The sequence below is a fragment of the Poecile atricapillus genome, chromosome 3 (genome assembly GCF_030490865.1).
Source record: "Poecile atricapillus isolate bPoeAtr1 chromosome 3, bPoeAtr1.hap1, whole genome shotgun sequence".
Lineage (NCBI taxonomy): Eukaryota > Metazoa > Chordata > Aves > Passeriformes > Paridae > Poecile > Poecile atricapillus.
The window spans coordinates 17,620,520-17,692,608 of NC_081251.1; positions in this window are offsets into that span (position 1 = coordinate 17,620,520).

Consider the following 72,089-nt stretch of genomic DNA (forward strand, 5'->3'; position numbering starts at 1 on the left):
AATACTGCTGGCTCAGCTCCAGCCACTGCCACTGATTTACACTCACTCAGCTTCTGATCCAGCAGGCCAAAAGATGATTTTCAGAGGAAAGACACCAGAAAGGAGCTAAAGGGTTTGCAGTGTAGCAGGCAATATCCAGAGACAAGAGGAAGCTTTGATTTGAAAAAAAAAAAAAAAAAAAAAAAAAAAAGGAAGCAAAAAGTGATTTCTTTGTGAGTCAATTTGTGGCACAGTTTTCTGATACCAAACTACACAAGGCAACTCAGATGTCAGACAGCTTGCTGCAGATTTAATGAGGCTAATTGGGGTAGCTGAAACTTCAGTAATGTTGCAGAGAAGAGGCAGCTTGTGATGGTCATTTAATCTGGAAATAGCTTTAAAAACTGGAATATGTGTCCCTGAGGACAGTCTCTGCCAGATTAACTTTCTGGACTCTGCAGCCCTCTCTGAGGTGGTGTTATTCTTTTACTTCAAACTTATAAGAGGAAGTCAGGCGGGACAGGCCTGGGGACAGTCTGAGGAAAATGCTTTATAAGGAAAGATACTTTTTTACTTTAAGTTCATAATTTAGCATTAGGAATATGAAATGCATCATTATTTCATTGCAGTTTTTCATTTAGCAACTCTCCTTGTGTTACAGAGTCATTTCAGTTATTGTCAAGACTTTAATTTTTAAGTAAATTTTCTTCCAATGAAAAAAGGAGAAACTTTCAAAATCACTTATAGCTAGGCACAGACACAGATTCTATCCACTTTTAGCACCAGTACCTACCATTGTGTAATTCTGTGCCATACAAGCCACTTAGATTAATACATTGACACTGTGAAGTTCAGTGTGTACAAAAGAGACCCCTTGGCACACTAATAACAAATAAAGTGGAATCACATTAAACACACCACTTCTACTGGTGCTGGGTGAGTGACACCCATACACAGTTCTTTTCACACATTTTTAGCCCTTCTTCCCCCTCCAAAACAGATGTCAAGCAAAAGTGTTTTCATATCTCTGCAAAGTGTAAAGAAAGCATTAGGAAAATTAAAGTAGACTGTAGAATAAGTATTGTATAGTAGACTAGATTTTAAACATCAGATTTATACAAAAGCGTTGTTGTTTCATGTGAATAGGCAACTAAATACCGTGATGCAATGAATGAACAAATGTAGATACTGGACTTCTTTTATACACTCTAACTCCTACCTCACCATATATGTAATGTGATACAATAAAAGCTTTCATTTTGTATACAATGACAGAGCTTAAATAAGCAGGCCAGTTTCTTCTTATAGACAACTGTCATGAAGACAAAGTTTGAAAACAGATACACAGACCTTTTCTTGAGGAAATAAAAAAGAGAAAGGTTTGGTGGGAGAGCTGCGAGAGCTGATTTTTCATTTTCTGAGTAAAATAAATGAAAATTTATCTTGGATATAAACATATCAAGTGTTTTCTTTCCTGTGGTGGTTTTAGCTCTAGCTAAATAGATAAGGATTTCATCTAGGAACAGGCAAAAATAAATTATCCATTGGCCTAGTTACAGAACTAGTAGTAGAGATGAATTTTTGTAGCAAGAAGGAGCAAATCTGGTGTTGCAGTGCTCAGAAACTGTCTGAGCTCTTTACTGAGGCAAGAGTTGGGTGATGGGCAATTCTCTATTTGTGGTAGAGTAACTTACAGAAAACAAAACTCTAGATCATCTAGGAAAGGGCTCTTGAGTGCCAAAAGAGGGTGTAAACAAAACCTCTTACCCAATATTCTGGGAATATTCTGCAGTATGTGGGCAAATTAATGAAGAGGAAACACAAGGTCCGATCACTCAAATCACAACAGCAGACCTCATACACAAGTTAATGCAAGGGCTGGCCCATAAAACTGATGGGATATTATGTGTAGGACTCATGGCAGTGAAACCAACAACTGAAGAAAACTGGATTCAGATTTCACTCATCTCTATATAAATAATGCACAAAAAGTCTGTTCAGAGCAGCCATGAACACTGTTAGAAACATTTGAACAGGTTGGAATTTCTATTGGTGTCCTGCTTAAAGCCTTTTGACATGTTGGTTTTGAAGACATGGTAATCCAGAAGAATAGATAGTCCCCTCAGCAGGGCTATGAAACACAACTTGGTGTTTTCCAAACCTTCAGAGCAAGCCCAACACTGCTGAAAATGTCTCAGAGTTGCTGCAGGACCACAGTGCTTGAGCATTGTGAGCATATGGGCTATGATGTGCAAATGGATAGAGAGGAGTGTGTGCTCAGCCACTGCTTCAAAAATCCATGGCAGTTTTAGGACTTTTCAACAAAAGTAAGATACTACAGCTTATGAAGTCCTGGCTGTAATTCCTCAAGATTTATCCAGCGTTCATCTCCAGGGGGAAAACAAGCACTTGGCAAAAAAAAAAAAAAAAAAAAAAAGGAAAGCACTCAAGCACTCAAGCAATAATCTTATTTCTCTAGCCAGCAGGTCAGTCACATTTTATGGAGCTTTCCTTAAGTGAAGAAGCATCAAGTGTTTGAGAATTTTATGTTTTTTACATAATAAAGGCGATTTTAAAAGATCCATAAAAGGAGAGAGAGTGGTGTTTGAGAAATATCATGCTAACCTCTCTTGCAAACAAGTTGCCTGTGCCTTGTCCCACCAGTGGTGCCTCTGCCTGGGTGGTGGGGATGTGACTGTCACTGACTGCAATAGGTGGAGTGCAGGGATGCAGAGTCTGTGAGCCTGGCCCAGAGACCTGCCCACCGGGGGGAGGGGAGGACTCAGATCTTACCAACTTCAGTTTTAAGGTGCTTTTCCTGACTTTTAGGCAGAGTATTATTTATATTTCACAATAACTGTGTACCCTACTCTCCATTTCACACCCTGTTATCCCTTGGGAGAGGGGAGGAACCACAGACCTTAGTGGAAGCAGCCTGTGGCAGCTCCAGGTCAGGACTCTATAAAAAAGATAAGCACATAATGACTCCAGGAGCTATCTTTGCTCTCCCCAGGAAAGAGGAATATGTTCATAAGTCATATTCTCTTCCTGAGTCCATTTCTTAAAAGTAAATGTTTGAACCATGGGATTTCTTGTTTCCTTCCAAATATGAAATATAGCACATAAAAATGCAGAGGTTTTAAAACCATGCACTTTGTTTCCACACTTCAGTTAATTGATACTTATCCTGTCCTGCAAGGAAAAATCTCATTTTGCAGCCTCTTTCCACAGTGTTTAACTTTGATATAAATATGTGCAGTCCTCATGTCAGTTTTTTTCCCCTTAACCAGAAGCAGTTGGGTGGAACATAACTTAAATTGATTTTTTAAAGACATAATATAACATTATGTGCTATTATACAATAAGAGAATTGGCTTGTGTCTCCTGCCTTATGTTCTTTAGATTGGGACCATCTTACTGCCTCAGTGAGTCTATCCCACTGTGTGACCTGCATAGCTGTAATCATACCTTGGAGTCTTTGATTACAGTAAAAGCTGATGCCATCATAAAATCCCCTTTAGTACTTATGTTTTGAGACTTGCTGAAATGATGCGATGTCCTTCTTGTCTGAAGTGTATTACCTCAGTGTGTCTGTGAATCAGCATCATTAGATCTGCATGAGTTCATCTTTAAAAAGGATTAAAAACTGTTCCCTCTTCTGGGGATGGGGGACAAACAGTGCTAATAGCAATCTCAATTCATTTAGGGTTTATGACTTTCCTGTCCTTGTTCTGCTTTTTCTTTCACTTAAGGTATTTACCATTTGAGAATAAAACTGGCCCATAAGGATGGACAGAGATTTTTGGTGTCCAGTACTTTCTGAAAGAAATTCTTTAAAATTCTCTGTGCAAAAAGGAGTCTAGAGCATATATATATATATATATATATATATAATTCCCCCATGTAATTTCTTATCAAAACTGGTTAAATTGATTTACCTATGTCTGCTGTCTGAATGAGCATGATGTGTCTTCTGTGGATAGTAGTTTACCAAAAAGACAGAAAAATAAAAAACAAAAAAACAATCTTCTCTGATATGTAAGTGCTACCAATAATTCTAATTAAATGTAAGCTGGAGTTTGTACTGAAGCAAGACTTTGTGATTTTTGTTGTGTTCAATACAAATAGTTTAATTGTTTTGTTTTTTTTAATTAAGAGAAAATGAATATAATTCAGTTTCAAATACAAATTACATTTTGCCTTATTTCTCTGTGTAGAATTTTAAGTCCATATTATTTAATATGACTTTTCCTGAAAAATAAGGAATGGAAACTTTTTAGTGTTATAGATCTCCTTTGAAAATATTTCAACTTTTACTGGTCTTTGCACTTGCCCCAGCATTCCAGAGAATGAAAAAAAAAACCCAGCAAACTTGTGTGTTCCTCTGTGATGAATGTCATGTGATATATAGGAAGGTTTTCTTTGTGAATGATAGGTTGAAACAAATGTTATGCCTTCATTTGAATTCATCATTACTGGTCACTATGGATGAGCTCAGGAAAGGAAGTATATATTACTCTTTATGTGAACTGTAAAAACTGTTGCCAATGTGAATCATTTGAACAACTTTATTCTCTCACACTGATCAAGATAACAAGGTACAATTTTCCCCTTGAAGCATTTTGATGGTATTTGTTTCCTCTGACCAATAAATTTTTCTCATGCTCTTTTACTCCTACTACTGGTTGGACTTCTCACTTAAAAATATTATCTCACCAGAATTTTTCTGAAAATCAGAATTTTTCAAAAGCATTGCAACTATTGCCAATTTTTTCAAGCAATCAAAAAGAAATCATATATAACATTATTTTGTCAGAAATCATATGACAGTGTTTATACCATCAATACATGTGCATCAACCATAATGTAAAGAGCTAGACATGGTCATCAATATCACTCAGTTTCAAATCTGGATTTCACATAAACACTGTAATTACTCTATGTGTAATCTATTCTGAAATGATTTTAAAAATTTTAATAAAACAATCGAAGAAAAAAAGACTTTTGGTTGTTGGTTTAGTGATACATTTTGATTCAAATGTAGTTTTTCTCAAAATCAAGTTATACCTGATCGAATTGGGTACCTCAACATTTGCTGTTTGACAGTATCACATGTAATCTCGTACACATTACTGTGAGACTGATAATGCCACTTGCCTGGACTGACTGATACTGTAGTGGAAATCCAATGAAACTGCTCGTGGAAGCTGTTCAGGAAGCAACAACTGCACTTGCAGTGAGTATGAAACATTATAGATGTTGAATATGTTTATACATACATACAGTGATATGCTTATCTTCACTGAGTTTTGCATCAGTTCTGCTACTGTTCCTGATTTTTTTCTTGCTAAAGAATAAAAATAAATGAGAAAAATATAATCATGCCAGTGAGAAAGTTTATTGTACAAGGTATGCATGTCTTATGAGTGGGATTACATGTACATGGAATATGAAGAAAAGATGCAAAAACAATAGTAGCATTAACTACATTCCCCCTCTCCTCCAAAAATAGTGATCAAGCTGCTAATGCTATATGAATGCAGCCTTCTAGGATCACAAATACTTTATTTTGTCTCTATTTATAGCTCTAAGTCACTTCTTTGTCATATTCAGATGTGATCTCCTTGGGGCTGAAGTCACCTTTTTGTCCTGTATTTGAATAGAGCTGTGCTCTGTGATAAGATCTCTGTGCACTGGTACATAAAAATAGTAATGTTACAAGGCACTTTGAAGCTAACAAGATCAAAAATGGCATTCTGAATGCTCTAGATTTCTTGCCAAGGAATGGTTATTGATACAGGCTCAGACAACCATGCCCAGCTCCTTAGCATTTTATCTGGGAGCTACCACAGCAAGAACAGCTTTAAAGAACCACCTCTTTAGAAGAAAGGAGAATCTAATATCAAGAGATCTTTCAAAAAGTCTGAGGGACAGATACTGAACCCTTCAGTGCTGTTAAACAGTACTGGATTTTACACCTGATCCCATTTCTTCTGTTGGAAATGAGATCTTGCTGCTGGCAGTGCTCCTGTCTAGTGAACTCATCTAGAAAGAGAAGTGGAACTGGGTCCTGATCTGCAGGGGCTGTCAGTGCCTTTGTGAGCATCCCTTCCCCTCTAAGACACTGGAGAACACCTGCTTGTCTTACTGACCACACAGCAAACCAGACAACAGGGAAAGGGCCTTTAAAGTTTCTCAGGAAAGGGAGGGATTTGTTTTAAGATATAGCAGTACAAAAAGCTATTCAAAAAGCGTAACTTTCTTTTATATTTCCCCCTTGTAATAGTGAAGTTATCATCTCATCAACTGAAAAAACTGAAGGAAGCTTCTCTGTGAGTTTTCAGTGAGTAGCACAAGGTTTTTTAGTCTTCCTTTGAGAAACTATATTATTAATTTCAGGGCCTTACTAAATCAGGTATTTAAAGTTGGTCATGCTATATAAACATGACATGAGAGAAAGTAATTGCTTATTATAATATAGTCTAGCTAAAATTAGACACTGGTCCTTCAGTATCTATTTAGCATAGGCCATTAATTTTTAAGAATTGTTTTCAAGTTGATGTTAAATGGCAATAAGAACAAAATGTCATTTCCAGAACAAGTATTACAAATGTAAGGCCATATATTTAATACTTCTAGTTTTTCATTTTCTGGAATTAAATATTACACAGATTGCAAGAGTCCCAAAAACAAATGTTGTATTGCTGCTTTTAATCAAAAGAAAACAAACCTCAAAGTACAATGACTCTAGAGTTCCTACCCAAGTAAATCACAAGAAATAAGTGATGTTTGCAAATATTCATTGTGAGAAAACATGTTAATGAATTGAAGACAAACTTCTTCTAGGAATTTGAGAGGTTTTGATAGTCTTTTTGTTTGGAAAGACTGTTTAAAAGTGATGGCACTGTACAATAGTCATCAGCTGGAATATCCATCTGGCAAGTGAGAAAGGATCATAGGAACGAGTTGAACTTGAAAGCGGATGAGTTACCATAGGTACTGTCCAGAATTATTCTGTTTAAAGGGAATTGTTTCTAACTGCACAGTCATTACCTCCCTCCCTTCAGTAGTCAGCTACCATTAGAATTAGTTGCAGATACAAAATAGGCAACTGCCTGGTTATGTTACAGCTTCCTCTGCAAAATACAAACAGAAACAGCCATATTGAAGCTGTGTTCAGGGACTGCCAGAAGGTGTATTAACCCCCCAAAAATATCTGGGTAATTTCAGCTTACACAACTGATCTGACAGTAAAAAGAAACATCAAACTGCAACAACCCCAAAGCAGTGATTTTATTTATTTATTTTTTTTTTCCCAAGAAATCAGTGCTGTCAAACTGGAATTAATTCATAGACAGACAGAAAGTAGCCTCATGATAATGGTGGATAAGAGATATAACATGTTAGGAAACTGGTCATGTACAACTGCAGGAAGAGCTTAAAACATCTGAGGACAGAGAAATTGCAAGTATCCAAGGCAAATGTCTTTTGTGAAGTCTGTTAAAATACATTCTACTAGTATCTCTTACTCTCACTTCTTTCAAGACTATGAGGAGTCCTTCTAAAGCCTTACGTTTTTCCTGGTGCTAGAGTCCATGGTAGGAAAAGACTTGGGTATGTACCCAAGGCTGTTCTGAGGCCACTGCAGCAGAAGCCCCTATTTGTGTTGCAATGTGCAGCCATGCTGCATTCTAGTGGATCTGTGTATTGCTACAGCTGGGGTTCCAGGCAGGTGGGACATGCTGAACAGGGGACCTGTCCTTACAGACAGGCACGGATGCTCTGCAACAGTCCATGGACTTTAGCACTTCAGAATGGAAAGACCATCGATCTGCCTAACACCCTTCTGGCTGTGAGTTATTCTGAAAGTTGCAGAAGATGTGGTAATCACAAGTGGATAATGCTCTACTGTTAACAAACAGACATATAAGAATTGCACATTTAACTCAGATAAACATATAGCTCTTCTTCATTATTACACTTCTACCAAAAAGCATTGATATTTTTCAGGTGTCCCATTTGCCTGAATCAAGTGCCTCTGAAGACAAACAGGAAAACAAGCAGAAAGAAGTCTGTACTGATGTTAGTCTTGGTATTGAAGAAACTATCTAAATTGCCTTATTTTCTGCTTTCAGTCAGAAAGAAGAAACTGTTTTTCTGCAACTTGTTTCCTTTTCAATATGGGTAATCCATTGGTAAAAAGGGCTTAAAACAGTCAAAAGGATCACTTTGCCAGTCTCCTCAGGGGATAATTCAAGTACTTCACCCTCCGTGATGGAAGCTGTGATAGAAGAGAGCTGTTCCATGGTGCTTTTGTGCCTTGGCTGCCTTCTCTTTCCCTCTGCTCTGCTCCATCTTCCTGCATGTTCTCTGCAACTTCAGCAGCAGCTTAAGCAGTGGAGAGCTTGGCAGGATGCAGGAAAAGAGCTGAGCTCCCCCCCCACCACCACTTTCCACGGTCACAAGTTCACGAGCATTGCTAGGGTTTCAGAACCAAATGTCTGTGGGACTTAAAAACAATTTCCCTGTCTGACTCTGCCGGCTGCTCCCACTCATTGATTTATGCTTGCGATGCTTGGAGCTGTGTGGCATAAATCTGGTTATGTAATAGAAACTTGATAACAGAGAAAGTCAATACAGGAGGGCACTAGAGCTGAAATTACACACTGGCATAAGTAATTAACCCTTTCTTAGTTCACCTTAAGTGCTTCTCACAGACAACTTGTCTGGATTCAAGAAAAGGGCTTGCCTGATACTTGCAGCAACACCAGATTGACAATTCTTCCCTCTGTCTTTCTGGATCCAAGCAGAACAATTGTCTAGAAACATCATCCTTTTGTAACAAAAAGGTTTTTATCTTTTCTTCAGTTAATTATATAATGAAAAATTACCATTTCTTTCACATCAGGCAGAATTTCTTTATAAATATTTTATTTAAGCAAACCTAGATATTTCATATTTCAGAGTGTTTCCAGCTTGGGCAGGTTTTCTGAGAAAAGCTTCTTTACCAGATTGTTTGTTTGTTTGATTGATTTTTGTGGCACTTGATTAATTTCTTAGCCATAATTTCACAGCTGAGCCACAGGATCTGTGAAAGCAGGAGGCTTGGCAGGTCCACAGAAGAACTTCTGACTGCTACAGTCTGCATCATTCCTCATTTTAAGCGATAAAGAAACATTAAGGTTGCAGTCTTTCATTCATACATGAAACTTCCCCTTTATGTTCTCATAATCTGATTCCTGCTGTTATTAGAAACCCCGTTGTTATTAGAAACTCATTTATCACAGATCTTTTTATTCATGGCTTCATTATTTGAAGTCCTGATGGTGATACAATTTCAGTTTTTCTTTTTCTTTGACTGAAGCTGGGGGATTTGCATATTTGATATGTGGGATTTAAGAAGAAACATGGAGATGAATATGAATAAAATCATTATCTGTTCTTCAAGGTGAGCTTTGCTTCTCATGAATAAAAGTAAAAAGCATTTGATTTTAAATGCATATGTTCTTTATAAAATTCTGGTAATAATGTGATCCTTCTGTTACTCAACATAAGATGACCTGAATCATCAATAACTGAAATATATGTGAAAAACATTAACAGAGTTGATATAAAACAATATTTCATTAGTGTCCCAAGAGCAGTATTAGGAAATATGAAGCTAAGACTGTTACGAATACTTGTCTGGAAATGATTACTTGAAGACTGGAAGAAGGCTAAAAATCCCACTTCGTCCAGGTGCTCCTGAAGTTGCTTAGCAACTGCCTCCTTAATCATGTTCTCCAAAAAGGGAGGTTTGACAGAGGATAGTAATTAGATGGTTTCTTGAGGAGGGTCAAGACCTCAGCATACTGTAGGCAGGATGTCATTTTGCCCTTCAAATAGAGGTGTTAATGAAATGCCCATCCACTGGGAAACTGCTTCCTCACTGACTTTCATGAACCCTGTGGTTTCCTCACTGGGGCTCTTCAACTGCTCCTGGGACAAGGCACTGCCAAAATCAGCCCCGGATGTGCTCATGACCTCTTGTTCTGACATCCCTGGTTGATAGCTTACAGCTTCAGATATGAATGATTTTGCCCATCAAAAATATGGAGACAAATTCACTGATTTCCTGTGGAACAGACAAGAAACTGATAGGGAACTCAAGTCTCCTGATTAAATTTGCCAAACAGCTTTTAACTGTATGCATCACAAATGCAAATAACTATTCAGACAGAAAATTGGAGTAAAGCAAATATAGTGAAGTACATCAAGAAATGTGATTATTGGGGGTGGGGGGTGTTAACACTTTGGGAAAGAGTTTCCTATCATCAAAACTGTAATTTTTCTCATGAAAATATAAATATAATCTTGGTTCCCATGGACATAAAAAAAATGAAGTCCTCTTCAGTAGTTGGAGAAGACTGAGGGAAAGGTGACACTGAGATCCTTGGCCTAATCTGTCTCCCTTGGCACTAATCATCATTTTCATTCAGCAACAGTTTGACATATTCCTTGTTCAGTCTTTTATAGTAATGTACAGACTCTTTTAGTGTAGCTATGAAGTGTCAAGTCCAACTGAGCTCTGGCGTTCCTGGTACCTCCCTACATCCTCCTATGCATTGTGTCCTTCTTCCTTCTGCCTCTTGTTTTTTTGCTGCTTCTCGCTAGATATGGACAAACCTCCTTACCAGGTCCAGAAAGGGACACCAAGTTAGTCTGACTAGGCTAATTTTATCAATGCACAATGTATCTGCTCATTAATGAGTCTTTTAAAAATTATATTTATTGTTAGCTGTGAGTGCTATTCTGTATTCCTTTATCTTTTTTTGCATCTTGTTTAAAAACCTGACTTTGTAATAGGGAACTTTTTCTTTGTTTCACTTCTGCTTAAGACAGCATAAAAGCCTGAAAATATTATTTATTTACTTATTCATTACAAAGTAACACTTCTATCTATGAGACTTCTCTGAGTCACTCATGATATATTAGAGGTTTTGCTTCCCTGAGTTTAAATGTACTACAGACAACTCTTTTTACCTGTGCTGGAAAGGCTTTCAGAATGTTGCAGAATATTACTGATTTTTCTCCAGACTTTAACAAAGGCACTTTCCAGTTTATTTGAGGCCTTAAACTTCCTTATCTTTCTCATACTGCAGATATATTTGCTCTTCATCCCTCTCTCGGTCTTCAGTTTTTCATTACATTTCATTTAGATAAATACATATTTGTACCATTCTTGGGTGAGCTAGATGAGAAATTTACATTGTGCAGTATTCTAGTAGGAACTAGAATATTTCTAACAGTGTGAAAAGGAATGCCCAAATCTGACAAAACTGAACTAAAATGTGGTTTTCAAAGTAATATCTGCTTGCACTTTTTAAACTTAGTGCATGTGTTTATGCTAGCTGATTGTACATAGATAATAATAAAAATAACCAATAGATATAAACCCATCATTGTTTATTACAAAATGCCCCTCATGTTTAAATGCTTTCTCACTTTCCCAAGTCAATGACTGATCTCATTTCCAATGCTTGTGAAACTGAAAGAACCAAAATAGACCTGAAAGATGCTCTTAATTGTCATTATTTTTAGTATTGTTACTCATTCCAGATTGTAAAGCCCCTTGAAGAAGATAAACATTCTACTTTTTTTTAAGGAGAAATATTGTTTTGTAGCAAAAGTCAAAATCTAGAGATAGAGCTCCAAGGAGCCTGTCTTGCAATGCAGTCAAAAACCGCGAAAGTTCTTTTGCAAGGGTGCTTCCATAACCTTAATCAGAACCACAATTCTCAAAATTTATGAAGGGAATGTTTCAATGAAAGGTGAATGTTTCAATGTTTTGTGTGATTTAGAATATAACTATTGATATTAAATTAAAAGTCCTCTATATGCATTGGTGTATCACTGCACAGTACTAACTTATTTGATGTGTACAATTAAAGTACAATCAAAATCAAATTAATCAAAATGCCAGTTCAATTCATCAAGAGAGGAAATAATATGCACTTGAATCAGAGTTCTCTATAGAAAATGTTTATTGTTGTTTATGCTGTTATTTAGGATATTTTGAATGGAGGTTGATTTTGCAGTTTTGTAGAGTAAGACTTTTTGTTGTTAAAGTAAAAATTATTCTATATCTCTTTTCCATTTTTTATTTTTATTGTATTTCCTGCTACCTGAAAGTGCTCTATTGATTTATTTGGAACATTTAAAAAAATAAATTAGTTTTTTTCTTAGGAAAGTACTAAGCTTATAACAGAATCTTGTAAATTCAAAACTGAGGGAGGCACAGAACAGCAGAGCAAACACCTGGAATGTTTTATCCACTGACTAATGATTAAGAAAATATTCAAAGAAATCAAACAAACATCTATCCCAATTAATTTCTTTTCTGTCCTTTCAAGTTCTGAAAATCTTTCAAGTGCATTGCAAGGATTGCAGTTGTGGGTTATGGCTGAGAGTTCCTTCTGGGTGTAAGAATTTATGGATAGTTAAGTAAGGAAAAGACACTGTATATTTGTCATCTACTCAGCCTCATCAGAAAAAACACAGACAGATATTTTCCTATGCATCTTTCCTCCTCTCAATGCCCCCCTGAAAATGGCCAACAGTATAATTTTTCCTAGGACTTAATGGTATTTCCAGTGCCTGCTGGAACAGGAGTTTTCTATGAATGACCACAGTCTTTTACAAATCTCAGGCTGTTTGCAGACTGCATTTTAGGGGGGGCTTTGTCTGTTCTTCAGGGAAAGTAGTTAGTTGGGCCTGACATTTTTGCATTTAAGGTTTGTGCATTAAATCATGTGCCATGGTGTCAGTAAAACACCCTGTCACCATGAATGCTCACATGGATAAGGATCAGTCATTCATTCATTCATTCATTCATTTCTTCCAGTGAAGGTGTGACACTCAAAAACGTCAAGGAGGGCTTTCCATTTTAAACTTCAACACTTCCAAGGTGCTAAAAGTGCATAAACTCACCCACTGCAGTTCTTACCCCATAGAACTTGGGCTCTCTGCAGAGTTGTGAGGAAGATGAGTTAAGGATTTGGGCTCCTTTCTGGAGAGGTTTTTTTTCTCTACATTGAGAATCTCTAAAATAGGTGCCCTGGTCCTCCTTGTTCACATTTCTAATTCATTAGGGTATTTAATTTAACCTTTTACCACTAAAAATACAGGTTTGAACCTCCTACTCTTAGACACTGTTTCTTGGACTTGGATTATTCTTAAAGAATTTAGGAGCTAGTACTCAGGACACTACAACCGTGTTGGTTTTCTTCATTAGGATCATCAGTAGGGAGAGCTATCAGCTTCAGGAGCTAGTCTTTAATTTTAATAATCTAATCAAGAAATACATAAAATTCTGCATGCTAAAAATGTGAAATTGGCCTTTTATTATCCTTGCTTTTCAAAGTATGATCTACATGTAATCAGTTTTGTTAATAATTGTAGGGGATTTTGTTGGGTAACGTGTTTACCAGTAATAATTAATAATTGATAATTATTTTGATTATGGATATGATTATAATTTCCAACATAGAATCAATTATCATGAAATAATGGGAATATTGCAATTACACATTTACATTGGTATACATTTTATAAAGAGTATCTATAAAACTTCAGAAGTCTTATATTTTCTATTCCATTATTATTTGCTTCACTTATGGAGAAACAGTATATTCCAATTATCTGATAATTATCACTCTTACACAGAAAATCGTATATGGAAACATATATTCTTTATATTTTATTCAAAGTTAAGACTATCCAAAATTATTCCTTTCATTTGTTTGAGAGTCACTTTTGTGGTCCATGTGATCCAGTTGTTCTTTATTAAATGGTTGATTACTAAGATAAGAAGTTTATTGTATAAAGAGAACATGCATATGATCACACAGTACTAACTGGATGGCAATCGAATGCATAATGCCATCTGCCCTCTTGTGACTTTTCATGCATCCATAGGCTTTTTCAAAAGAATGTTTAACAGCATGGTTATATGTGCCTGCAGTCCACTGAATTTAATGAAATCAAACATGGATGGGATCCCGCTGTATTTAAACACACAAAACTTAACGCAATGGTTGAGATAGTTTCTGCTCACTTGCTGGAAGTACAGTAGATCTGAAGTGTAAAAGCACCTAAATAAAGTTAAAAATGAGAAAGATGACAGGCCAATGTTGCAGACATAATGAAAAGGCAACAAAAAACAATACACATTGTGTTCACCTCTTTAAACTTCCTCAGCTCTTAATAGCAGAACTGTGTGCTCCACACCATCTGCCAGCTGTGAACAGAAAGAAAATCACACATACAGGTACTGTAAAATACAATCTAATTAGTGTACTAAAGCTTAATATATTTGAGAATTTTTTTTTTAGTAAATATAAAAACAATTATAATGGGACAAATCTATTCCCGTGACAATATAATGAAGAGGCTTATGCTTCTGTAATGAAATGTTTCATTATTCTGCATCATGCCTTACTGAATATATTATATAGTCTCATGTACAGCAATTAAAATGGTAATATACAGGAGCAGACACACAGAATCTGAATCACTATAGAGCACTGAGCAGACTACTGAGATTTACAAACTTTTTCATGGAACTGTCACTCTGAGATGTGGCTTGCTCAACATTTGTGGCTTTAGATAGCTCTCTTCAACAACAAGCAGTAAAACCTTGCAATATATCCAATAGTAATTGTTTCTTCAAATTAAAGAAAAAAGATATGTAGCAAATCCCTTTAGTGTATAAGCAAACACATTATTTTTCCAGCCCTTAGGCCATCCACTCTACAGGCTTGAGGACTCAACTACAAATCCATGTCAAGGAAGCAGCAGTGATGCAGAACAGCTATGGAAAGCAGTAAGTTTTCTTGCATTACTTGCAAGAATCTTAGTTTCTTACTCCTGGCTACTCAGGAATTCTGAGAGACCCCGTGGGAGCCAGCCAACAGAGACCTCAAGGAGGAGGGCTCTGTCTGAGCAGGTTTCAGTCTCCATGATAAGCATCACCATTCACATTGTTTTAGGAGATCAGCATGAGATCACAAAGGCTCCCCTTTTGTGTGGGGGCAGGTTTTTTTATACTTTTGAGAAGGTAGCTTTCCCCTGAACATTTGTGAAATATTTAAGTTCAGTTCTTTAAGAGTGGCAAACCCCAGCTACAATTACTGTAGCGAAGTTACTCTTAGCCCTTTGATTTAGTTGCAATGTACCCTGGCTGCCAATTAAAGATAGTGATTCTCACATAGCTAGGAAAGGGAGCAGAGGGCCACGTGAACCTGATTGTCTAGGAGACCCTTTCCAGCCTACATGATGCTATGAATAAGAAGGAGGACCACAGGTCTGGTGCCCAGTGGTTATGTATTTGACCAGTACAAGACGTGCCTTGGATTCACTTGAGTCACGTGAGGGTTTCTGTTTCTTTGCAAGGAAAATACTCCAAGGGCTCATAACTTTCAACATACCCCAGAGTACCATATTGTGAAATCTACTTTAGGGACATGCTGTAAAACCAGTAACAAGCAGCTCTAGACGAAAGCCTTTCCAATGGAGAATTGTGGGATCCCAAGAGAAGACCAACAAACCAGTTTCCTGGAGCTGATTTATAATAACCACTTCAGTAACAGATCAAATTGCTTTTACAACTATTACTGTAAGTTTTTTGGATTTGGAGCTTGTAAAATTTAGACAATTTTGGCAGTCCTGTTGGGGTGAGGGAACTATGTTTCAAGTATTGCTGTACCTGACTTAGGTCTCTAAAGTCTTTGGGCTGGATGGTCTCCTGCAGGCTGTGCTCTCTTGGTGCCAAGGGCTAGAGTGGTCTATCAGCTGACATCACTGTACATACTGCTTCTGCTGGAACATTTGCTTTGGAATTTAGTCTTGTCTGCATGAGGCATCACAGTAGCACAGCAGCACAAAACACAATGTGTTTTAACCAGCAGCTGCTCATGTGAGGGGAAGATTTCAGGGACTATTTGCACAATGCACTGCATGAGCAGCCTTCTGTTTAGTCCAAAAGCAACAAAGAGCGCTGGGATTAGAAACCAAAGTACAGATTTTATGGCCCTAGTGGCCAATATGAGACTGAAGCCACTGAAAGAATAAATGAAACACATTCATACCCATAATTAAAATAAAACATTACCATTGTTTTGTTATAGGCCCAGTGCTTGTAAGCTCAGCCGTAGTTCTGACAGCCACCTCTGGTATATAGCATGTGGTCACGTCTCCTTGCTCTTGTTGGTGCACAACATGCTTTAATTATGGTTTTCTTTTACTTTCCTTATTAAAGTAACCCAAACACACACATTTGAAAGTCAGTACATTCTTGATGCCTCATTTTTAAAGGGAATATCTGGGACAGTATTTGAGAGTGATAGAAACATTTTAGCTGCTCATGTCCACTGTACTTGCCAGCTGCCCCAGAACAAACCAGATTTCCAGTAAATTGTGTTGCCTTGCTATTAACCATGGAAAATAATTTTCTGAGAAAATTGAAAACTTTCTTCTAAATTGGAATAGATTTTTTAAAGGTTTTATATATTCCTTATTATTAAACTCTGTGGAAACATCTTTATAACTAGCAAATACAAACTATCAATGACTTGATTAATTTGCTGAGAAACATTTTTGGTCTGCTACTTGACATTCAAAACATTCCCTAGAGAAATCTTGGGGATAGAGGAAGGGAGAGAAAAAAAGTGTAATAAAAATATATAGAGAGGGGTCATTTTCCCATTCCCAAATTGGGCAATGCTGAATAAACAGCTGGGAGTGTCCTACAGTATTGGCAGCCATGGGCTGACAGGGGAGGCACAGTGGGATGAAAATAGGAGTAAGAAACACAGGGGATTGGAATGTCCTTGATAAGAAGTGTCTGGTAAGGACTAATCTGATATCACACAATACTGGTGGGAAGACACAGCTATTAAAAGAGAAATACTTGGTAAAGACAAGTATTTGGTACTTGGAAAAGACAAGTCTGGAACACCATGACTTCCCCTGTGAACACCATCACTTTCCTCTGTGAAGTGCATGCTGGTAATTCCCTCCTACTGCCTGATTTTTCCCTCATCCACTGTCTTTACATTCCAAACATAACACTGTATAGATGCACAGTCCTGTAGCTTTGCTAAGAGGTCAACTGTGTTTCAGTAGTCTTTTGCAAGAATTATTTAAACGTGATTCTTGCTTTTTTTTTTTTTTTTTTTTTTTTTTAAATTAGCAACCTGGTTACAGCAGCAAAAACAAACAAACAAACAAAAAACCCCAGGGAAATTATCAGAATGTAGAACTCTTCAGAAGACTTTTGAAATGTGTTAATCTTGAGAACACTATTGAAAAAGTGTCCACTTTACGTTCTGTAAATTAAAAAATTATATTAGACATTAATATCTATTTTCAGGAAAAAACCCCAATGCTTGATGTTTTGCTGTTGTTCTGTGTCCTGGTGTGTTTGTGGAATTTGCTAGAGACCAAGAAATCAAAGTTGGCTTACTTTTATCAAAATTTGACAACACACAAGCCTTTTGAAAATAGAAGTACAAAAGTACATTATATTATAATACAGCAAGTCCCTGCATTACAGGGACAGGTTAAATTATCTTAGTGTGTTGAAAGTGGGTTAAGTTTATTGGAGTGTGAAAGTTAAAGAAAATGAAACCAGAATAGGCAGGACTCTGAATCTTTCTAAAAATAAACAGGGCTGTAATATACAGCTTGTTTTAGCTTGTGGTGAGGGATAGTGGTTAGGGAGAGTGATCACAAGGCTTTTGTGGAAATGAGGTACACCAGAGTATGAAAGAAGAAGTAGAAAGAAGAGATCCAGAGCATGACAAACCCATTGCTCAGTTTCTCCCATTCCCCTCTAAATGCAACCAGTGCATGAAGTCTCATCTCACTGTCACTGTGTCTTGAATAATTTCCAATCTTTGATATGTTCCAAATTATTATAAATTCAACTTTCCATAGAAAAGTCAGAGCAATGTAACATGCTTTTGGTGTGAGACTGCAAGCAGACATGGCTGCATCCCAGCTGGTGGAAATGTGGTAATGAATTTCAAATAAATTTCAAACATTTGTTAAACTCCTCCTGAACAGTTTTACTTGCTACTAGTAAAATATAGATGCCATAACTGAGCATTCACACTGAAGATTTTAGTTACACTGAGACTGAAAATAGAGTATAATATTGAAATAGTCAGTCTTCTGTTCAACTAGCCTGCTGCCCTTAAAAAATTGAGAGTAAACTTTCTATTTCTCTTCTTTCTCGATTTCTCACTTAATTTATGATTAAAATCTACAGTTTCAGAGCTATTGAAAATAGGCTCATTTGTATCTGATAATCTGTCTCAGAGCTTAAACTCTTAACAAGCGTATTATAAAAACTCCTTAGTTTCTATTTTATAAAGCTCTAAGTAGATTTCTTTGAAAACCAGATTTCGCCAAATCTGTATTCATATATTTATCCACTGCATTTGTCTGTCTTACTGACTCATGTTAATTCAAAAAAAAAAAAAAAAAAATGAGGTGAGGCTCAAACAACAGGAATAGTTTAGCAGAAAAAGGCCTGCCAAGCCAGCTCAATATTTAAGAGTGAGCCAGGAACTCAAGTCCTTTCACTTCAATGGAATTAAGCTGGTCCCTCCCAAAGAAGGTTTTGCTTGTGCATACTCAGAGCAAGTAGCAATCATAGTAGTTTGTAATTATACTAAGTTTAATTACATATAAAGTATGGGAGCTGAGACATTTGATTTTGACTTGTAGAAATAGAATAAGCATGTCCTATTTTCAGTTGCCCACTTAAGTTTATTACTTCTTTCCTCAGTGTCCTGAAATGAAGGACACTCCATCCAACATCTATCAGCATGGGAGGAATGGAAGATGTAGAAATGCATATTATACTGTTGGAAAGTCAGTACATTTCAGTAGCTGCCTATGAGTGCAGTAAAGATTCTGCTTTTCGTTGCTTCCATCTGCTGGTTTCCTTTTGTGTTGAACGGGCAAGACAAGCAGAATCTCATCATGTGGAACTGGCAAAATATTATCTAACAAGAAAGCAGGTTTTTCCTATTCTGTGTCATAACCTGCTGTACTCTGTTAATAAATAGCAAAACACAAAGATATTTAAACAATATTGTAAGCTGCTAGTATGTAAGTTTACTAAAATTTAGCATGGTATTTCTTTTAAGTTTCCCCAATTTTTTTAACTAAAGTACCTTACGCAGGAACAAAATGAATTGGTTTGGTTTTCAAAAGCATGCTTAAAAGGTTTTGCACTCCTTGATTATAGTCAGCATCTTAAAAAAAACCTCAAACACCAAAAAAAAAAAAAAAAAACAACAAAAAACAAAAACCAAAATACACTTTAAGACAGTAATTAGTTATTTAGCTTTAGGCATCCAAATCTTAGAAACTGCAGCTTTTTCTATCAGTTGTAAAAAGTATTTTAGTGAATTTTCAAACATATTAGCATTTCAATGAAATACCATTATTTATTTAACCAATTTGTTGACTGTTGACTGTCCAGAACTATGTGCATAATTTTCTTTTGCACTGCAATGTATATCATTAACCAATTTCAAATATTATTTTTAAAAATTTTGCAAACTTATTCTTTAGTGCTAAAAAAATCCACTCTTTTGACAGTGTGCAATATCCTCATTATGCAGACATTTGAGTGATAGAGGTATTCTCTTTAGATGAAGCTTATAAAACTTGAATGTCTGAATATCAATTGGATGTGATGCCTATCTGTACACAGACAAGATTAGTTTATAAATGGGCACTCTAGGATGCCTCTTTCCCCCTCCATTTCTGTTTTAATTTCTTAAAGAAGAAAAGGAGACTCTAAATCATTCACATTTCTTGAAAAAATTGTCTTTCTTCAACATATAAGATGCAATTTATTTGACTTAAATATAAATGTTGATAATGCAGACGGCGATATTTGAAGTAGTTGCCTTACAACCTTACCCCCTCACATGTAATTTGAGGAAAACATTTTAGGAGAAGAATTCAACTTACCTATCTTAGATGCTTGGTTCAATGTAAAAGGAATTATTCTGAATAATCCTGGCTCCTCTTTATTACCTCTGGTGAGCTTGAAGGCAAGTAGCTCAGATATACATGCATTTTTCAAGCATCTGAGTTTGGATAGGCACATCCTGTCTGGAAGCAAGGTGATACTTGTTAAACCCTCTGTTGTCGCCAACAGCGATGACAAACGGAAAAACAATCGTGTGCCCTTTAAAATGTTTGTGTTTTGGAAAGCTACAATGGGTCATAGCTACAAATACAAAGAAAGATGTTGGGAGTTTTTCAGCAAGTTTTGCTCACAGTTTCATTAAGTCATGCTGCTCTCATGGACTGAAAACATTAATGTAATTTGCCAATGACAAGAGAGCAAGAACAATGTTTAGACCTATTGTATAATGTAATCAGTTAACTAATCCAAAGAACTTCTAGGACTTAAAATTAGGATAGACTGTTTTTTTTTTTTTCTCTCTTTATAATTGAATTTATTAATCACCAATTTAATTGGAAAAAAAAAGATATATTTTCATTCACTACTGTACTCTTACAACAAACAAGCAGAAAAAATGGAAAAGGGTAGTTCTAGAATGAATTTTGGGAAGATGTTACCAAGCCCATGCATACCTCATAGAAAATTCTTCCCACTCTTTCCACAGATATTTCTATTTAATGTAATTATATCCATGAGCTTGACCTGTTATTCACGTCAGCCTCATCTGAGCCAGTTATGTTGCTAGATGGGTCCAAATTAAACAGACAGATAATAAATCTCAGTGTACAGGTGTAGCAGAAGTCTTTATGCAGGTCTGTTTATCTTTGAACTACCTTGCATTATAAGAACCATATCTTGCCTCATTATATGGGGCAAAACCCACCATTCTCAAGAGTTCACAAGAACTTGCCTCTAAACAGGCTGTGATGGGGAGAGACTAACCCTGACAGTCTGAACAACAGGCACCAATCATTATGCTGTGGCAAAGCTCTTCCTGGATCCTCAGAACCCCAGAGGGACATTACCACAACTCAAGAAGCCTGATATGAATATTTAATCTATCTAAAATTGGGTGATTATGCAGATACTGTGCATCTGGGAGAGTTGTTCCCCCAGGGGCTTATAAAAATAAATACTACATCTAAAATGTAACAGCCAAAATGCAGGTGGTGAATTCTCTCTCTGTCACTTACTTGCAGCTCTTCTTGGCTTGTCCTGATGTGCAACTGAAACAAATGGTCCCTCTCTGAAAAACAATTGCTGAGGTAGATGCACCATCCACAAGGGATCAAGGGGCTCATCACTGGAATACGAGGTGTTCCTCCAAGCCATCTACTGCAGTATGGGTGATGGGTTTAATGATATGGGGAATAGTTTATAGGTTTTCTTTTTAGTGCTTGGTATATTAGAGTCTCACATTTTAATGAATTCCATAAATAAAAGATGATGAAATGCCAGTGTTTTGTGAACTACATGCATCTAGTTTCATCTTGAAATCTGGCTACATAAACAATGTTGCAGCCAACATTTTTTACCCTGTCTTCTGTGTTGATGTTCTTGGAATTGCTAGTTAAACAGCAATAGATCACTTTCATTACCAAAAATAAAATATTGAGCTAGCATCATTCTGGTTTTTGTACTTTCACCTCAGCTTCATCAGTCACACTGAGAGCAATTGATCTGTTCTGGGTAATGGAGACCTGTCTTGTGTGGGAAGCAATTTGTTGTTCTAGCTGAGGCCTTTGGCACACTTCACTCTAGCGCTCTAAAAGGTTGTGTAAAGTGGGAACATTAGGCTCCACGCCAGTCACCTCCCTGTCTTCTCCATGACTCTTGGTACCAGATTTCAGAAAGGTTACAATGGAGAAAGGAGGATCTGAGACCTAGACAAACCTGCAACAGGAGGGTTTTAACAGTGGCTTTTAAAAGGGTGTAAACTGTCCCAGAAATTATCTTTTTTTCCCCCTTTTGGATGAGAATAATGAAACATTCATCAGGGATTCTGGTTCTGTCAGGAACAAACAGCAGCTTGATGAGCTTCTACAACTGCTGTTAGTGCACATACCCTGAGGAAAAACAGAGAATTAATAGCTTATTTGCTTTGCTTGGTGAGAGAGAAGCTAGGGCTTCTAGGAGAATAATTCAGTCGGAGAAATTGCTAATAAATACATAATTTCTTGCTTATTTTCAGAGGAAAAATTATTTTGACTTCAGATAGACTGATCTTTGTGAGGCATAGAAACATGCAGTGCGAGGAGGCTGCTCCTGACGGTAGAGGCTCTTAATCCCTTTTTAAAAAGTAGTGCTTGTGCTGCAGAAGCATTCAGAATATTACCATGGAGAGAGGAGAAAGCTCGAACAGTTTTCTCTCCCCATCAGGTGTCTGGGCTGGAGCACAGCGTCGCACTGCTGATCAAAAGCAGTGTTTGTTCTCTAAGCTCTCTGCACCCATTTGCAGGAAGGAAGCAAAGGTCACAGAGCAGAGGGGTTACTCTATCTGCCACCCCAGCCCAGCAACTAAGCCTCCAGCAAACACATTAGTGTGTTTCATTTGCCGTCCCCGGTGGTGCGGCACCAGTGCCTGCTGTCCCCAAGGCCCGGCGGTGAGATGTGCCGGCCGGGAAAGCATCAGAGCCAGGGCTGGGTCCGCATTCCTGGGGTTGTTACCTCGCCTTGAACGCTGGTTTTAGCACAGCTTCGAGGGGCAGTCGGGAAGGCACCGGAAGGCAGCGGCCACACCAATGAGTGCCAACTGCTGGTTCTCTAAACATCTCCCCCTCTCCCCTGCCCTTGCCTCCATCCTCCCCCGCTCCGCAAACAAAAAGTGTTTTGATTGCTTGGATGACAGCACAGGAATTTGCCTTTTCAAAAGCACTCGCTATATATACACAACCTAAGTACTGTAACCAGAAGAACCTTTTAAAACCATCGCGGGTAATGGAGGCTGTAGCAGTGACCAGTTGCATTTGGAACCAGAGTTTCTTACGAACACATAAACTACAAAGACAAGCCTGCTCATTAGTCCAACGGTGTGATGGGCAAGAGTCAGTAAAAAACTATTTAATAGGTTGCCAGAACAGTTCCTATTGCTTTTAGTTATGTTTGAATCCCTCCAGTGTCTCTGTTTGCAAAGTCCTATGTTTACAAAGCTGTCTGAAATTAAATTCGTTGCATAATGTACAAAAATCAATTTTCTTGTTCAGCAGCCAAAGGGCAGGAGAACTAATTTTTGTGCATTACAGCATCATTTCAAACTGGCCCATTTGTGACAGTTTTTCAAATGTGCATTATGCCAAATTAGATGAAAGGCACCACAGGGTGATTACATACATTAAAGGTATCTGGGACAGCAGTCATCTCTCCTAAAAGAAGAAAAGATTTCTGAGAAGTCTGAGAAGCATGCAGACAGGTGAGGAAATCTCCATGCTGCAGAACTGCTTAGTTTAAATGCAGTCCTCAAAAATTAAACCATATTTTACAAAATTTGCCTCCCTGAAAATACATGTGCTTTTTAGTTTGCCCACCTCCTGCTCCATATTAAGACCTTATTTCTTATGTACTCCATTTTTTCCATCATAGTTTCCCTTACCCTGTCTTAATCCTGGTTGTCCATGTCCTGCCTCTATTCACTTGCCAAACTGGTTTTTCAGTCTGTCAATCATTCCGACTCTAATTTGTTCTAAACTTAACTCCTGCCCACCCAGTGCTCCAGGTCCACTGGACCAGAGGTGCCACTGTCCAGAGCTCTCCCCCAGTCTTCATCTGACCATATGGGCCTTTTGATCCACTTTGCTATTCCTTCCCCTGCTCTCTTTCCTAGCTTTGTGGGCACCACTTATTCCTACTCTTCATCCATTCTGGAGAAAGTTCCTGAACTCTAATACTGCTTATGAATACAACTTTTGTACTGTCTTCTCTTCTGGCATTCACAGTGGGTCTTCAGGTTTAATTTTTGTCCCCTCCAAACTTTTTTTTAAAGCTCTGTACTACCTTCAGTTTTCTTTGCTTCGTCTTTGATCTTAATGACATTTCAAAAAGTAACACTGACGGGCTCATGCACAGCCTATCTGTGCTTATTTTATTCACTTCTCTTTACTATCTTTTCTCTTTACCACATCCATTCCCATTCCCATTCCCAAGTGGCTCAGCTCAACATCACCTACTTTTTTCTCTGTTAAGGCTTCCTTCTTTTTTGCCTCCATCCTGTCACATTATCAACCACTTGCTTTATCTGCACATTCCTACTCCCTTGTCTATACCCCGTTGAGCCCTTTGTCATTGCTGCATCTCACCCATCTCACCTTGTTCACTGTCCTCTCTCTGTCCTCTCTATGAATGGGCTCTCTCTGCCTGAGGACACACGATGCTCTCTGACTCCTTACTGTCACCTAACCTTGATTCTAATCTACATGTTATATAGAATTTGCCTGTCCAAAGGTAAGAAGCTCCATATTATCTACCTGTAAAACAGACTTTTCCATTATGATTATCTCCAATCCCTCTCCTGAGTTCACTTCCCAGCTCCTCTTAACTAGTTCTTTGTGGAGTAAATACCTTTTCACTTTTTTCCTGCTTAAGATCCCATTTATAGAACCTTCTTCACTCTTCCCTCAATTCCCACTACTCCTGTGGTAATACTGGCTTAACCTTTTGATTATACTGGTTCCTTACAGACAGTGAGTTTTTACATCATTCATACTAGTGGTTCTCATATATTGTTTAACATCCACAAACCCTTCCTGGCTTCTCGATATTTTCTCATAACTATCTCAACCCTTACTGAAATTGGAGTATTCATGATAAAATCTCAGCATTTTATTTTCATCTACCTCCACTGCTTTTCCTGATTTTTTTCTGGTGGCTTTTGTTGAAAAGGTCTTAATTTCAGACTATCTCCTAATTCTCTCAGTTCTTTGTCCCCATTTCTATAGATCACATCAAAATTAATATACTTGCTACCAATGTAACATATAAATTTATCTCTTTTTCCTTTTTGAATCCATTTTCTATTTCTTTATTAGTTTTAGGCCATATGTGTAGGCAACATCATGAGTTTCAAGTGGGGTTAGGACTGTAGAGCACTGAGTAGCCATGAACACCAGGCTGTATGGATTATTGTCTGGGATTTTTGTCAGCTGTTTTGTTCCCAGTGTAAATGAGAGATAGAGATAGTAGATAAATTTATGTGGGTCTTTCATAATAACTATTACTGCTTTGTTTAAATACTTATCTTACCTCTAAGCCTCCATTTGTTTTTCCTATTTTGTTAGATGCCTCCTGCAGCAATGTAATTTCTCACACTCTGATCATTAGAAAAAATTGCAACAGCATTCTTTATCTGCAGGCATATATCCTAACCCTAAAGACAAACACTAAAGCTGTGATTCTACAGACTTCTTCCCACTGATGCTCCTGAGCACTAGACAAATAGCTATAAGCTAAAAACTCCAATTTGGGCTGCATATGAGAAGAAATATATAACTGATTAAGAAAAAGGTCAAGAACTCTGGAGATTAAAGATCATATGGCAGCCACTAAAAAATCCTCCACTTTGTTGCTCCATACTGTGTTGCTCCAGTTTTGATGGGAAAACTGATTTTGTGTTTTCAAAATGTGTTAGCAATATCATTATAAAATAACAGTACTGAGGGGAAAATTAGAGTTCTTGCAGCTGAGTGAAAAAAGAGTCTCAAGGTGTCAAGGATTTAAAAGTGTTTATTTCCCTTTATGGGACTTCTTTCAGATGGACAGATAAACTTTGGAGTGTTATTTAATTCTTTGTAAAAGAGATACAATCAGATCTCTTTGACCATTGGAATGTAAGTTGGTGTCCACTTACCCCATTCAGATCAAATTCAAAGCCCTAATTACCCTGCTGTAAGAATTTTATTGTCGTTTGATCAGTATCTCACAACACATGGTTATTGTATATACTGATTTTATCCTATGACTATTTTAATAAAAAGGAAACCTGTACAAACAGCTGATTTTACTGATGCTATTAGTGCTACCTAGCACTGTAAAGCTGTTTTATTTGTCTTAGAAGCCAAATAATATGAAATATTATTATATAATTTATAGTTTGGGGGTTTTTAGTCTATCATGTGATAAGGAATGTGTTAAATTCATTAGTGAATGAAATCTGGAGGTACACCAGTGATATGCTATATTACACAGTCCTTCAGATGCAGAAAAAGCTAATTTAGTTATGAGAAAGTGTAAACTAAGGCAGTAAAATCTTTGCTATGAGAGTCTGGTGGTTAATTAACACACAAATTCTGACTTCATCCTGCTGTTTCAAAATGGAAGTGTTTTTATCCTAAATTAATTTCTTGCCCACAATAAATAATACTTTAAATTTCCTGTTAATCTTACATAGATAGCAATCTAGCCTTTCAGCTGGCATTTGGAGGATAGGGACATCTCATATTTACAATTAGTTTGGCATTTTTAAAATATATTAATCTTTATATAGCTTACCAGCAGGATATAGAAGGAAGGTTTGGGAGACTTTTTGTAATCATTCTTGTGCAGGATTTGTGTTTCATTCTCCCCGTGATTTCTTTGAGCTTAACAAAAAACACAGTTTAGAAGATTTGTTTGGTATTTAACTCGATTATTTAAATAAGAGATAAGCAATTGCCATTACAGCAGCTAGGCAATAATTTCCTGGGGTCAGGGTCTCTCCTGTCCTGTGTACACCTCTATTGTTAATGGAGCTGAACATGCACACAGGCGTTTTTAGAAGGGAATGTTAAACAGTCCCCATTTATTTTACAGTGTAAATACTTACTAGACAAAACACAGACTTCAGGAGTCAGTCTGAAGACTTTAAAGAAGGAGCTTGAAGAACAAAGAGGTTTAACAACCTAACCATTACTTTTTCTTCACAAGTTCTAACTTAAGAACTGCAAAATAGTCCTTAACTATGACAACCCTACTTAGCTGTCACCTAACCATAGTGAGGTGGGTCAAGGCATCAACTTTTTTTAGCATTTCTTCAGTGGACTAGCTGAACTCTCCTTTAAGAAACACAGTTCACCTCACTTCGTGTACAGGGAGCTTAGTACAGATGCATATCAACCAAAAACCAACTCATTATAAATTTCCTAAATGGGCATCGACCAGAAAGGTGTCTTGTTCAGCTGGGTGAGTATCTGTAACAGTATTAAGAGTCAAACTTGGAGTGCTCAGTGACATTTGTGTAGTTCAGTGTGACCCCAGGAGTTGTCTGAGTCTGTATCAGTCAGAAGAACTGATACATATCATTGTACAGGACCTGAGCTTACAGTAGGAAGCTGTGTCAGGGAGGTGTAGGCTGATATTAGAAAAAGGGTTCTTCCCCCAGAGGGTGGTTGGGCACTGGAACAGGCTCCCCAGGTCGCAGCACCAGCCTGACACAGCTCAAGAAGTGTTTGAACAATTCTCTCACGCACACTCTTGTTTTGTGAAGGGCCAAGAATTGGACTCCATAATTCTTGTGGGTCTTTTCCGAATAGAATAGCATATGATTCTATGGTAATTTTTTCCCTTTAATACCAGTGTATGCTTTTAGTTTCCTTTCAGCTACCTTTCAACATCATAAAAGTGTGTGTTCCCTCAGTTTTCTGGTCTGAATTGATGCCTGCAGCTGCCACTGAGCTGAAAGTCGAAGTGCAGCAGGTGGTGATACTGTTATCAAGCCAGAGCACTGCTGAATCTCAGAGTTGAAAGGTTCCCATCCCACACTAGGGTCACCTCTTCAACCAAAACAATAAACCTGACTGAAGGATTTATTACTTGTGCCTGGGGCCTCACTTAATATAGTCCTCTCCCATATACCTCCCTCACTCCCAAATTAGAAGCAACTTAGTCCTTTTTACTGTTGACAGAGAAATTTTAAGAAGCTTTTGATTAGTTCTGAAGGCAGTTTTTGTATTTTCTAGAAGAGTGTTTTTTTACTTCAGGCAGAACAGGTTTGCAAGCTGCAGTGGCTGAGTACCTTAAAGATGCTTTGCAGACAGTTCTTCAAAGATCTGTGACTTCAGCAGAAGGAGCTTTCCTGAGGCAGCCAACTTTACAATTTCTTTACAAAGAATGAATATTGCCATCTTGACATTTATCAGTAGTAAAAAGTATGTCTCAGGGAGGAAAATATTGTGACAGAGTTCAATCTGCTCAGCATTCAAATGACAGAGATTTTACAAGTGTTTACTGTTTATCAAGAGTAAAGGTTCTGCAGACTTTAATAAGACTTGCATTGCTAAATAACCAAGTAAGTCTTGGATATTTTGCCCTAATGATTCTTGAAGATGGTCCTTGTGAGAAATTACTTCTGAAGACTGGAACAGATGGCTCATGCAATAGTTTCCTCTTCTTGCTCCTAACAATTCTCTTCAGCCACTGTGCAGAAGATGTACAAGCCCTTGACACTGGCTGAAGGTCTTGCTGTGCATGGCACCCAGTTTGGTCTCTTGGTTCTATTTTCTTTCTTTTCACAGTTCTATTGAAATCTGAGTAACTGACGTGTGAACAAGTTATGCAGCTTGGAAGATGTGAAAAAGAAATGTAGCAATGCTTGTTAATCAACCAGGATTTATTTACTATGATGATATGACATGACTGTGTTAGATAGAGTGATATTGTTTATCTTTAATAATGACCTGGAAGAAGCAATAATATGCTAATGAAACTTCAGGTTTCATTGTGAAAGATATTCTTCTGTAAATCCTATGAGCTGAATAATTGCCTCTTTAGTAGTAAGCCAGGTCAGAAAAATACAGTAACCCAAGTGTCTCAGGGTATACACAAACATGCACACACACACACACACACACACACACACTTCTTTCTTTCTTAAAAATCCAAAACTTAAATACCTAACCTAAAAAGAATGTTGAAATCAAAGAAATATTGAAAGGACTGCAAAACCCCAACAATCTATCTTGAAAAATCTGATATTCAAAAGACACAATATATCAAGACATAAAAACTTTGCAGAGGCTATGCTTCACCCTCAGAGAATGCATATTGTCAGCTATAAAATGTCATATATCTCAAACCAACACATAAAGTTTCTTACCATGAATACAGAGGTGTTCATCTTTTGTATAGGACAACTTGTTAAGATGCATGAAATTGTCACTCCAGCTAGAAGAGATATGCTTCCTTTTGCACATAGAATATATATAAAGAGAACAGTGAGACTGCTTTATTTGATATTTAAAGTTGGTCTAGGAATAGTGAAAAGTCCTGCCTCTGTCTGTGGATTGCTTATCTCAATCTCTGGACAGATTTTTGTGTGAAAATTGATATAAAGCTTTTCCACAGATTCTTTCTTAGATATTCCAAGCTTTCCTCACAATATGTGAGCATAGCATTTAAAATTATGAAGTTTTCTAGGCAAAGGATTTCAATGAATAGGATGAAAAACATGAGTGCATTTTGCTTGGTATCTATGGCCCATTATCTGAAAGATCTTATGTCTTTGACATAATAGGCAATGTTATGTCTTTAACATAATAGACAATGAACCTCCTTCTGCTTTCAGTTACACTCATATAAATCTGGAGTAACACCTTTGGAATCTGAGATGAGTTCTGCCTCAATCTCTCTCTTTTTAGATGCTGGACCACGGCCAATCTTTTTACTTTGAATAACTGCCTCCAGTGTTCGGATTGTATTCACAAGCAATTCTTAGAAGGTGCATTAGAAAACACAGCTCTAAAGTTTGGGAAATGCTGGACAACTGAAGTCCATGTCATATTAACCTGAAGTATAGCCCATAACTCTAAGGAATTATATCTGTGTGTCCTATGCAAGCAGCTGAGGAGGAGACGTGCCTGCACAGGCTCTGCAGTTTGCAGCCTGTCTGGAATGTGAGGCTGCTCCCACTTCTCAAAAAAAGGCAGCGTCCCTCTGCTCTTCCCTTTTCATGTGTCTTGGTTTTAAACATACTTAAGTGAAATTAAGAAATGTATCACATTTAGAAATGTCTAAACCATGTAGAGCTTTAGACAACCTTGTTAGTCACTGCAGGTGATTGCACATTTCATTTATCCATTCATTCTCTCTGCTGAGAGGTGACAAGTCACACTTTTCACAAATCAGTTCAGTTCTGTGCTTTTGAAACCATGATGTAAACCAGGTTAATAAAGTAACCCAGATTAAAATGAGACTGAATCATGTACTGGAAACTGAAGTTTTAGAGACATAATTTTATTGCCAAATTATTTCATAGCAAGCAACAGATTTCCTTAAATTGTTTCAGAATCTACCACCTTGCAACCAGTTTTTTGAGAAATATCTATGATATATAAGTCAACTGATATATGCAGGTCAAAAATTATGCTGTAGGGAACTGTCTAGACAGAGATCTAACAAAATGTTTGAAGCTCTTCATGTCAGGATCAGAAACATCCTTGTGGCCCTTCTTGTGCATGTGTGTGGAAATGTATGTCCCAAGTTCCTCTCCATGATCATTTATTTTTGTAGGAAAAAAATTACACATCAGAATAATTTTCTAGTCATTGAATTTTGACTTTTCCTTTTTTTTATTGGGAATATTTCCTGTCTTTACTTGTAAACCATGTCTGAAATGTCTTTTCTTGCATTTAAGGTACAAATGCACAGGAACTGCATTCCCAGCTGCTTAACAACTCATGTGTAATGTGTTTCTCTTTTCAACAATTCCCACCACTCAGCTCACAGTTTCATTAATTTTTCAGGTGAAGTTTTGCTGATATGTGGGTAAAGGATTGAAAACATTGGAAAACACTACGCTGCATTTCTCCACTACAAGCTGCTGTTGGAGTAATTTACTTACTGTTAGTACAACATCACTCCACACCCCAAAAAGTGAAGGAAAAATCCCATCTCTGGAGGCAAGAGCTGGTAAACCCGTTCTGTACTAGCTTAGACAGACTTTTCCAATACAAACCTAACAACAATATTAAAAATTAAATGGGTCATTTCTAGAATTCTCTAGAAAGCTTTACTTTGCAAACGGAACTGAAAGATTTTTGAGCTTCTGTTTTGTGAAGCAAAGGGAAAAAAAGTAAGGTAATAAAACTGAAAATGTCACATTTGAATTGATAATGATTTTAGAAAGAAGTAAAGGCCCTTGTAGCATCCAAATCACGGATAAAGCAAGGTTTGGGAAGATCTGAAGTTGTGCATGTGACAGGGGCTGCCTTGCAGCACAAGACAATGCTCCCACTGGAAAGCAGCTGCCAGGCCCACTGGCCAGGTGGACTCCTCTGGAAGCATTTACCTGTAAGTAGAAACACTAGAGCTTGAAATAGTACTTTTTAAAACAAAAGTGACTTTCTATGAAGCAATCAATGTCCCCAATCCTTCTAGGCTTCTCAGAATCACTGGGCCTAATTCTGACATCTACATGTATCCTAATTTATACAGAACTGTAAAGGAATTTCAGAAAGAACAGAGATTTAGCCTCAAAATATTACCCTAAGTCCTAAACTACCTGTTGAGACTGAATCTCTTTGGAGTAAAATGACTTAATTCTGTCAACTTCATTATGTTCCGGAAGAAGCCCAAAGGACTGTACTTTTTAAATGTAAGAATAGACCTTTAATTTTCACCATACATGCACCTGCCATGGAAACCTGAGTTACTTCCACTCAAGAAAGCAGCAGTTCCCAAAATATGGTCAAATAACAGTAACTTGCAATTCATAATAAGCAGACCAGTGACTGAAGGGGACAGAGAAATGCTGCATGGAATATTCTGGAACTTCAAGGTTATGCTTATGGCATAAGGGAAATGCTGAGTTTTCCAACACATTGCAGTCAATAATATGGTGAAGATTTGGCTCTGTCTCCCCAAAATATCTAAACCTTGAGAAAAGGCTTACTGCACAGATGTCTTCTCAGTGACAGAATTAAATGCTCTGTGTGCCAAAGCTTTGGTGTCTGTAGAGCTTGTGATAGAAAAAAAAAAAATCAGACCGCTCAATTTAAAATATTTTTGAGAGGTAATTTAATAAAGAAACCTTGACTGGGGCAGTCCATGAACTGCTCAATATTGGAAGATTTTTTTTATTTTTATTTTAATACAAAAACCAGAGCTGAATGGCAGATGTGTGTGTGCATCTTGGCAGCAGTATTAAAACCTTCCAGTGAGTTTGGGGAGATTTTCAATTTCGACCTGGGCATGGTTTTCCTTGGGCCTTCCTAATGCTTCCCAGGTGAGGCCATCCCTGCTGCCCACCTGGGAAACCAGCAGTGGGGTCACTGTGCTCCCATGGCCAGGGCTGCTGCACAGATGGGGACTGCTGGATGTTAAAAGGGTGCATTACCTGCCCGAGTCACAGAGCAGCCCCAATTACTGCGGCGTGCTGGGCTCATTGTCAATTAGAGTGGCAGCGATGGTGAGCAGCAGCTGTGACAGATGGCCAGGCTCCAGCCACCTTGTGGGCAATGGGATAAGAGCCAACTCAAATCTTTTCTTCCCTCTAAAAAAAAAAAAAAAAAAAAAGGAGAAAGACTCTCAAACTCAAACCCCACCACAGTTGTCAGTTGTCACAGCAGTGTATAAAGGGGAAGCATCATATCTACAAAGGCAGTATTTATCTGTTCTCTATTAACCCTTACTTTCAGCTTTTTGAAGTCAAGATTTTGTTTATTTATTATTTACTTCAAGAATGTTTTAGCAGGATGTTCAACCCAAAAGACAGTTTACTTTAAACCTTTGTTCGGAGGGGAACTTACAAGATGCTTTGCTCATAACAACCAGTTTAACCCAGCTGTTAGATTCTTAATTGGAGAATTTTTCCTCCCAGAACAGTACCAGCTCTGTTTCTGAACACAGCACATTAAGATAAACCTAAGAGTGAACCTAATGTCTCTGATGAAATCCAATTCTGTTTATTAGCTTAAGGTGATATTTACCCTGTGTTAGAAAATGGAATCATAGCACCCTTCCTAATCTCATCTGGGTAAGAGTCAAAGTTCTCTCCAAAGGGCTTACACTGCTTTATTTCCAGGTGATTTGGGGTGTTGAGCACCTCTTTGTTCCTCTCTAGGTTTACTCATAAGCCAGCATAATGTGTTCTTGTAGGCACCAGTGAAATGCCTCAAACTCTATCCCAGTAACCAGTATGGAGCAATCAACAGAAATGCCACCAGCATGGGCCACGCCTTGACAGCATTCTGCACCAAATTACACTTCCTGTGCAATTCAGGTTGTGACCTTCAAGTGCAGCACTTATAGTCTGGTCTGATGTATGCTTGAGGTTTATTCACACCATGTGTGCTACAGCAGTAACAAAAATGTAACTTTCTGAGGTGAGGGGGAATGCACAAACAGGAATGGTGGTGTCCCATCAGAGGAAGTGGCCACCTATTTCATCAGCAGCCAATTTGGAAACACAAGCACAGGATAGTTTAGAAATTGAGTGAATATTGTTTGAGGTTGGATGAAAGTTGTCAGATAGTAGGTATAAATCAAAGAAGATTTTTTGTCAACTAAATATCTGATTCTTTGGGCAAAGCAAGAGGAAAGCAAAAAAAAAAAAGAGTGGATTACTTTCATGCTAGCTTTAAACTAGGCCCTCTGTAAGTGCTAGGACAAATGGATTTTCCCCTTAAGATACCAGCAGCAAACCAGAGATTTACATCCAAAAGACAAAGCATTTTTAACTATCCAGAATAAAGGAAATCTCTTCATAAAAAAGAAAAGTTGAGGTAGGCTAAACATGAGCAAAGTTAACAGGATCTGGGCACACAAAATTTAGACCAATATGTCATAAATGAAAACTACAAAACAGGCTTTTACCAAATACTGAAAAAGAGAAAGAAAGGGAAAATTTAAGCACAGAAAACCCCAGTAGTATTACTAATTACTATAAATTTTGTTACTTATATTATAAGGGTGTCTAGAGGCCCCTACCTAGAGTTAAAATTTAAGCTTCAGTTATGAGCTGCTGTGTGTCTTGTCAGTTAATGCCCTGAAGGCAATGAGAGAATGCAAAAAAAATTTAATCTCTGGTTGTTAGCAGTGTTGGCAATTGAGTGCAGTCTTCAGACAACAAAAAGGATTTTTTTAAAAATTTGTTTGTTTTTGTTGCTATTAATTCAAGCTTTGTGATAACTTTCTGCTAATAATCAAATAATTTCCTCAAGCTGAAATCAACGGTGGAAAAGGTGCTTAATGAGCTTGCACTGCTTAGTATTAGTGTTGCAAAGGTTTGATTGACTTACTCAATGTTCTCCTTATTCATTAAATTAATAAATAAAATAAAACCAAGTTGTTATCCTATTATATTATAGCTTTTATTGTTTGTCTATGGGGAAAGAAAAAGCTTTTCCTTTGCTTATCCTTTAGTGCAGAGGTTGGTTTTTTTTTTTTTTGAGAATAGCAGAACAACCTTTCTTCTCAAGTATGCTTAGAATTCAGCTCAGTCAGTCAAAACCATAATTAGAGCTGCTAAATTCTCAGCAATCTGAAATCAGTGATGTACGCAGTGAATGATCCCTTACAGTTTTATTTTTGTTTTTCTGTGACTACTGAATTCACAGTGCACACTGTGAGCAGCCACTTTACCCTTCCTCAGAAAATACTTATGTTCCAGGTAGGCAGAAAAAGACACATATGAGGGGGTGAGAGAGCACCTGCTGTTTGGGTTTTTCAGGCAAAGACTTGTTGCACAAAGAGAATAAAGGAAACATCTGTGGTAACACAAGCAACATGAGCAAAACAGGAAAAGAAATGCATTTCTTCCAGGTTCCTTGCAGGCATCCTAATCATACAATCACTTCTCATATTTTGAAGGACAAGCAGGTCAAATAGAGACTGAACAATGCAAGACCTTTAAAGAGAAGTGAGTATTTCCATTTACTTGCATGGACTGTGGTTCATATGTCATCAAGAGATGTATAAAATGATTTTAAGGAAAATAATTTACTGATTTGTTCTAAATTATTCTCAATGTAATTTTGAACAATTGTTCTGAAATATAAACTTACAAGGTGGCTTTGGATGCAGTTTCCTATATCAGATAAAAACTGGATCATAAATTCCTTCCTTACCTACAAATAATAACTGTGCTCTTTGTTTCATTGAAACACTGAAAGAAAAATAAATTTGAAAAGTATTGTGAAAAATGCCAACACATTATTTAATAATTATCATTCATTCCGCTTAGCAATCAAACTTTTGAAAATGTGCTTTGCAACAATTTTAGATGTATCAAGGAAGTTCTCCATTGACTATATCACAACTGCAGCTTTAAGCAGAACAGAAGTTGAAATCTTTACAAAGGTAAAAGTCAGATTTAAAATGAAAAGATGTTTTCAACATTAAACAGGTGAATAACTTTACAGATGAGAACCATTCCATTTGGCACTATTCATGTGTAAAATCACATATCATTATGCTGGAGCTTAATCCTGCTAATCCTTATTTTGGGCTGGGTCACAAAGCTAATTTTTAAGACTCTTCATCCATTTCAATAGATATTTCTGGTTATGATGAAAAAGAGCTCATTTATTTAAAAATATTGTCAAGAAAACCTCTGAGAAGCAGTCCCTCTCTTTGACAATAAATAGATAGATGAATCAATAGACAATTTAGTAGTTATTTGTACAGACAATATACAAATGCATAACCACACTGCAGCAATGAACACAAAAAAAAAGAAAAAGGCAGCCTGCTTTTTATTTTTTTATAGAAGGGCACTTTGTGGCTCTTTATTAACTTGCAGCCTCTGCAATATCTTGTATACTGTTGACATTCCTTAGCCTGGGCTAACAGTAACATGATTACAGTACTCCCATCACACCCTTCACTAGCTCAGTCAACCCTATTCATGTGTTACACACCTGTGCATATTTGCAGTCCATTTAACAGTGGTGTGAGAAATATTAGCTTTCAAGGTGGACTCATTAAAGATGTTTCCCTCCACCCTTTTTGTACTTCACAAGCACTAAAGAAATAGTTAGGAAGTCATGGGCCCTTCATCATATTTGATGCTATCATGGAATTGTATCAATTTCACTTCTCCAAATAGTAGGGATGGAAATACAACAGCGACCACCCTCCCCTCCCCTGCCAGGCAGTACTTGGATTTTCTCTCAGCTGTGCCAGATAGTCTAATGAGAGACAAAATTTCTTCCTCTTCTATCTGAGATTATCATGTATATTAAAATGTTGCCACCCTGAATGTTCAAATCTCATAGGAGCATCGTAATACCGTAGGGAGACAAAACTATCAATGCCTATACATTTCAAAATTGTATCCAAAACCATGGGGAGTTGTTTAAGGAAATGATGAGATTATTAATGACATCAATTAATAATTTATGTTAACTTTTTTTTGCATTCGATTCAAATATCTGTATTTGGTTATGGCAGATGAAATGCAGTGTATTTATGTTTTAGTACTAAAGCCCTCATCTACACAGAGAACTCACTGGCTAGAGGGGATGTCACTATCTACAATCTATTGCAGTCTGCACTTAAATGCAAAATACTTTTTTTCCTCAATGTCTGGATGTCCTGCTATAAAAATGTGGTGGTCCTGGCAGTATTTGTGTATAGCCACATAAGGGAGATATCTTGACAGTTAACTGTCTGTTTTACTCACACAATGGGTAAATTCAGCAAAATTTAATCCCAGAGTTGAATTACGATTGAGGCTAACCTGAATTCTGTCATCTGACTGCTGCAGTTCTACCCTCTTCCATCACTAATTATTTGTTCGATTTGAATGAGTATCATCACAATTCCAATTTATCCAGAAATTTATCCCAGATAAAGCCAAGAAAAAGTTCTTTTTTTTTTTTGCAAGTGTAGGTAACAAATATTCTCTGAGACAAACTACTTTCTATTGGCCAGTAGAATGGTCATAATTATTCAAAACTGTAAGAAAGTTAATGACCAGGTAAGATATCTACTTAAAGAAATATTTTACATAAATACCTACACGTATTGCAGATGTTATTAAGGTGTCAGTGCTAGAGGAAACAAAATTTCCACTTAATCTTTGGGTCAAATGGTAAGTTTAAAACTACTTTGAACAGAAAAACAATGAGCAATTGGTAGCATCCTCTCTCAAGTGTTCTGTGAATTCTCCTTTCTCATGTTAATTCTCAGATGGCTCAAGGACATATGCTTCAGCTACTGAAGATATGCAAAAGCCCTAATTCGTGTTTCAAAGGCTTGCCCTCATCTCTTTCCTGATTTACCTTTGTGTTTAAAGCCTTTTATTACATTTTACTTCCCCATTAGGGGACGCTGTGAATGGATTTACTATTGAATGAACAAAAGTGGAGAATTAAAGGTCTAAATCCTGCATGACAAGCATGGAGAAAAGTTGCAAGGTAGCAGGTCCTGAGTAGTGAATGGACTTCCCCTTTTCTTCCATTCATAGGAAGCACTGAAATTCATAAAGACTTTTAACACAAGGTCTTTATCATTTTAATATGAGTGGAAAATAAAATAGATTATAGACACTAATTCATCACAAGTTGTATTTCACTAAATGAACAGATAAATCTTTTAGTATTACCATTTCACCGAATCATACCATAAAATCACCAAAAACATTATTAGATTACTGCAGTGGGGGCAGTTTTAAATGACAGCTCTGAGAAATAAAAAATAAGAATAACTGATACAAAATTAATTATTTGCAAAAAAACCCTCCCAACAGTGGCCTACCTTCATTTTGCCTTGAATTGGTAAAATGGTTATGAAAATTGAAACAAAACAGTACAGAAATGGTCTATTATTTCTTCTGAGATCATGACTGAAATGCAATCACACCTGTACGTTTTAGGGAACAGAGGTTCTACAGCTACTCAAGGGAGAATCGTGTTTCAACCCGTCTGTGTCTAGATCACTTATTTCTGACAGTGAGATGATGAAAATGTACTCAAAGAAACAATTTGAAAATTATTAATTTTTCCATTGAAAATTTATAATGTTACCATAAAGATGCTGAAAGTGTAAGAGTTTAAAAAAATTAACTATTCAGTTGTGCCTAGTTAAATTTAAAAGGTGCTAATAAGAAAATTTTTTTAATGATTCTTTTACATAAAGAATCTGTGTGCCAGTTCTGAACAGATGTGAGGTCACATGGTAAATTATTTTGAGCTATCTATAAGTAAGATATTGTTATGACTCAGTCACTGGAAAGATTTTGAAATATTTGTGTTGATATAAGCTATGTACAAACAGAAACAGTGTAATGTAATTAAAAAATTTTCAGATTAGTGTAACAACCTTTATGTATGTGAGACTGAGACATCCCTGAGATGTTTTCCTTCGCAGTCACTGGTGTAATTTAAGTATATCCCTATGAAATGGATGAATTGTTAGTCATAGTAGTTGGGAATTTGGCCAATCACTTTTCACATTTTTTAAATGAAATTCAAATATATCTACAACAGAATTTTAAAGCAATTTTACTGTGTTCTAAAATGTATAACTAATTGCTGTAATGAAAGAAGTACCTTAGAATTATTTCTGAGAAATATAAATAAATTATACCCAAGTAGATGTCACACAACTTTAAGCATGTTTAAAACCTGGTGGGTTTGACAGTTTAAATGACACATCTGATTTCAACAAAGATATCCTTATACAAGTAATTGATTCAGTAATTGCAATAAGCAAACTCGGAAACCTAAGGCAGAATTTAGAATCATAGAATGGCTTAGGTTAGAAACGACCTTAAAGATCATCTTGTTCCAACTCCCTGACGTGGGCAAGGACACTTTCCACTAGACCAGGCTGCTCCACGCCCCATCCAACCTGGCCATGACCACTCCCAGGGATGGGGCATCCACAGCTTCTCTGGGCAACCTGTTCCAGTGCCTCACCACTCAACAGTAAATAATTTTTCCCTAATATCTAATCTAAACATACTCTTAGTTTGAAGCCGTTCCTCTTTGTCCTGTCACTACATGCCCTAGTAAATGCTCTCATTCCACCTTTCCTTTAGGCTCCATTCAGGTACTGGAAGGCCTCATTAGGTAACTCTGAAGACTTCTCTTTTTCAGGCTGAACAATCTCAACTCTCTCAGCCTTTCCGCAGAGCTGCTCCATCCCTCTGATCACCTTGGTGGCCTTCTTTGGACTCACTCCAACATGTCTGTGTCCTTCCTGTGCTGGGACCCCAGGGCTGGATGCAGCCCTGCAGGTGGGGTCTCACCAGGGCAGAGCAGAGGGGCAGAATCCCCTCCCTCTCCTGCTGCCCACGCTGCTTTGGGTGCAGCCCAGAGCACATTTGGCTTTCTGGGCTGCAAGGGCACATGGCTGGGTCATGTCCAGCCTCTCACCCCCCTGCACCCCCCTGCACCCCCAGGTCCTTCTCAGCAGGGCTGCTCTGGATCTGTTCATCCCCAGCCTGTGCTGGTACTGGGGTTTGCCCTGGCCCAGGTGCAGCACCTTGCCCTTGGTCTTGTGAAACCTCATGAGATTCCCATGGGCCGCTCCTCAAGCTTGTCCAGGTCCCTCTGGATGCCATCCTGTCCTTCAGGAGTGTCTCTGCACCACAGTTTGGTGTCATCTGCAAATTTGCTGAGGGTGCACCTGATTCCTTTCTCTATGTCATTAATTCAGATATTAAATAACACTGGTCCCAATACAGACCCCTAAGGGACAACACTTGTCCCTGATGTCCATCAGGACTCTGTGCCATTGGCCACTATTCTGGATGCTTCTAGGAGGATCTCTCCCATGATCGTCCCAGGAACAGAGGTGAAACTGACAGGCTAGCAGTTCCCAGGTAATTCCTTTCTACCCTGGTTAGAGATGGATACAATGTTTCTCTTAACACCTTTAGGTGATTCTCTTTAACCTTAAATAAAGGTGATTTATGGTAATCTTATATTTATAATGTAGGAGCATACACCAGAGGCAGTCAGTCACCTAAAGATTCTTTTACAGTCAATAGATTTGGACCATATTCAGTTAATCAAATACAGATATCTTGGGGAAGGTTGTACCATGATTTGGGATCCATTTATTGTATTGACTCAATCTCCGTTTACTGCTTCAGCAGCTTCACATGACTGATTCATGTTTTACTGGGTATATTTTGAGCAGCCATGGTTAGGGATGTGACTCTCACCTTTACTGTCCATACTCAAAGTTCTGTTTAAGTCATTGGTAAATTTTCCATTAAAAGTGAATTTTTTGGTTTGCATCCATACACAAAGAAAAATAGCTCTCCATTTCTCTGCAGGTCTAGTGTTAGAAGCAGAAATCCATTGGAAGGTGGCTGTCTTGATGCCTGAGTTGTGGTAATTTCCCACAGAAATTCCCAGTTATAGGGGTTTCTTGGTCCCATCATTGCTTAAGCCAAGTATCACTTCATGCTGCATCTGGAGCTCCATGTCTCTGGAACTTCAGCAAAGAACCTCATCTCTGATTTTAAATGTCTTTGCTTCATGCAAGCTCATTGTTCTCTTGCCAGCTAGGATCATAAATTATAATTTATTCCAATGTTAAATATATCCATTAGTCTCACAGTTAAGCAAGGCTGCAAAACAAAGAAGGAAAAAGAAAATCACTGAAAATCACATTGTTAAACTGGCAGGAAACCCAAACAGCTCCAAGCATGTGATACCATGAAATGAAAAGGAATAGCAATATAATTCACAATGAGTTTTCTCCAGCAAGACTGAATTTAACAGGAGCTATTGACATCTGCAGGAGAATAAAGCCTCCTAAAATTATCTATTTGATAATATTCAGAGAAATAGTACAAAAGCACCTGCCTGGGTTTTAAGAATGCCCTTGGTATCATTTCAAGAGAAATCCATGGTAACAATTTAAGATAAATTATTCCTTTCCCCCTAAGCAATTCTGAAGTATTAGATTCAGAAAAGCCCTGTTAGGTCAGAGTAAATGTCCTCAAATCCTGCCTTGGAGAGTGGCCAAAAGCAAAGGAAGAGATTAAGAACAGGGCAAAGCTGTAGCAATGCTTTTGCAGTGATTTAGTGCTAAGGGGCCTCCTGAGGAAAAATTATTGTCTTTGCATTTAACAAGTTCCAGTAGCCATTGCTTCCTTTACATTATGCAAGTTTTTTTCCATACCTTTTTTTCTTTGAGAAAAAGAGATAGAAACAATTCTGTATTGAATATTGAATGCTTCAAGACAGTCATGACTTTATATTTCTTTAGTCATATTTCTATTTTAGCACTTTCAGTCTTTTCTTTATAGGTATTATTCCCTTTATTCTTTGCTTATACAGATGTGCATAATTTTGACTTTCTTTCTCTTTTTTTTTTTTTCTGTATATATTCAAGTCAATCCATACACTTTTTTAAGTGAAAGGAATCTGCTGTTAAAAAAGGACATGGATCTGTGGTCTTATGCTAGTCTTATTCTCTGTTTCATTATTTTTATACTAATATTTTTTAACATTTAGTTAGAGTTCATTTGGCCACTGATGAGAGCTAATCTAATGTTTTACTGGAGTTATTATATGGTGTATATATATATATACATAAAATATCAATAAACATTGCAGAAAAATATAATTATAAAACAAAACCTATGTATGTATGTATGTATGTATGTGTAGGTGTATATATATATATATATATATATATACACCTCAATATTTGCTAATATTTCTTATTTCAGCTGCCCATTTTTAATGCCTTCCTAGGAGCATTTCACAGTATTAATTTTTATACTGATTTTGCTCCTTAGCCAAAAAAGAATGCTGGGTACTTTTGTGGGGCAATACAAAGAAGAGACCAAAGCCATCTCTGCCTCTCCACTGACTGCAGGAAAATTTGATGTAGATTAAAACCCTAATTTAGCTGGTGTCTGAAACTGTGCAAAATGAAAACCACTATTGTCCCTGGTATGCTGATGGATGAAGATTCCTTTGCTTGCTAGAAAAGCACTTTCTCACAGCACATGTGCAGATGTGGGATTAAAGTTATGTCAAACTAACAGAAAGTGTAAGTACAGAGCTTTCACTGGGTCTCCGCACAGTTTACACATAATCATGCAATGCTAGGTTAAACTCCCTCTTTCCATCTCAGCTTAAGTAATACAGTAGTTCGACCTCAGTCCCTTTTTAATATTTAAAACATTTTCCCTTGCTTCACTGAGACATCTAATACAGTTATCTTTGACCTATTGACTGGCCTTATCTATATCAAGTATTGTTCTTGATGCTTGAGTAGTCTTGTTCAAATCAATAAAGGTAAAGGTGGCATAATCTGCCTATAAATGGAAGATGCCTTTGCATTTTATATGCTCTGTCATGCATCTCATGTCAAACTTTTTCTAATTTTACAAAGAAATTAGGAATGCATTTTAGTGGAAATCCCCTGCAAGAGCCAGTTTTGCCTGTAAATGTTTTTCTCATAAAAATAAGCAGTTTTGATATTATCTAACAGCTGTACAGTGACAGGGCTTAATACATCAGCTGCATTAAGTTTCAACTTAGTATTGGCACTTAAGCATCTCTGAGTCATGCTTCAAAAATAAGTTATGGTGCATTTGAACTCTGATAATTTTGTTGAACTTTGAAGTACTTTCAACACTAGTGACAAACAGTTGAAAAGGAGCTGCCTGGAATCTATGCAATGTCAGATTACTTCTCTATGATTAATTTTTATATAAAAATAAAATACATAGAGAAATGTTCCTGGCTAAGAGAATTGTATGATTTCTTTATTAATAGCTAAAATTATTTCTGCTGTTATAATCTACAATGTATGGCAAGATAGCTTTTATATAATGTGAAGATATAACATCTCAGAAGTCAAGAAAGCATCTAGCAAAATGTGATCATTTTACAGCCATGTTATCAAAAGGCACATGTTGAAGTCAGATTGTGTAGGAAGAACCATCTATAGCAAAGGTGCCACAGCCTGGCAACAAACTGTGAAATTAGAGAAATTTCTCAGATAAATTGAGTTCATTTGGGAATTGAAGCCTCAATGCTGAGATTGTGTAACCTGCAATAAAACAGACTGTCCTCTTCCTCAGGACTTCCTATTTCCTACTACAGGTCAGCATGGATTTCAATTTTGCTAAAATTTCACTTCAGCAAAAGCAGCAGGGTTTTGAGGCACTTTTTGATCCTACAGACAAGGAACGGGGTGAAAGAGTAATGACAGCACTTGCTGGTGTAATATTTAGAGCAAAATGATGTCTCAAGACTCTGCTGCATGCTCATTTTCCATCTTCCCTCTGGTTCTTTTCCCTTTCCTGAATTCTTGTGTGTCTAAATGCCATTTTCCTGCTTGCATGCTTGACAAAAATTCTTCTGTTAAAGAGAGGGAAAAATTTCCAAACCTGTTCAAGAAGTCTTACATTACCTTGGACTGAACCTATGAGTTATCCATTCCTGTTTTTTCAGGGATATGAATTAATCCATTATTCCAAGGATGCCCTCCAGGAGGGGTGGTTCAGCTTGCTCTAAAATCCTGCCCTAGCAACAGCAAATTTAAATTGTCAGCCACATGGTTATCCCAGGCAGGAAAGAACAACAACAGAGATGGCAGTAGAAGAGTCTGGGTTACAAACACAACAGAGGGTGGGGAGATCTGTGATTGCAGGAATCCGCACTGAGAGAGAGGGTGATGACCTTCAGGTAATGGGAATGCTTTGGATGAATAAATAAAAACTTGGCTGTTCTTGTGGCTTCACAATGTTCAGAATGATTAGGAATATTTTCTACTAAGCTTTTGTTAGATGTGATTCCTTCATACACACATTGCTGCATAAGAAAAGGATAGCCATGTGTTTTATAAACTAATAATTTATTTTACATTACAGAAGTACACACGTGTATAGATTGTTTTAGTAGAGTAGCAATGGTTGTATCCTATGGAGAGAGCAGTGAAAAGACTGGGCTCAAAAGTGTCCTGTACCAAGAGCAACAACCTTGTCTCATTTAGATCCTCTTAGAACTAGATTCAGATAAATATTGGCAGTAAGAGATATTTTATTTATAATAAAATTTAATATTAATTTGTAATAAAATTTTTAAATATTACAAATTTAAATAAAACTTGTAATAAATGTGCTATTTTTTTCTGTGTTGTGATCCTAGATCCATAACAATTGACTAATTCATCAACTGCATGAGGAGTGTTCAGCTGCATTTTACACAAATAGGCTCATATAAGACTTCAGTGTAATTCATTGCAACATAAGAAGATTTTATTATCTTTATAATTAATAACTGCTTTAGTGCTTTCACTATTTGGGAGGTTAATCTTACTTGAAGCTTTTGATTAAAAACCCAGATCCACTGTGGACTCAACATCTGTTTTAAATAGCAACAACATCATTTCAAAGAAGTGGATAATTTTAGTGTGCAATACAGATTAAAGTTTCCTTAAGTCATTGTCCCATGAGGTTGTCTGTGGTTGACTCTTTTCTAAATTTTTTTTATAGAAAAACAAAACTATGTCAGTCAAACTGTATTTGCTGTACAAGACTGTAAATAAATAATTACCTTCTAGACCTTAGAAGTATATGGCTGGATGTTAGATATCAGGCCTGGTTTTCATTTTACAAGGATGAGCTAGCTTTGAAGTTCTTCAGTTTCCTATCACTACACACTTCTAACTAATAAAGTATAATTATTTATTTGATTTTTCCACCTGGTCTGCTTTTCCTGAACATAATAGTGACATACTTTCTCTTCCAGTACTGACTAAAGTTTGCTTTACAAAACACAATAGGGTTGGCCATTAATGGCATGGAAAATGAAGCTCAAGGCTTCAGAGTACATGGCTTTCGTAGAAAGTCAGTCCTGATTATCTCATCAGTGAAATTGAATTAGAAATATTTTCTGTATTCTAAGTGCACCTGTCTGTAATCATAAGATCAGATACTCTAAACTTGCATAGTGGATTTGACAATAATTAGATATCTGGTCTTCAAGAAGTACTTTTATAAAACAGATTGGAGGAGTTTTGGCCTCTGCCAATCAAAGTTATAAATCTCCTCCGGGCTGGCTAGGCAGGTTTTGAACAACACTGGTTGTCTAGTATGTGTAACAGTCTAAAGCACAGCATCCTTCCCTAACTTAGAGTTTTAGTATCTAAAATACACTTAGGAATATGCATGCAGTAAGGTATTTCAACATTTCTACTATCCACAACATCTTTAATAAATTTATTAATTCCTGTTCCTTTTCGTAATCGTTCTGACTTTTAATATGCTTGAAACCTAATCCAGGTATAGGAAGTTTAGAAAACAATCTCTCTAAGAAAACACTTTCATCTGCATTCAGGCATATAAAATTAGGAATGCTCAAATGTATGAAATGAATACTCCACCTTATTCACTATCTTGCCTCTAGTCATGGCCAGTAAAGATAATTCACAGGAAGAGGAAATATGTCTTAAGAACTAAATGAAACTTTCAGTTTTGGTCTGAGTGAAAGACAGTACCTGTTCTTCATTCTGTATCTATTTCTTGTTGCATTTTGCTGGAGGCATGATTTAGCCTTGAAAAGCAGCTTTTTAAATTCATTGTCTCAGTGTCTTAATTCCACCTTGTTCAGAATGGAAAGATATAATGAGAAATTTCTGGGTCTCCCTTTGAAGAAGGTCAGGAGTTCACTTAAGCTCAAACAGACTAAGCATTTTAAGGCTCACAGGGGCCAGCAGCATGCACATGAATCATGCAGCTGATATTACCTCTCTCTGCCCCCACTAGAATGACTCACTGACAATGTGGTAGGGGGAAGGTAGTGAGATGCTCAAAATTGTGTCTTTAAAGAGACTGTATCTATTCTGCTCCTGCAGTTTACCTTTTTACAGGAAGCTTCTTGGTATTTTAATATTGCTAGTATCTGTGGATATCCCCCACTTTTGTAACTTCCTATTCTTCCCAGTTTTATGTCTAAGCATTATGCAGAGATTTTTAGGAAAGTGAGGAATAAAGTTCTGAAATTATGGAATATTCTTTCTAAAAAAAAGTGAAAGTATTGGAATTGGAAGTGGGCTGTGCATTGGAATTGTTGGAAGGAAGAAATGAATCCTTTTGAAGACCCATTTGCAGTGTTAAATGATTTTTTCTGTGCTGTGTTTTGCTACATTGCCTACCTGTTTTACTATAACTGTACTCTGTATAACATTACCTAATCCTGTTCTTTGTGACACTCAGCTATCTTCTGTCTATGGCAATAGATAATTTAGCACTCTAAGCTTGCATAGCTGGTTGAATTCTCTTCTTACCTGAAATCATTCTAACCATACCTATGAAAAAACACTGTCCAATTGTTTATATCACTGGATCCTTATTCAGCCTATTTTAGATTAACATTTTTTCCCCATATATATTTTAATTCAGAGAAAACTAGACTCCACAAAGTACTGAAAAATAATTCTAATAAGTAAAAAAATATTTCAATGATGATTCTAATAACTAAAACCTATTGGGTTGTAGGTTGTTATACAGGTAGAAATTGAAGTTAAAGCAAATGAAGCCATATTCAGTAGTCCAGCTGCAATTTATGTAGTGTAGACCAAGTTCTGGACTAAGATATATAAGATATGTAAGGCTAATTATTACCTGCTCTATATATGTCACTGCATACCACAGACATACCTTGGTCACATCTCTTGTACTGGTTAAGGAGAGGTATCCTGTCTGGCTATACATAACCATAATTTGCCTTCTTGAATACTGATATCTTATTCAGAGTAATCTATAAAATGTGCCAGGGGAGGTTTAAGTTGGATATTAGAAAAAGGTTTTTCACTCAGAGGGTGGTTGGGCCCTTGAAAAGGTTTCCCAGGGCAGTGGTCACAGTACTAGCCTGACAGAGTTTAAGAAGTGTTTGGACACTACTCCCAGGCACATGGTGTGGTTCCCAGAGTGTCCTGTGCAAGGCCAGGAGCTCGATTTGATGATCCTTGTGGGACCCTTCCAACCCAGTATATTCTGTGATTCTATGAGACGAGGCTGGATTCTTCTTGTGTCACTCACCTAATCCCCCACTGTGAGCTAAAGGGAGTTGTATAAATCATATGGAGAAATTGGTTAAATGGGCTTCATGTTTGGGTGTTGGTGTAACTTCCATTGACTCCAGTGCTGTCTATACTTAAAAAAGAGGTGTGTTGCAACTGCAAGTCAGATCTAAATCCTAAATGGCTTAAAATTACCCGAATAGGATTAGTGTGGAGATCTGCCTACAAAATACTAGTAAATATTACACTATTTGTCTGATAAAATTCTAAGCCTTCATCTGATCACCACCACTTTATTGACATTTCAGTGTCATTCATTTCAGTGCTTTGGTGTGATTCTTTGAAGAAACAGACACATAGTCACTGACTTATACACTTTCATTGGATGCAGCAAACCCCTTCATTGCATTTTTTTTTTATTCTAGGGCACGGTTTAGCTTTATGCATCAAGCCTCTGTACTCTACGCACATTTGAATCTTAAAAAAATTGTAAAAGAAATTCTGTTATGTTTGCAGTTTTAATTTAACACTGGTTGGGATATCTGCCAATGCAGATAGGCACTTTTCTGTGCACTGGAAAACCCAATTAGGACTTGTTCTTAGTTTGATTATCAGTCAGAAACATGCATACAGAAATATTCATTAGAGACCTACTGAGAGCTGTGATAAAGCAGCAGACAGCTGAATTATAGAGTCTCTCGGTAACCCCACTACAATTTTACATTTGCTTGATAAAGGAAAAGTAACAAAATATCTAAGATTTAATTTGGAGCCTACTGGAACTGCACTTTATTATGGTTGATATTGTTCTGACTGTCTTCAGGAGCTTGGTAAGTGTTTCATGACATGATACTGTGCACAAGTGATAAATCACTGTGCTAAATGTTGCACCACTGTGCTGTGCACAGAGAGGTAACACACATGTCAGCCAGAGATAGCCTCTCAGTCACAGACAAAAACAGCAATTTGAGGGTTGGAAACACAGTACATATTACAGAAGCTTGGACCCAAAACATTTTTATGTTTAAAGGATGATGACTTGACTGACCCCACTTCCACAATTCCACAGTTCTATACAGTGCCTAGAAAAATAAAGGGAAGGAAAATAATTCCTCTTGGGTAATTTGCGTAAAATACTTCAGTTAATGTTAAATAGACATATTTTAGCTTGTAGGCATTTTACTATAGGCCTTAACTTTTAGCAACCTAATCCATTGGCACTGCAACACATGATCTGAAATGACATTGAGTTTTCAATAGAATTGGGAAGGACATATGCATGGAACTATGATACCAGTCAGCTAACTAGATCAAAGTCTCTCATACAGTTTATTTAAAAAGCACTTGGGAAATCTGGTTCCAATAATGACTTCAATGTGTTTTCCTTTCTAAACAGAAACAATATCGCATTTGTAAATGAAAAAAATGACATTTGATCCCTTTATTGAATGTGGTGTTTTAGTAACAGAGTGTTCAAGATATATAAACTCCCATCTAAAATTAAATTATTTAAGTAAATATTTTTTTAAAAAGGGTAATAAGAATGCAGAATAAAAGGTCTGTTCAATATTCTCAGCATGAAACAGAACCATTGGCACTGTATGGGCTGCTACAGTCCCCAAACTGAGCAAATAGTAGCAGTTTTAGTGCTTCTTCAGCAATTGAGTCTTATTCAGACTAGGATTACTTATCAGGTTTTATTTCACAACATGTATTGCATCATCAAGCTTAAAATAAACACATATTAAGTCAGTTACTAAACAAAATTGTTGAAATATCAGTAATTTCCCTAAGCCATGCTTGCTATTTGTGTATTCAATAATTGTACAGTATACATTGATGAAGGATTAAAACAGTTCACTGTATGAAAATAAGAGAAAGACCCATGCCTAAATGAACCACTTTAAAACATGCACAGCTTTTGAGCAGAGCAAAATAGTAAAATACAAATATTTCCTTCTCAATATCTTAATAAATTTTTAATTGGGAACTGTATGCATATTTTTGGTGTAGTAGCCCAAGATGTTTGACTGGCACATCTTACTTCAGTGCTTGTAAGGCTCACAAGCTGTGAAAGCATTTTTGCTTGGAATATGTTTCCCTGTCATTTAAGGTAATGCAGTTTTCCCCAAGTTACCAGACAAAGAGCAGATGCACAGAAGCTATGTGTAGGTGTACATTAGCAGGTACAGGCCGAACTGAGCTTGGTCTTCCCATGTTGGTAGTATTGGAATTGGAAATATGATGGGAAAAGACACCAGCGTAGGCGTCTGCATCTAAATTTTTGATCCAGACAGTTCTAGCCACATGCTGCACCAGAGCTAACATACTGGGCTGAAAGTCTGGAGGCTGACTTCACAGCACAGGATGGGGCTGAAAGGATGGTTCAAACCTCCCCCTTTTCTGCCTGTGTGTTCTTAACAATTCCCTTTTGCCTGGCCTGAATTTAACTCAGCTGTATGGAAAAAACACAGAGATATTACCCAGCTTAAAATCTGCACAGCAAAGAAAAATTATCAGGTTTCAATCAGGTCAAATCCGTTTTTCATCTCGCCGTGCAATTACATGATTCCTTACACTGGTGCTGGGCAAGTAAAGGGGGCTTGCAGCCATAGCAAGGTGGGTAGGGCTGAGCTCCTTTTCCTGATAGCACCAATTTAATGAGGTATAAAAAAGGGACACCATACATGATATATTGGCATTGGTGTAGCACTGTACTGGCCCCTACCACCTTGCCCAGGAGTAGAAAATGCTTCTTTTAGAGCAAGACCTAGAGCCTGAAGATGAAAACTTGTCTTCTCCATTTTAGGCCAGGTCTCTGCTCTCAACAGTCTTCATTCTGTCTTGTATACCTCTCTTTTGGGAGATGTCATGACAGCTTCTCCATATATAGTTGAAAATGAAGGAAAATTCACTTAGGGAAAGCACTTTTGATATGTGTTTAAATTTAAATGTTTTGCTGCAGGAGGATGGTCTCAGGGGGTCATTTGCTATCCTAAATCAAGAACTTCAGCCTTGATATAAAGTTCAAGCAAATAATAAAGGGAGAAAATGTCTGTTGATTTGTGTGTCTCATTCAAAACAGCTCAGTTCTCCAGCACTTGGATCCATTTTTAAGTATATATTTAGAGCTTAGGAAAATGACACATTGCCTGTAAACTTCATATACTGTGAATTTACCCCAAATTTTGTGACTATGTTCAGTCTTGTACAAAGGAATCTTTCTGAGGATACACATTTGTATGTATGTATACATATATGTATAGGTGATTACGGGGGGCTTGAGTAGGACTGACATTATGGTTAAATATGTACAGTGTAGAATTTATTTTTTCTGTCTCAAACTGGGTGGGGTGATCCAGATGCTGGAACCATATGGAGTCTGTAAGGATATTTGCCAACATGGTTGCTTACACATTAGGGTAGGTCAAGTTCCTAAAATTTTAATGTTCCTTAATTCCTACTCTAGTTTTATTTTAATTTTAAAGAACCATGTACTTTGATAGGAGCATAAAGACACATATACATCTATATTAATAATGTATCATATTTTTTTTCCAGCTGAATTTTACTCTGAGAAAAATTTAAAAGCTACAGCTGAATACCACATGAAAAATATTTAGCCTTGCAAGCACTATTTATATATCAAAAATCTTTATTAAAATCATCGGAGCGCAGTGCTGAGTAAAAACATCTGTCATTTCCCCTCCATCTACTTTTTCCCCCCTTAAACAGTAACACCCACATTTCAAATGGCTGAAGAGTTTATTTAAGTCATGCTGAGCATATGGAAAGTCCCTGTACCATCCACACACACACAGAGATAACAGTGAAACACTGGGATGAAAAGCCCTAAAAGCACTAGAAACACTGCAAAAAGAGTGAAAGAAAATGCAATCATTCTACGTCAGTGTTATACTAGGTACAGAAGGTTTGGGGATACATGTTGAGTATAGTTCTAGGTGACCTTTTTCCCTCTGTCATTACTAAAGATCGTAGACGGGTGAGCCGTCTTTCTCAAAATATATATTTATGCTTTGCTGACAATGCTGCTTTTCATGTTTAAAAATAAAAATGTTCCTTATAATAGACATATAATTATTCATACTCTGGAGACTCCAGTCTCAGTATGTGGAATAGTGGAGAAAAAAATGATAGTCTGCATTGAATAGTTTATAATGTGCTCCATAAATCTGTCATTCAGTATAAATTTAAAAAATTGGCCAAAGTTTTTCCTCTTGTTTGAGCCTGCTTTTCTTATGTCACATATATTGATACTAAGACTCCAAGCTCTGTGGACCTGCTCCTAATTTATAGCAGTGCACCTGAAAAGGAGCACATCACGTCAAAGGTCTGCTTGGATGAGCCGGGTTGCTTGGGTGAGTGAGAGCTGAGCCACAATGCCTGGAGCAGCAGGAGTGGGATGGGGTGAAGCAGCAGCAAGAGGAATGACAGAATGGCAGATTGGGATCTGCCTCTTCACTGATGGACAGATGAGGTCTCCCTGCTTCCGGGGCTGTAGTAATTTCCCATGATTTTTTAAGGGGAAAATCTTCTTATCTTCGGCAACCGCATAATTCTTGATCAGACATTACATGACACCTTTTTTCCAGAACACAGGGACATGGCCTCCTGCCAGGTATGCATTTATGTGCTGCTTCAGCCTTGGCTTATCTGGAGAACAAGAATAAGAAAAAAGTGTTATGCATATGCTATATAGCAGAGTTCCCACAGGACAGTGCAAATGCTATGTATATGTATAACTGTGCTTCTAGGCCAGTTTTGCATTGGAAATAGAAATTTTCCACCCCATCTCCTTCAATAGTCTGAAAATTTTTAGGTTTCTCCTTTTAAAATTTTCTGATAAAAGGTTATTTCCTAATAATTTTCTTTTTCCTTGATAACTGCATGACTATCTCCATGTTTCCTGAAGTTCCAGAGGACTCTGCAGGAGATGAAATCATCTCTCACACACATAGAGGACTAGTTTGTTGGCTGGAGTGACATAATTCAGTCCATTAAGAAAGAAGGATCAATTTCATAGTTGCACGTGCTTAAGTTTTAGGAATTTTACTGTTTCTGTTACTAAATCTGACAGGATTAAGGTAAATAAAAGCAAGAATAATTTTAACCTGGCGATTTCTCTACATTTCATAAGAAAGTTATAGATGAAAATTAGACTGAATTGAGAGCAATAATTAAACTACATACATTAGTTTTAAATATTTCTTAGCAAACCAGACACAGTGAAAGAAAACTGTAGATTAAGACAAAAATTGGTGTTTCATAAATATCTCAGATATCAAGGCGTTTTCATCTTCTCAAAGTCTGCTGTGAAATTTCTATAAGCCTACTTGTTGAAGTTTGTGGTTTTAGTCCCCACAAGTCGTCTTCTTTTCCCTCCACAGCTGTTATACCACGATATCCACGGTTTGGAAAAGAGTAGACACAGCTGGCTGTTTCTTCAGTGCTGTCACTGACCCTTACCCTATCCATTAATAGTCCATCACTGATGATATCTGGTCTCCTGCCTCCTCATCAAACACTTCCATATCCAGATGTGCCTAATCAGTTCCTGGAGACATGACTGATGGAAAGCTAGCCACAAGTCCAGGTTTAGGCCATGGCATGGCAAAGGAGCTGTGTGCAGCACTGATGATGTGTTGTCCACCTTAAGCAAACTCTGTGGCTGCAGTAGCTGGCATCTGTGATGCATTGAATCTGGACAAGTGCAGGATGGAAGGGGAGGCAGTGGTAATTATTCTTTGGGAGCTATTGGCAGGGAATGTGCTTTCTGTCTCAGAGTGAAAACTGAGGTGTTGGTAGAGGGGAGCCACAGTGGAGAAGGAGATGCACAGCTGTCTGCACATTTGAACAGAACAAGCTGGTCCTGAGAAGAGTCTTCTAGCACCAGAGTGGAAATAAATCAGTCTGAAACAAACACTTCTAAGGCATCCAGATTTCACTCCCTTTCTATCCAAATGATAAAAAACTGTATCAATTTTAGTAAAAATCATCAAAGTATTCTTCCAACACTACAATTCCATTGTCTAAACTTCTTTTTTTAGAAAAAACTCTGTCACAGACTTGGCTCAGGATAATGAACACTTCTGGAAAAAATGTTTGAGTTCAGTTCAGGAGCCCACACTCATCAGGGTTCTGCTCAATGTGAGACATGAATACAACCATTCTACTCTGAAGGCCAAAAATGTTTAGTAGTCAGTATAGGACATACCAGGCAGTTGGCTTCAGGTCCAGAGAGCATATTTAATTTATCAGTACAGATTTGCATGCTCCTGCAGTTGCCAATGGTCCCCAAAAGGAGGGAGGAAAATTTCTTCAAAACAGAAGTGTTTTTTCCTGTTTCTTACAAGCAACAGAGTGATACACCTCTGCATACATCTTAATACAAATTTTCATTTTAAGACAGCACCTAAAACCAGGACACAGCCTTGCTTGGATCTGTTTCCAGTGTCTCTGAAGAAGGTTAGATAGTAAGTCACACAAACATAGGTAGCACTGCCATTTGCAATAGACAGCACACAAGGTGATAAACCTGTGTTCATATCAGATGGTTAATTAAATATCTATTGAAACCTGGTCAGACTTTGACTTAACTTTGTAATTTTGATCTAAAAATATGAGCTTTTATCACAAGGGACATCCCACTATTGCTGTCCTCTAACTATTGAAGCAGATATGCTTTCATTTACATTGTAGTAAAAATAAAAGTGGATTTAAGAAAATTTAGGAGAACTGATTCCTGATCCAATATAAACCCCTCAAAAATCTAGCATCCAGATTGTGCTGTTTCCCATTTCCTGTGCAGTTGTCACTGTGGAAGCTGCTCTCTGCAGGTGGCAGTGCCTTGCTGCTAAATGCCTTGAGAGGGATCCAGGGCTGCTGCCAAGGGAAGGAATGTGCTGCAGGTGCATGAAAAGGACAGCAAGCAGGGTGGGTGGTGGAGAACACTGGCAGCACCAAGAAAAGGAGGCTGAGGCAACACAGACTGCAGAGGTGGAGGAACAGAGATACATTTAGAAGCAGAAGGAAAATCCAGATAAGGAAAAAAAAAAAAAGTAGAAACTTCCGTTATGTTTGTTGCAGGGGAAAGGAAAGGGGGGACCAAAGTGAAGACTTACATGAAGGTGAATATTTCAAAGTATTTCCCTGCCATAACTGCATAAAGAAGTAAAAGAGTGTCATGAGGCTGATGGCTGGTCTTACACCTGCAGATGTCATCTGTGTCTCCAAGTTTCATTAAGAATACATCTACTGAATATTTTATAAGGATGGAAAACCTCAGATAGATTTGCCCTAAATGGGCCATGCTATGAAAAGCTAACAGGTTGTCCTCCAATCTTTTCCCTAAGCAACTTCACAGCCTTTTCCAAAGAAAATGAGTGATTTCTTCTGAATTCATGATCAGTCAACTTATCATCTGTTAATGCTTTGATAATACAGATGCCAAAGGATTTGGTGGAGCAAATAAATGGATCCTAGATGGTAAGAGGCCTATGAACACCTGAAAAAAACCTGTCTTACCTTGGCAAAAGGAATGCTCGGAGTCTGTATTTCTGTCTGAAGTCTTGGTCCAACTAGTATGCATATCCAATTACATGGTTATTCTTTGTTGCAGTCTCTCTCATTTAAATTTTTATTTATTTTATTTTTGTCTTAACTTCAGGGAAAAGGACCCAGAAAGAGGAGATGAGAAAAGGAGGGTGAAGAATGAGCTAAGTAAAGGAATTAGTGAGTGTTTGTAAACTTGGAGGTTTGACCAGAGTATTTCTCATTGTGGTTTTAAATTAAATTTATTTCTAACTCTTTATTATGAAAAAATGAAGAGTTCAAATAAATGGACAGCTGCATTTTGTAAATGGTATCTCTTCTTACACCCATAAATTGTTCTTTAAATATAATTGCTTACAAAATATTAAATAATTATTGGGGGAGGGAGTTGCCCTGCAGACTATGTAATTATCTACTTTTTTGTAGCATTTTAGTTGTCAGCTGTTAGGCAATCTCACTTCATTTCTTGTTATATTCTTGTTTAATACTGAGTTGTTATTATTAAGCAATTTAAGCAATTATTAAGCAAAATTCTTCTGCTAAGAATGATGAAAGAGCTCTTTGCTTCCCAGACTAAATGTCTAATTTCACAGCTTGTTGTTGTAAGCCTGGAGAGGTACGTATCTTTCTCAGAGAAGATAGGGAATTGAGGGGCTCACTAACAGACCTTAGGGAGCTGGACAAATTGGCAGTGTACAAAACAGTTGCTCTGAAAACAATCGTGTCTCTAAACCATCAATTCTCATTCATATGTAATGTCATGATCCTGCTTCTACTGAAATAATTGGTAAAGCCTTTCCTAATTCCACTGGGACTAAGATTGGTCTTTTGGGCTTCCATTCTGCAAACAGGCATGCACATACTGAACAGACCTATTCACATGATTAAGTTAAGCATGCAAATAAGTCTTTTCACTTGCAGTTTGTATGTTACTAATGTTTGAAAAATGGAAGAGCTCCTTTTCTTCTTGAAACATTTGGGCTAAAAAATACACTGTTTCCATTGAATGTAAGTAAAAGATATTGACTTATGAGCAGAAAACAGCCCATTTTTTTTTGTGTGAGTGGGTTTTTTTAAACACCAGATATGAAAAACAGTGGTGACAAAGGGCCTTTGTCCCCACAAAAATAACTGCAGGAAGAATTTAATTAAGTTGCTTGCTGGTTGTTGCCCTGTTCTGTCTAGATGGGTCTTGAAAATCCAGAAAATCCTCAAGTAAATATATAAATTGAGAAATATATATTTGCACACAATAATAAAAAAATATGTTCTATCAATTTGACATTGTTCAAAACTACTTGGTGAAAATTAATATTCTTCCAGGAACAGATGACTTTTTTGAGGCATCATGTAATGTTAAGAGAAAAAAAGGAAATCAAAATGATGAAAGGACTTCCTAGCTTTTATATCTCATGCTACATGCTCATTTCCTTACATCTCTGCTCGCTAACCACTCTTCTCTGAAAATGATTCACATCCCATCTTCTCACTTTGAAATCTGGTTAATTGTACGTATTAAATTTCTTGAAGTACATGACAACTCTGCCCACTAATGCCACTAAAGTAGGAGGATTTATGGTAGCATTCCAAACCTTCAGTGAATGTCAATAACACCATTTTATCTAAGTAAATAAGGTTGTAAGGGATTTCCTTTTTATTTCCTGCTTTCCAGGAAATGTGCAATTCCACCCTTTCTGCTGAGAGACTGACAGATATTGGAGCGCCAAACTAGTGAGAATTTGTATGGCGTTATTGTTGGGAAAACTTGTAGTCAGGAGAGAGATGCTCTCAACGATAGCTGATGTTATTCTACCTGTTTGGAGGGAGACTGAATTTGCCATCGCTGTTCTGCAGCCTCCACTGCCCGTGAGCAGTGCAAGGGGGAGCAGCTGGCACAGAACCAAACCCTTCACTCCTGCTGTAAAGGTTTGGGGAGAGACCATGAGCTTCAACATGGAGCTGTGTTCACAAACCCAGAGGTGGGACACGAACCATGGATTCTCCCTCCCAATAAAGGGATGTGTTGTTGATGTGTTCTCTTCATATTTAATATATACGCTGTATATAAAAGACTTGGGGTGGAGGATAAAACCAGCACCTCCTTTGAAGCACTTACATATGAGTCTGTGATTTCAGACTTCTGTTTTCACATTTTTTTACCCTCTCTTCTATCAAAATCGGTCTTGGACTCTATTCTACAAGATGTCTCAGTTTCAATCACTTTTTTTCTGTTGCCACGGTAACATATGCGATGTGAACAAATATTTTCCAAGACCACAAACTTCAGTTTATTCAAAGACGGATTTTGGGTTGCTTCTGATCTAAAATATATTTGGTCAGATTGGGCTAAGGATATTTTATCTTCTTATCAGCTTTAGTATTGCCTGCAAAACTTTCAATTTCTGATATTCACAGCTACGAAGTACAACTCTGATCTGAACTTCAGATAAGATGTCCAAGGACAAGACAATAGGTGTAGTTTTTGGGGTTTAGGAAATGGGGACTCATCCTCTAAATATGTACAAATTTGTCTTGCTGGCACATATTGAGGTAACCCAGTTTCCAAAAGCAGGTACAGACAGAGAATCAGATCAGCAGTTACTAAGGTTACTGTTTGTATTCCCACCTCCATAGCCCAGGGTGTGGACTTTGCACTGTGGAGAGCCTGAGGTGCCTGGCTCAGTTTCCTAGGACATTAGCATTCCCAGTTCTCTGCTGGTGGCACAAGAAAGCTATTGCCTTATTTATTAAACACAGACTTTAGGAGACTTCTGGGAAAAGTGCTGTTGCCTGCAGAGTGTGCTGAATAGCTGTCCTCACAGTGTTTCTGAACAAAACAGCCCTACACATTTTCTAAGTTTCCAGAGTACTTCAGTTGATGACTTGAATGGCCTCATCTCTTGCTGTGTTCCTCTAGTCACTTAAACTCAGCTGCTGGTTGGGAACTGAAATAAGCCTTTAAGATACAATTGCAGCTCAGCTTACAAAGAAATTGCAGAGTGATAGGAGTCAAGGTGGATTTATAAAAGATATTAGCTGCAGAACTTTGCTTCAGGAGAATTCTCAGTGCTGTTGAAAACTCTTCAGTAAGCATAGGAAAAAAAGCCCAAAAAGAGTCAGAAGTAGCTTTTGACTGGGAAAGAAAACTTATTAATTATACGTAGAGAGAATTACCTTGGCTACCAAATGGATTATGCTTTTTCCAGTCTATTACATCCCAACAGGTGGATTTCTCCAAAAGGCACCCAAGGCACATGCACAGACAGATGAAATCCTGGTCATTGCAAGGGAGCTGAAAACAAGTGATTTGCCAGGTGCACCTCAGGATAAAAAAGCCTTCCAGACCTGACTTGTTTCTTTGATTGCAAGTAAGCATAGAAAATTAAAGACAGCAGGTCTCAAACACTGATTAGTTATCCTCCAACTAAGAAGCTTAAGTTTCCAAAAGTGTCAAAGGCCTCTTGGACTAAAGAATTTGGTGCTGGAGCTTTCTGCTGTTATTAAAAACATGTAGTCTAAAGTCAGTGAAAACCAGGCAAACACCGCAAGCTTTGTCCCAATTTTCAAAACAAAGTTTTATAGGCTGTTGGTTTTCCATATGTAATTAATAGGATTGCGGATGCCTGATCAGTTTTTAGAGTTGAGAACTTTCTGTATGTCTCCTAGAAAATAACTGAAAATTCTATTCTTAATTTTCAATTTATTAAGAAACAAGGTGGCCTTTTTTGCATTACTTTTTACATGCCTTCATTGAGGAATTTATTAAAATGCATGATAGTTTATATCTGCCCTTCATAAAGTTATAACTTTAGGGCCAAACTTAATCAATAAGAAAGCATCAGAAAACTCATATGTTGCTACAGGCATTGAATCAAGTTAATATGAATCAGTAAAAATGTGCAGCAGAGGAAGATGCTCTATGTGCGTTTCTGATGCAACACATAAACATACATTGTAATAATTTTGTTAAAATTTTAGATACCCATTCTACTATAATTCCATATGTGTTTATATTCTTTTAAGGGTTAGATTGGTTTTGTATAAAGATATCTGAGCCACAGAAAATTATGTTTTATTCATATATTTATGTGCTTATATGTATGTGGATATATGTGCATGCACACAAGCATTTTCTCACTAACTATTTTAAGAGATTTAATTTTAATAGAAACTGTATTTAATAGAATAACCTAGTAACTGGTGGCAACTAGGTACTTCTGTGAGAATTTACATATTTTTTTTAATATTTGTCATAAAGAAAACAAAACACATTTTTTATAGAGTATCAACCTCTTTCCCCAAACACCTAACCATATGAACATATCAGATCATATATTTTATTACTCAGTGAAAGATTACACCAATTTTTGAGCTGAAGCCCTACAAGACTGAGTTTTAAGTGGTAATCAGCAATAATGTATAGCTTGTACCTTAATGTCACTATTGGTGATTTAGTGATTAATTATCTGACTGCTGTGTAGTGCTTAAAATAATCTAAATGCATAGGGTAAATTAGTTGATCAGGAGAAAAGTCTGTCATGCAAATTCAGTTCTTACAGAACCTTCCTGTCACACTCATCAATGACAGCCTAAGTGGGTCACCAGAGTGGATGGCCTCTGTTAATTTATTTTCTCAGACACGCAATACATATTCATGATATCCTGCTGTTTGTCTGTCACCTCAAAGAAACTCTCCATCTCCTCCAAATTATAATTAATGAAAATATGCACAGTTAAGCTTAGGGGCTTGGAAGAAGAGATATTGGTATCGTGTTGCAGGGGGGTGCAAGGTACTGGTATCAGGAGTTGTGTACTAATGTGGTAGAGGAAAAATATTATTTTGCCTGGTACAACCTCTTTCATTTTTTCCAAACAAGAAATGTAAGAGATCATGTATAAAAAATATTTTTTAAAAAAATATACATGTATATGTATATGAGAATGAAAGTATACAGAATCACAAAGAAGCTTTTAGTCCATACTATTCCAATCTAAAGTAATTTTTTTTCCAGACAATCACAAGATCTCTATTCAAGCTATCCCCATACACTCAGATTTTTCAGAATCCTACTTGCCTGTTTTGCCTAGGTTGAGAACTTTTTGGTGTGTGTGCATTTTTATCCAGAATTATCTGTATTTACACCAGCCATTTCCTGTCAATGCTGCAGCATTATATGTTATAGGAAAAGATACATTATATTTTTTTTATATTATCTTACAGATGTGAACAAATGCACCTTGTGCCTAAACTAGTGAAAAGACAGAGGTAAAAACATGCAAACAAATGCACATTACTGCACGAGTAATGGCAATAGCAATGGGATAAATTGTGTAGTTGTATGATAAATTGCCAAACCATGATATAAATAAAATTTATCTTGTGCTTCTTCAATTTTTCAGTTACCTCTGTCTGTCTCATCTTTTTCCTGCTACTAAGCCACCTAAGGAGGAGGCTTGACTATTCCACATCTCTACACAGCTTTAGACAAATGTCTGTTAAGTAAGAAAAAAGAAAATCATACTACCACAGATAAGATTGTTCCCTGTGAGCTTGTCTAGCACTTACATCTGACAAAACCCCAAAATGTGTAACTTTGAATCTTGTAGAAGTTGTTGTCTTTGAATTTTATTTTGCCTTGTTCTTTCCCCTGTTCTTATCAGAATCTCAGGTTTACTTTCAAAACTTATAGGTAATTGCAGTGTAATAAAGCCTTTGTTTCAATGCTGTCTTTACTCCCTCTTAATGAATGAAGCTGACTTTATATTTACCAAAATAAAAGTAGAAAATGTTGATTTTATGTACATATTTGCAGTCTGTTTTGGATTATTTCTGGTCAGAAAGAGGAGCACTAATAGAGGAAAAGAAACAGGAATAACAAAGTTTTAACAGTTCTGAACATTTGATAAATAGTTCTTCTTTCGATAGTATGTAAGAATTCTATGAGAGTGAATTGGAAAGATTTTATTGCTGACCTGCATGACTTAGCTGTGGCTTTGTCACTCATAAATAATGTATTCAGCCCCAACTCATGCCACTAAAACATTTATACCACAACACATCACTGTGTATGTTATATAAATATTTATTATGATGAATTATTAAAATAAGCAATGAATATTTATTCCTCTTGCAGCATGAGTACATGCATGTATGTATATTTTGTGTTTATATAAATATGCACATATAAAAATATTGAAGTAGCTCTCTACACACGGATACACATGTATACAGGTTCCCCCATATATGTGCATTCTTGTGTATATATCTCCATCCATCCATATACAGGGATGTGCACCAACAGCTGTAATTCTGGAAGGTTGTAAACATGCTCTTTATAGATGTGCATTATTTATAAATGGAAGCATCTACATGAAAGGTGGAATTATGTGCATTTAATACTTTTTTTATTATCTATGATTAATTCTGACAGGATCATGGCTTAGATGCAACTATCATAACAAAGGCAGGGCAAAGGCCTCGGCCGAGCAGTATCCAAGGTTTTGAGAACATGATGACTTTCATTAGCCAAAATTTACAACACAGGAGGTTCTTTCAGCTGCTGTTTTCACGTTCGTCTGCTTATGGGGAAAAAAAAAAAAAAAAAAAAGGAAGACTTACTATATAGCTTTTGTGATAGCCAAAGTATATTTAAAGGAACAATGTCACACTGTGGTTCAGATGTCTCTCTACAGCACATGCCTGTTGAATGCTGGAGCCTATCTGGGTACATCTATCTAATCATATCCGATTTCAGACACTGTTGGCACATTTTTAAAAATTTGCCAGGAAGTCATATGATCACACAGAGAGAGGGAAGAGAGAGGAAGCTATCTATGAGCAGTGTTAGGGGAGCACAGATGAAGCAAAGGGCCTGGGAACCAGACACGAGGTGCATTTTCCAGTCTCTGAGAAACTTTTCATTGCACACCACGACACAATACATTCCAAAGCATGTTGCAGATCTGAAATATTAATAGGAATTCATCAAGCTCCGTAGACTGACACTTATTTCCCCATTTGCTATGTACAAAGCAAAGGATTAACACCACTGGCAATATTTGTGTCAGGCCATACTGATTAATTTAATATTCTGATTAGATGAGCAGCAGAGCTTTAACGGCTGTTAACTTTCTGGCAAGCGGGGCTGAGAAGGTGATAATGAGATTAACATTTGGAGGACCTGATTTGCTTTTGCGCTGTATTTAATTACTACTTTGACACCAACTGGTATGGATTGTGCAGATATGCTGATAGATACCCATATTTGCTAAACTATAATATTGGCTTTAAAGAAATGTGTTAAATTCTCAGATTTCAAAACCACTTTGCACAGACATGAAAATTATGTAATCTCATGCTCAATTAATAGCACCTTAAAGAAGATATTTGGAGCAAGCAGAGTGCCTACAGGAAATGAAGAAAGATAATAATCAGTAATGAAAGTTATACATTAAAGTTTAGGAAATATTGTAATAATATAGGTTGCCAAAACTTGATGGAGATGATCAAGCTGCCTTACACTTTGCAAATGAAATTAAAATGTCTTAAAATGATCTTGAGTTCTATAAAATAAAAGCAGAACAGAGAGGAAAAAAAAAGACAACACATCAGGTCTTCTTAAAGATTTTATCATTTGTGTCTTCTTAAAAAAAAAGAAATATGATTTGGATTATTCTTCAGAAAGAAGAGTCATGTAAAGTCATGTAAATCTTAGGCTGAATGTTGAAAAACCCAATAATTAAAAGCATAGGATAAAGAAGACAAGAAAAAAAAGCGTAACCTTTTCTTAAACAAACTTGTAATTGCTGAACTTGCTTTTCTGAACAAGAATGTGATATTGACCAGCCATAGATGAAAGGAGAAAAGACAACAGATAAGAATACCAAGCTGGAGTCTGTATTTTATAGAGATGGTCAACAGTTCCTCTTGGGACTTGTTTCAAGGACTGTTTCAAGAAGATTTGCTAAAGGCAGGAAGATAACATGTGCTCTGGATAAAAATTTAAATTTATACATAAGAAATGTTATTATTTGGTTTACCAGAGAAAGCTTATTAGGACTATAGCCTGTTTATACACAGTTAAGAGTTTGAGGAAGAATAAGGTTTTAAATAAGTACGGTCTAAACACACAATTTGTACTTGTGTGTACAAAATCTTATACATTGTTCTCAGTTTTGACTGGCTGAGCAAAGCATTTATTTAATTATATTGACCGCAAAGAATGAAACTCCAGAGAAACCTCTGTTTAGATAGCTATTGTTTTGGACTCAACTTCAAGCTGAAACAGCCATTATGGAAAAAGCTGACAACACTTGTGCTGTTAATAGACAAAGTGTGTCCTTCAGAACCTTTCTCCTCTTAAGAGCAGGTTTATTGGGAAGCAGGAAACAGAGAGAGACAATCCAACTGACATATTTACAGTAGCACATTTTGATGTTCTACAACTGCAAATGCAATTTTCACACACTATGTAAGCTCATTTGCACTGTTAGTGCAGTGGAAAAAGCCTTAGGCTAAAGGAAAACCAGGTATTTTTCTTCAGGTTCTGCTGTCTCTTTGTAATAACTCCTTGATATCCCTTGAAGCCCTCTTTTACTGATGAAGTATGCTCTAGGTATCAAAGGCCAGAGTCACCAAAAGATATCCTGGGATGATTTTCTTTCTTTCCTATTGCTTATTTGTGATATAGCAAGCATATTATTTATTTTAATTTCACATTTAGAATGTTTTTTTTTTGCTCACAGCACTGAAAAATTTACTTGCTGGTTTGGGACCAATGAGGTGAAATGACAGAACACAGAGCTGGAGTGAGAAAGACTAGTTATCAGTGCTGTGAAGTGGTGATGGGTAGATCCCAACTACCTTTCCCATCTGACTTGTAGAAACCAGGACAGACCATCCAGTTTCAGCCTTTGCTCTTGTTTCAGCTTTAATGTCAACTTCACAGGAGCCCTTTGACATAGCTTCAAAACCAAAACAATTAAAGACAGACAGCTCTGGAGCAACTGATGGAGGATCTGTTGAGCTGCTGTGATTGGATGTGCAGCACAGGGGATTGTGCTTAGATGCTTCAACAGCATCATTCTGGCATGCTGGGACACTGTGCCAGATGCTGCACAAGTCCAGCAAAAGGGTGATAATTCTGATGCTTATGGGATTCCTTACATTTGCTCTGCATCTTGTCACGGTTTTCATTTATACAAATGCAACCATGAATTTTTAATGTCCATAAGGATAAAGGATGTCTTAAATCTGAAGCTGATTAAGCCATCACTTACCATACTTCTTTAAAAGTTCTTTCTGAATGACCAGGGCGGCTCAATGCTCCACCAAATTCTATCTCAAATCTATCAGGAAAAACAAGAGAAACAAATTTCAGCAAGACAAGGATGGAATGAATAATCAGTTACATGTAAGACTTCGCATACACTTTGTTAGGTCCTGAAATTTTGGTTCAAGTCTACAGTGCATTCCTTTGCTTCAAATCCACGGTGCATTCCCAAGAAATCTCAAAGCTGCAAAAAATAGACCTTGGGAAATACCACAATACAGGTTGAAAGTGTCTAGACTGCCTTGTCTTTGGCACCATAAGAGGAAAATTTTCTGAACTGTTTTGAATGACTTTGCTGACTGATCATTGGTAGAAGTCTTTTGGGGAAGTTTCTTACTGAAAAATCTGACAGACACTGCAGAGAGGTTTCCTGAGCTGAATAGTCTGAGTAACTGTTTGGTGAAGGAGTGGTAAACATTATGACTCTGTCTAGAGCTAGCAATCAAACCAAGAAATGTTGTAAAGAGAATAGAAAAAATGTTAATAACATTAAGAACAGATTATTACTCAATAATACACAAAAGGACCAAAAGGATAGGCAAATATGCATTTGAGCAGCTGAAGTGGCCCTGTTGCAGATTTATATTCCTAAGAGTTCTTTGCAGTCACACCCTGGACGTTACACATCTGTCTGCCCACTATTAGCCTTTTTTTTTTCTCTTTTTGTTTACTTCCCTAATATTTGAAATGCAATCCAAGGCATCTTGCTTATTAAACTGGAGAGACTTCAAATTTGCTTTTGCACAATAGAAGCTAATTGTCTGAGACAATTTACATCCATCAGTGCAGTGTTTTATGGCTTTCAGACTCAGTGTAAAATGAATAAATAAGAGAGCTGAAATCATTACTCTCTTTTATTACTGGAGATGTGCTGGCTAATCTGAGAGTAATTTGAATGCTATAGGCCTGTCAAACACTGGACATCTGTCAAGCTCCATCTACAGCCCGTAGTTCACAATCTGTGCTACTTCGTAGCCGCCTCTTTTTCCTATCCTGAACATTTTCCAGGCCAAACCAAAAGTTGGAGTTAGTTCTTTAGCATGTGTAATTTTTTTTTTGTTTCTTGTTTGTAGAGTTATTTGGACAGACTTATCATTTTAGTGTTTGGTCAAACCTGCTTGAGATTTAATTTTCATGCTCTCAGAAAGTGGTAATTTTTAATAACAATTGTAAGATTTCATTGCTATTTTAGCATCATTATCAGGTAGAAAAAGAGGCCATCTGTCAATTGCCACTATTGATTTCCCTCATCTTCCCAGAGGCTGTAGCTTCTCTGCACAGAGCTGCAGAATTGTGCAGGGAAAACAGCAATGGAAAAAAGAAGGGGGATATACATCTAGGATAGATGCCATAAAAATAACTGTGACGGACAGACAGGCATCGCAACAGAGGAAACAACACTTCAGATGTATGAGGAAAATAAGGGTGCAAGATATTTATGTAAGAAAAAAAGGAAATCAGACAGAGACAACCTTTATAAGTAAGAATTTGGGAATACTTGTTGAGAACTAGGGGAAAAAGGAGGAGACCTTCTAAAAAAGAAACTATAGCTGGGAATAGAATAGGAAATGTAGAGAAATTAGTTTACTAGGATTGAGGCATTATAAGAATGAAGATTTTAAAAACAGTTTGCAGATAAATTCCAAAGATGAAGAAAAGTTCAGTTAAGGAGATTATATTCCTTTACATTAAAAAAAAATAAATCAGATTTTTAATTCTGAAGGGGACAAACAATGTGTTTTACTCATGGAATTCTCTGAAGAAACATCACAACTGCAATGTTATGGTAACTTCTGAAATCTTTAATTGGTACTAGAAATTTCACAGCAGACTTATGCTTATGCTATATTCTCCCTATTCCCTCCCCTTTTTCCAGGGCAACAGATGTTTCTATATTGGAAGATAACTTGAGAGGAGTTTCCCCTTGTATATCCAACACTTTTACATGGCATTGATTTATGGCTGCAGAGCTCAGAAAAGGAGCAGGCAGTCAGGGATCACCTAGTGCCAGAGTGCTGCCCAGGCCCACAAAAGGCACAAATTTCATCTCTGATACCAGCTTTGGCATGAAATTTCATGTCAAAATGCAGGATATTCTTACCATAAAGATCACTTACTCATTGACTGAAGTGTGTCTGGGTTTCAGTATCTTTCAGCAAGGAGACCACATTGTCTTATTGTCTCATGAGATACATGAAATGTCTTATTATTATTATTAGTAGTAGTAGTAGTAGTATCATTAGTATTATTAGTATTATTAGTATGAATATCATCACAAATGCCACTAATAAAAATAATATGATACATAATTTTTATACTCCCTTCTATTCATTCCTTGCTAAAAAAAACCTGTTTTGAATGACTTTGTTTTTATGCATGCTGTGAGTTTCTTTGCACAGGTTCAATCATCCTTGCTGCCCTTCCCTGTATTACCTTTTATTCTTCTGTCTCTGTTTAGACCAGAACTAAACACAGCATTTTGGATACAGCTACCACTGAGATGAGGGAACCTGTCAGTTGAGATAAAGACAGTTTAATAGGTAAAGCAAAAAGCTGAATGCACAAGCAAAAGCAAAACATTAAATTTCATCCCTTTCAATGGCAGGCAGATGTTCAGCTGGTTTTATATGTTCAGCATGACATCACACTGTATGGAATATCCCTTGGGTCACTTGTGGTGTCTCCTGGCTGTATGCCCACCCAGCTCCTTGTGCACCCCCAGCCTCTTTGGTGGGAGGGCTGTATGTAGAAAAGGTCTTGACTGTGCAAGCTCTGCTCAGCAATAACAAAAACATATCTCAATTATCAATACTGTTTTCAGCACAAATCTAAAACACAGCCCTATACCAGCTACCATGAAGTAAATTACCTCTATCCCAGCCAAAACCAGCACAAGGTCATTACCAGTAACAATGCATGACAGAGCCTGTTTTACATGTCTCATGTTTCTCTACACATGTACAACGGACCAAGGAGTTTCCTGGGCCTGTTCATTATTCCTGGTCTGTGATGGAGGTGTTGAGGTGGTAAAGCCGTCACCCCCTGTGTTTGGAGTGAAGCCACCTAGTATTCTCCCAGGTAATTCAGTTGTGCAGTTGGGAATTATTTCCTGATGGCAGCCTGCCTGGTGTTACTGTCTTCTGGAGGGCAGCAGAAGGGGAGTGTATGGCAGCACCAGCAAGCTGATATTGAGCTGCCAGGTAGGTTACACCTGCAGGTGTAGATGTAGATTGTGCTCTGGCTGATACACTGCGCAAAGCAATAAACAGTTATTTCTGAAAGAGATTGCTGTGAAAAGTGAAGGAAGCAGTAATACCTCCTTCTAACTAATAAGGAAGTGTGAGATGAGTGACTGACATGTTTTGAAAATCAACTAGTGCATCAAAATAAATTACTTTTACAGAGCTAAGCTTACAGAATGTATAGCCCTCTCCAAGATCATCAGTAAATATCACAAGAAAAGAATAGAAAGAGAAAAAGCATTGGACTTTGGATAATCCTGAAAATAAACAGCCTTGTTGTGGTGAAAAAAGAGTTGTTTTGATAATGCAATTCCAAATTTCTTCAAGAAATCATCAGCTGCATGAGGAACTGAGTCCTGTTTCCTGGATCCCACAGACGTACTGCTGACATTTGCAAATATTCTCTCCTACAGTGTGGAGGGTGTGTATATGACTCAGATTATACACTGCTAAAATACAACCTAAATATATATTTTTAACATATTACTGTTAATGTGTCATAAGGTTTAATTTAAAGTGTGTAAAATGCTCTGAGATTTTTAAATATTCAGAAGTGTGACACTGCTTTTTTCATTGCATCTCCTTAATTACAATCGTTCAACAACCAAGTTACAATGCATAAAATTATTTTTATGAACTCTTGTCTTTTATTTCAAAAGTAGATTGCTCTATTTTTTTTCCGCAAATAAAAAATTAGGACAAAGGAAAAAGAAGAGCTTAATAAATCTATTTTACAGATGATTTTCCACTGAACTCAAGCATTTACACCACTGTAGCTGTGATCAGATTAAAATTTATTTTAGTATAGATTGATGCTACTTTGGTGACCTGTGCAAAGCACAGCAAAGAGATGACTAATAGTAATCTCTGAGAAATTATGTGTCAGGTACAGTATGAGGCAAATGGTCCTCTGAGTTTGTGCATCAATTAGACACATACAATTCATGTGCAGGGATAAGGATTTGTGAATTATTTTTAAAACAATCAGGAAATCTTCAAAACCTGTACAATAATAGACTAGATCCTGCAATTCTCAGTGTGCACTGAAACACTGAGAATCCATAGCCTCAGGTTATGAACTGACTTTAGTGGATCTGCAGATTAGCAGTAGCTGAGGGTCTGGCCTTGGGTTATTGCATTGGGTTTTTCTGCCTCAGATGCCAGGGATTATTAAGTCTGTTTTATGAAGTGGTCAGGAATAGATACTTAGGGAAAGAGTATAAAATCAAGGTAAATATAATTTCCTTCTACCTTCTTGTGAACAGAGCATTACATCTTAAAATGAACACTGCAATTAGACTGCTAGGGGCCAAGGAAAGGAGGGAGATCTCTCACCTTGGATGTACCATACAAACATATTTCATAATGCTGTTAGAATTTAACTGTGGAAATTACTCCCAGGTTTTAGTTCTCCACTTGCCCACATTAAGTAAAGCTTAGTTTATTTTTATCTCCAATATTGTAATGAACAGTTTACTTCCTTCTAAAAAAAAATAAATCCCAAATTAGTATTTCTGAAAATATTTTGAACTAGACTGATTCTATCATTACCCAGAATAGAAAATACCATACTTGGTTTAGATCCCCTCACCCTACACAGTCTTCTAGAACCATTTCACTATCAAAAATTTCCAAATACTCTTATGCTATAAACTGAGCAATGTCACATATGCTGGTTGTTTCGTGTTGCAAAGACAGAAAAAGTGGAAAGGAAAGTGGTGTCATCAGCATCTCTACTCCTCTGTATTTGTATCTAACATCAGAATGTGTCTCAGCTCTACTTCTAATCACATTTAGAGAAGGAATATTTCAAATCAAGATTACATCTAGGCAAATACCAAGAGGCTACCTTAATACTTGATTCTTTCCTCGGGTTGGGCCAATGTCTTTTCATTATTCTTTATTGCATAGATTGGTCTTTTAGTGATAACTAAAGCTGGGGATTAAGGGTCTGGTGTCTACTGATTTGAGAGCAAATCTATAGCTGGATTTTGTGAGATTCAAGGAGTTAGGGAGATGGTGCTAAAAATTCATCAGATTGTCTTTTTGTGCAGAGATTAGTTACTATAATAAAAAGTTTCCAGGTCAGATTAGAGTTTGGGAATACAACCGCTAATTATCAAATTCGTTATCAAATTCATGGGTTCTCTAAGGCCCAAGAACCAGAAATAGGTATTGAGAACTTCTAAAACCTTCTGGTTTCCTGTAATCTATTGTTAATTTTCACAGGCCTTGGAGAAAGGGAGTGATTGACAGTTGATGAGGATCAAAGATGCCTTTTGTTTCTGCTTTTTTAATTTTCCTTCTGCTTTGTTTTCTTTTTTTTTTTCTATTTCCCCTCCCCCCTTTTTTTAATATATATGTAGTTAGCAATCCATCTTAATATTTGGATTAGATTTGGTGTTATGGTTTAGTAAAACTAATAAGAACTGGTCACTGCTACAATTAACTTTAGAACTTGGGCTGCAATTTTATGTAGAATTTTGGAATATAGAGTTTCAAAAGTTCAGCTCATTACTGCAGAGTCAGAAGTTAAGAAAAGGGAATGCTGTGCACAGAAGAGAGTACCATATGTTTCATTAACAGTAGGCTGTAAGTAGAGGCTGGAGTAGAGTGTGAGTTTGGGGAATGACTTGGGAATAAACTTCCAAAATTCCATTTAATTTACAGTCACTGAAAGGCCCACAGAACTAGGTAAAGGTCCAATTTCTCATGTTTTCTTTTAAGATACAATTGGTACTTCAATAATTAAAGTTAAATTTAATTAGGGTTAGAATTCAGGGGTGTTGTTAGGGTTAGAATTTGAGAATGCACACATTCAGAGCCATGATTGCTCCTGGATTCAAAAGTGCCTACAGAGCTAGGAAGAGTCCATAGTGTTAACAGGATTGAAATAATGGGATCCTATTTAGCACAGGGATTTATTTCATGGCTCTAATTACCATTAAAGTAAGGATAGGGTTAGGAAAAAAGGGCTTGAAAAATCTGTGTTTTCCAGCTTACTAGTGAGACTTGCGAGGACTGCAGTCATGCAAGAAGTCGGTTTCTTCATTGATATGGGCATCTATTTGGACTGCGAGAGTGGTTAAGGGTCTTATGATTACAACTTGATTCTCTGATTCATTTGGGAATTTTCATTTTGGCATCTACTGTAGACTTCAATAGATTAGGAAACTGGTTTCTTTATGAGACTTATCCTCTTCCTCATGGCCCTTTATTGAGGGCCCTGCACAAGCTTGTAGTGTTTGAGAATTACAAATTTCACTGGTCCACTCAATCAACATATCTGTCAGAATTTGCAGAGTGAAAAATGGAGTTAGTGTCCACCACCATGGCCTCAACTTTCTTTAAGACTTTGGATACCTTCACCATGGACTTAGGGTTTAGGTGAGGCCGGTGCTGGAATTCAGTCTGGATGCTGTCAGTAATGGAGAAAGCACATTGAGAAAGATCATGGTGACAGTTCTTTTACAGCTCTAGTTCTGCCAGAGACCATCATCAGGGCTCATACTGATGGTGAAAGTAGTGGTGATGATGATGACAGTCTGCTATTCAGGCTGGAGAGGAGTGCTGGCAGTGGTGATATCTGTAGTTGAGGGTAAGATTTGATGATGTTTAGGATGGTTCTGAGAGTGATTTACGGGTTAGGATCCCTCTGTTCACCTCTTAAGGATAGTCAACTTTAAGGTTATCAGAAGATCCTAACCAACTTTGGTTAGAATTAAGATCCTTTATCCTAACCTTAAATCATTCAAGCTGTTGTACTCTCATCAGACTGAAATAAGAAGTGGGTTGAACTCCATGATGAATTTCATTTCATGAGTTCAATTTTCTTGTGTAATGCTTAGCTGTGAAGTTAGGAAGAAGTCAAAATTCCAGGGAAAGATAGTGCCTTGTAGTTTTAAGGTTACTTTGCTTGAGTCACAAAAGTCACTGTCTGTCATCTCACCCACCCCATCTACTGAGCTCAGCTTTGCCTCAGGTTGTATTGAGAGAACTCTCACTTCAAAAAGGTTTTTTGTTCTTGAAGCTCAAAGAGTACTTGTAGGGATTTAGAAGATGAGAGTCTGTCAAGCCACTCATCTTCTCCTACAGATGGTTGACATGCTATCAGATTTGCAGAGTTGTCATTTGTATTATGAGTGGGAAATAAGGAGATGTAGGAACTCAGTGCATTGGTATATTTTTGCAAAGGATTCTGTGAGATAGGAAAAGGGCTGATCTTGAAGGTTGCCACTGTATCATCTTCCAGTGACTGACTCATCAGTTCTGTATTATGAGCCTTAAAGGACATGTAATCAGACTCAGAACTTGCAAATAAAATCCTCTTGGGAACTGGTTTTGAAGGTATGCTGAACTCAGGAGGATAATCATATTACCACCATGTAAAAAATCCTACTTCAGAGCCACAGCTGCAAGCCCTGGCAGATAGGAAGTTTAAGAATAAGGTGAGGATTCAGCTCAGAGGTTGAAGCTTATGTGTCACTCTTCAGGGAGTCAGAAGCTCTCCATCCATTAATACATAGAAGACATCTATCTGTAAAGAGCTACTTCAAGTAAGTGGGGATAAAGTGGCTAAAGCCAGATGAAAGAGGCAATACAATAGAAAAAATATGTTTCATAATTAGGAAGGAAACATTAAGAACATTTTGATAGATAAGTATATAATTACAACTTCACTGATTATAAAATGTTGGTAAAGAACAGAAATAAAACTAAGAAAACTTTAAGAGATGACAGCAGGAGAAAGTAATGCAATCCAATCGATAAAGTTACGTGCTGTAATGGGGTAGCTTTACCTTTAAGACAGCTTAGAGAATTAAGGAAGTTGAAGCTGCTGGTGGCTGATGGGAGCTTTTCCTCCTGACCAATTATCAGTCATTTCCAAGAATTGACAGCAGTTCTGACCATTAAAAAGTGAATTCAATTTGTAAACACCCCCTTAAAATGTACAGTCAGAGCTCTCTTGCCCTCTTTGGTTTCCAGCTTCTGACAAGGTAACAAGGCTCTGTCTCGGCCTTCCCC